Genomic DNA, 60,948 nt, shown 5'->3' on the forward strand with positions numbered 1-60,948 from the left:
TGTAATAATAATAATAATAATAATAATAATAATGTTGGTATTTGTGAAGCGCTTACTATGTGCAGAGCACTGTTCTAAGCGCTGGGGTAGATACAGAGTAATCAGGTTGTCCCACGTGAGGCTCACAGTCTTCACCCCCATTTTGCAGATGAGGTAACTGAGGCACAGTGAAGTGACTTGCCCACAGTCACACACCTGACAAGTGGCAGAGCAGGGATTCGAACCCAGGACCTCTGACTCCCAAACCTGGGTTCTTTCCACTGAGCCACGCGGGAGCGGGGCCGTGGACCAGAGCTGGGGGGGGCAGGTTGGAGGGGAAGGGGGTTTAATAGTGATGATGGTAAAGTCCAGTACATTTTAAGAACCTAAGAACAAGAGGGGGACAAGAGGAGAAGAAGGTTGTTGGTGGAAATAAGATGGAAACAGAAAATCAACCCAAAAGATGAGGAGGGGGACAAATGCCTAATCAAATGAAAGCTGTAGGGTAAAAAGTAGAAAACTGAAGCAATGTGGGCAGCACATAATAATAATAATGTTGGTATTTGTTAAGCACTTACTATGTGCAGAGCACTGTTCTAAGCACTGGGGTAGATGCGGGGTAATCAGATTGTCCCAAGTGAGACTCACAGTCTTCATCCCCATTTTACAAATGAGGCAACTGAGGCACAGAGAAGTTAAGTGACTTGCCCACAGTCAGCTGGCAAGCGACGGAGTCGGGATTAGAACCCATGACCTCTGACTCCCAAACCTGGGCTTTTTCCACATGACTCATTTTACAGATGAGGTAACTGAGGCACAAAGAAGTGAAGTGACTTGCCCACAGTCACACAGCTGACAAGTGGCAGAGTCGGAATTCGAACCTATGACCTCCGACTCCCAAGCCCGGGCTCTTAGACTGTGGCGGGATGTGTGGAATCAGCTTTCAGACCAAACTAAAGGTCTAGGGAGCAAGAGTGTTGTCCAACCTTCCCTGCAGCTGTGAAACCTAGACCCCAACCAGCTCCTTGACCGGCTGAGTATGACCGTCTTTACAGGTCACAGTCAACAGCAACCGGCAAATCAAGATCATGTAAAATGGAGAACTGGAACGTAACCCTCCTGGGATAGAATCTATGATTTCCTTAGTTAAGCTACATGGGGGGAATTGTGCTCACTGTGGGTAGGAAATGTGTCTGTTTACTGTAACACAATAGTGTTTACAATATTGTAAACAATAATAATAATGGTATTTGTTAAGCACCTACTTTATGCCAGGTACTGGACTAAGCGCTGTGGTGGATACAAGCAAATCAGGTTGGACAGACTTGCTGTCATTCAGTGGAAAGATCCCGGGGCCTGGAGTCAGAGGTCATGATTCTAATCCCAGCTCCGCTGCTTGTCAGCTGTGTGACTTTGGGCAAGTCATTTAACTTCTCTGTGCCTCAGTTACCTCGTGTAAAATGGGGATGAAGACTGTGAGCCCCCACGTTGGACAACCTGGACAACATGTTGGACAACAATTCATGCATTCAATAGTATTTACTGAGCGCTTACTATGTTCAGAGCACTGGACTAAGCGCTTGGAATGTACAATTTAGCAACAGATAGAGACCATCCTTGCCCAACAACAGGCTCACAGTCTAACTGGGGGAGACAGACAACAGAGCAAAACAGAACAAAAGTAGACTGGCGTCAATGTCATCAAGATAAATAGAATCATAGATATATACACATCATTAAAAAATAGAGTAATAAATAATATATACAAATAGGCACAAGTGCTGTGGGGAGGGGAAGGGGAAAGAGCAGAGGGAGGGAGTAGGGGGAATGGGGAGGGGAGGAGGAGCAGAGGGAAAGGGAGGGCTCAGACTGGGAAGGCCTCTTGGAGGAGATGAGCTGTCCTGCACAGGGCTCTCAGTCTTAATCCCCATTTTATAGATAACTGAGACCCATAAAAGTGAAGTGATTTGCCCAAAGCCACACAGCAGACCCCTGGCGGAGCCAGGATTGGTACCCATGATCTTCTGTCTTCCAGGCCCGTGCTCTATCCTCTACACCGTGCTGCTTCTCTAATAATAATTTTTTTTAAGCGATGTGACATGTGACACATGTCCTATGTGACAAGCCCTGTTCTAAGAGTGAGGGTATATACAAGTTATTAATAATAAAAATAATAACTATGGTATTTATTAAGAACTTACTATGTACTCTTAGCACTGTATTAAACACTGGGGTGGATACAAGCAAATTGGGTTGCACACAATCTTTGCCCCATGTTGGGCTCACAGTCTCAATCCCCATTTTACAGATGAGGTAACTGAGGCACAGAGAAGTGAAGTGACTTGCCCAAGGTCACACAGCAGACAAGTAGCAGAGCTGCTATTAGAACTCATGACCTTCAGACTCTCAGGCTCATGCTGTATCCACGATGCCCTGCATTTTAATGATTTAATTTATTTAATGATAATAGTAATAATAGTACTTCAGTGCTTAGTTTGTGCCAAGCATTGTTCTAAGCGCTGAGGTGGGTTCAAGTTAATCAGGTTGAACATAGTCCCTGTCCCACATGGGGCTCACACTCTTAATCCCCATTTTGCAGATGAGGGAACTGAGTGTTTGACTTGCCCAGGGTGACACAGTAGACATGTGGCAGAGCTGGAATTAGAACCCAGATCCTTCTGACTCCCAGGCCCATTCTGTATTCACTAAGCTATGCTGCTTCTGCAGGTATTTGTTGATCAGTGGTATTTACTGAGTGCTTACTATAGGCAAAGCAAGTACTACGCACTTGGGAGAGTATAATATAACAGAGTTATCAACGTTCCTTGCCCCCAGTGAGCTTACAGTCTAGAAGGGATTTGTTAATTACTTATTATCTACCAGGTACTGTACTAAGCATTGGGATAGATAATCGGGTTGGACACAGTCCATGTCCCTTACGGGGCTCACAGTCTTAATCCCCATTCTGCAGATATGGTAACAGAAGCATAGAGAAGTTAAATGACTTCCCCAAGGTCTTCCCGGCAGACAAGTGGTGAAGCCAGGATTAGGGGTTGGAAACCCCCCAGGGTTCTGAAAGGTTAAGTGACTTGCCCAAGGTTCCTTCTAGATTGTAAACTCGTTGTGGGCAATAAACATGTCTATTGTTATATTGTACTCTCCCAAGCGCTTAGTACAGTGCTCTGCACACGGTAAGCACTCAATAAATGCGATTCACTGACTGACTGACCAAGGTCACACAGCAGACAAATGGCAGAGCCAGGATTAGAGGTTGGAAACCCCCTTGGGCTCTGAGAGGTTAAGTGACTTGCCCAGGTTTATCCAGCAGGCAAGTGGCAGAGCCGGGATTAGAGGCTGGAAACCCCCACCCCTTCACTCCCCATCACCAGAACTCCTCAGCCTGAGCTCCTTCTCAGTGCCTACTCTGTTCAGAGCACTGTACTGGGCACCAAATATATGCATTGTACTCTGCTCTTTGGAATGTGTACTCAGCCCCCTAAAGCACTCCCCCCCACCCAAAAAAAATAAACAGTAGTTCCCTCCAGTGGGTGGAGATCTTCTCATCTCCTCCTAGTTGAAGCGAATGGTGAAGTGAAGATCACAGAACAGAGACAAGTGATGGGAGTGGGGAGTCTGCCCTCCCCCATGCCCCTCCTCCCCCCTCCCACCCCCCCATGTTGGGATCCCACCATGGCCAGTATGGGGAGGGTCTAGCCCAGACCCTTTCCTCTCCATCCAAACTGCTACCATGTTAATACAATCACTCATCCTATCCCGCCTGGCTTACTGCATCAGCCTCCTTGTTGACCTCCCAGCCTCCTGTCTCTCCCCATTCCAGTCCATACTTCACTCTGCTGCCCGGCTCATTTTTCTACAAAAACTTTCAGGACATGTCATCCCGCTCCTCAAAAAACTCGAGTGGTTGCCAACCCACCATCAAACAAAAGCTCCTCACCATTGGCTTTAAAGCACTCTACCACCTTGCCCCCTCCTACCTCATTCATTCATTCAATAATAATAATAATGTTGGTATTTGTTAAGCGCTTACTGTGTGCAGAGCACTGTTCTAAGCGCTGGGGGGGATACAGGGTAATCAGGTTGTCCCACGTGAGGCTCACAGTTAATCCCCATTTTACAGATGAGGTAACTGAGGCACAGAGAAGTGAAGTGACTTGCCCACAGTCACACAGCTGACAAGAGGCCGAGTCAGGATTCAAACCCATGACCTCTGACTCCCAAGCCCATGCTCTTTCCAGTGAGCCACGCTGCTTCTGAGCGCTTACTATGTGCAGAGCACTGTACTAAGCGCTCGGAATGTACAATTTGGCAACAGATAGAGACAATCCCTGCCCAATAATGGGTTTACCTCATCTCACTACTCTCCTTCTATAACCCAGCCCGCACACTTCTTTCCTCTAGTGCTAACCTTCTCATTGTGCCTCAGTCTCATCTGTCTCACCCTCAACTCCTGACCCACATCCTGCTGCTGGCCTGGAATGCCTCCCTTTCTCAACTCTGACAAAACTCTGACTCTCCCCCCACTTCAAAGTCTTATTAAAGACACATCTCCTCCAAGAGGCCTACCCAGACTAACCCCCCTTTCCTCTTCTCCCACTCCCTTCTGTGTCACCCTGACTTCCTCTCTTTGTTTTTCCCTGCTCCCGCCCCACAGCACTTAGTTCTATATCTGTAATTTATTTGTATTGATGTCTGTCTCTCCCTTCTAGACTGTAAACTCACTGTGGGCAGGGAATGTGTCAGTTTATTGTTGCACTGTACTTTCCCAGACGCTCCGTACAGTGCTCTGCACGCAGTAAGCACTCAATAAATACGATCGAATGAATCAGTGACTCCCACCGGCCACTCCCTCCTCAAAATGTGTCTCCAGGAGGACCCATACAGAGTCTCAGGGGCCTCTGGGAACAGGCCTCTCCAGAAAGAAGTGAAAGAACTTCTCCCTACGATTTCCAACTTTACTGTGTAAGAACAATAATTATGGTATTTGTTAAGCACTTACTATGTACCAAGCACTGTTTTAAGTGCTGGGGTAGATATAAGATAGGTTCTCCCACCTGGGGCTCACAGTCTTAATCCCCATTTTACAGGTGAGGAAACTGAGGCCCAGAGTAGTAAAGTTACTTGCCCAAGTGTCAGCCGTCGCCGGGGACAGGTTCTTTCGGAATCGGCCTGGCGAGAGAAAGAGAGGCTGGGGATGGAAAACCTGAGTTTGTATAAAATTTATTCCGCGGGGCGAGTTGAATTAATTAGTTATTTAGATGCGACAAATCAGTCTTCCCTTTTGGGAGAAATATGGTGTTAGAGCTTCCCTACCGAGAGGAATACACTGGTATGTTACTCACGTGTAACCCGGGCACCCGAGCCAACCGGGCCCACCCGGGCAGAACTCACTTATGGTTTACTCGCACGTGGTGAGGCGGCTAGTTTCCACCATGTGCACACCCCACCCAGGAGGAATCCACCTTTGCGTTAAATACGCTTATGCGTTAAATAAACTTATGAGTTACATACACTTATGCGTTAAATCCAGTTATGCGTTACCCACTCATGTGCTATTCGCACTTGGTGAGGCGGCTAGCTCCCACCCTGTTCACGTCCCCCTGGGGAGGCACCCACTTAGACATCAAATCTATTTAAATGTTACATACCCATGGTGAAGCATCTGGCTTCCAACCCCACGAGCCCTCAGCAGGACGGGACACTCACCCATCCCACGGCTCCTCACTTGGTGCAGGCAGAGCGGCCTTCTCACGTTCTGGACAGAGGCGACTAGCAGCTGGCTGCTGCAAGTCCCGTTCCCCTGCACAGAAGGTTAGAGGCGGCAGGTATTTATCACCTGTGCCCTTAGGCCATTCCAACTTCCGACCTCAGTTTATCCAATCTCTGCCCTCCCCGCTCCTCCATTCCCAATTTGATTGGCACGGGGGCAAGGGACACCTTCTGTATTCCCAGCTTGGACTGTCAATGTGGCAGTTTTGGTTGCGGGGATGGTATTCCACCCTCACTTCCGAGTTCTGCCTGCTGGCTCAGGAGGTCACGAGATAGCATTTGATCTTGAGATGGTCGGTACCCCAGGGTCACCATGGGACACCAAGGTCACAGAGCAGACAAGTGGCAGAGCGGGATTAGGACCCATAACCTTCTGACTCCCAGATCCATACTCTGCTACACCATGCTGCTTCTCTGTATTGCTGCTATATGAGACTGCCCTCTCCCAAGAGCTTGGTGGAGTGCTCTGAACACAGTAAGCACTCAAATACTATTGATTGCTTGATTGATTGATTCCTGTCCCACCAAGAGATCCCACTCAGAAGCCTGGAGATGCCAGCTCCAAGGATTTCTGTCCTCACCACCCTTCTGGTGACCCCCACCTCTACGACAGTACGCAGGACCAGGAGGCCCCAGCAAACATCCCGTCCCTATTCTGCACCTGCAGAGAGAAGAAAGAGAATATGAGATGGGGCAGGGGACCAGGAGCAGGTAACAGATGGCAGGGAGCACAGCCGACACCAGCCCAGAACATGCCCCGGGTGCCTGCTATGGGCCCAGGACACACCCTGAATGCCGAGTACAGGCCCAGGACATACTCCATATCACCAATATGAGCCCCAACACACTCCACACACCTGGGAGGAGTCCACAACACATTCTGTACCCCCAATACGAGTCCAGGACACATTCTGTACCCCCAGTGGGACTCCAAACACACTCCACACACCCAGTATGAGACCTGAACATTCTCTGCACACCTTGTACAAGTCCAGAACACAATCTGCACACCCAGTATAACATGTGCCTCACCACCAGTAGGAGCCTAGGACACACTCAGCACATCTTGTATTCATTCAATCATATTTATTCAGCGCTCACTGTATGCAGAGCACTGTACTAAGCACTTGGGAAGCACAGTTCAGCGACAAATAGAGACAATCCCACAGTGAGTCCAGAGCACACTCGTTACACACGGTATGAGCCTAAACTCACTCCTCACACCAGGTACGAGTCCAGAACATGCTCCATGGAACAGCACAAGGCCAGAACATGTGCCGCGCATTCAGTATGAGCCCAGGACATGCTCTGCACAACCAGTATGAGCCCAGAACATTCTATGTACATCCAGTATGAGCCCATACGGGCTCCACACACAATAGGAGCTGATCGCATACTCTGCACACACAGTAGGTCCCAAGTAAATAGTCTGCCCACTGCAGATGCCCAGTACATATTCTCCTGGGTGAACTGTCACCAGATAACCAGGGTCAAGCTATGCTCTCTGGCTCGGGGGCATTGCATTGGATGTTCCAATAGCCTCTTTCTCCAGTTAGTGGTGATGATAATAATAATAATAAAAACCAATCACAACTAGTATGCCTTTATTCAGACTTACTGGGTGACAGGCCAGTAGCAGTGTGGGTACGAGGGACCAGGGAGATGGAATAGGCCCCACAGCTCCTTCCGCCCCATGAGGTAGTTTCCTTCAGTTTCTGCAGCTGCTATCTTCCCAAAGCTGGGGTTCTAGGGGAATTACCTGGTTTCAGCTTGCCATGCGCCAGGCTGGTTCATCTGCAGCAGGGTCTCCCAGTGTGTCCTGCTCAACCCAGGCTTGGCCCCTGTGCCTGAGGGTTGGCTCTGTGGAGGGGAAAATCTGGGCCTCGCAGGACTAAGGTTGTTCAGTGAACCCAGACCAGCCAAGGTCGGTGCTCCCCCCCCACATCTTTCTCTGCTCCCTTCTCCTCCTCCCTTTCCGCAGGCCTAGCATCTACTGAGGGCCAGCAGTCAGGGCAGAGCACTGAAGTGAGCTGAGCACCACTGGCATCAGGATGAAGCTGTGCCCGCACCAGAGGCTTGGTCCAGTGTCCACAGCGGACCCTGCCCCATAAGGTAAACACATTGTCTGGATGCTTTGGGGACTGGCCGTGGCGGTCAGGAACCCTAATGGGCAGCTGTGTCGAGATGACAGTGAGGCACCCAGCAGTCGTCGGGCTCCCGCCACCCCCTCCACACTCTGGCCTTCTGTTCAAGAGCCCATGGCCTCAGGAAGTCTGGAGAATGACCTCAGATGACAGTGCTCAAGCACATAGTAAGCGCTCAATAAATACTATTGAATGAATGAAAGGTCAGTCAGAGACCCGTCAGGCCGGATCGGCCCCCATGTCTACTCTGCACTGGGGCTGTTTGTGGGCTGACCGGCTGCCCCCTCAGTGGTAGAAAGTGGCCTACAGACCACAGCTCAGGATGAGGGATGTCCTGCTCACTGCTGTGTCTTCTCCTTTGAAATTGGGACACATGCTCAAAGCCCCTTCGATGCCTGGCTGGAAACTTAGGGGGTGCTTGAACCCCACACCTGGCCCCGTGGGATATTGCTGCTCTCTGTCCCAAAGCGACAAGGTTATGGGGTCCCAGTGGGCAGGGGCTGCCTTCCACTCCAGTGGGCGTCGTCAAGAACGCAGACATGGAAGCTTTCACTGCTCTCACTCCTGACTTTCAGAGTTCAGTTTCCAGAAATCTTCACTTTTTTACAATCAAACCATTTAAATCTGGGAATTGGATTCTGGTCCTGGCTTAGGAAGTGGGAGAGCAAGACATGTTTTCCCCACTTTACGGATGAGAATGCTGAGGTTCAGAGAGATTAAGTGGCTTGCCTATGATCACACGGCAGGCCAGGGTTGAGCCAGGACAAGAATTTGGGTCTCCTTACTCTCTATCCTGTCAGTCAGTTGTATTTATTGAGCACTTACTGACTGCAGAGCACTGTACTAAGCGCTTGGGAGAGTACATTATAACAATATAACCGACACATTCCCGGCCCACAACAAGCTTACATTCATTCATTCAGTAGTATTTTTTGAGAGCTTACTGTAGGCAGAGCACTGTACTAAGCTCTTGGAATGTATAATTCGGCAGTCTTACAGTCTAGAAGAGAAGACAGACATTACTCTCCACATTGCCTAGGAAGAATCTCCATTTCCAAAACTATAGGTGAGCTCCCCTCCATCTCCAGCACTGTGGATGAGCCCCTGCTCCACTCTGGGTAAACTCCTTCCCACCTCCAACACTCAGTCAATCAATGATATTTGTTGAGTGCTTACTGTGTGCAGAGCACTGTACTGAGTGCTTGGGAGAGTACCATGCAACAAGTTGGTCGACATGTACCCACAAGGAACTTATAGTCTAGAGGGGAGACAGACGTTAAAATAAATTATGGATATAGCCAAAAGAGCTGTGGGCCTCGGGGGCGGGGGTGTGTGTGTGACAATCATTTGTTGAGTATCACAACTCCAGAAGGCGTTCCCCAACTGAGCCCTCTTTTTCCCTACCTCCCCTCCCTTCTTTGTTGCTTATGCACTTGGATCTGTACCCTTGAAACACTTGGCATTCACGCCAAGACAGACCATCATTCTCCCCACCTTCAGAGCCTTATTAAAATCCCATCTCCTCTAAGAGGCCTTCCCCTACTAAGCCCTCAGCCCTCCTACTCCTTGCACTCATACTAGGATTTGTACCTTTTGTTCACCCCCTCAACCCTACAGCACTTATGTCCATTTCTGTAATTTATTTTAATGTCTATCCCCACCTTCAGACTGCAAGCTCCTTGTGGGTAGGGACGGTGACTATGAACTCCGTTATACTGTACTCTCCCAAACACTTAATTCAGTGCTCTGCACACAGTAAGTGCTCAATCAATATCATTGATTGGAAGGTCTTTTGGAGATGTGATTTTAATAAGTCTCTGAAGATGCAGAGAACGGTGGTCTGTTGGATATGAAGGGGGAAGTAATAGCCCAGAGGGAGGATGTGGGCAAGGGGTCAGTGGCAAGAGAGGCAAAATAAAGGTACAGTGAGCAAGTTGGCATTAGAGGAGCAAAGCATGAGGACTGGGTTGTAGTAGATCAGCAAGGTAGGAGGGATAAAACTGACTTAATTAATTAGCGTTGGTATTGGTTAAGCACTTACTATGTGCAGAGCACTGTTCTAAGCACTGGGGTAGATACAGGGTAATCAGGTGGTCCCACGTGGGGCTCACAGTCTTAATCCCCATTTTACAGATGAGGTAACTGAGGCACAGAGAAGTTAAGTGACTTGCCCACAGTCACTCAGCTGACAAGTGGCAGAGCTGGAATTTGAACCCATGACCTCTGACTCCCAAACCCAGGCTCTTTCCTCTGAGCCACGATGCTTCCTTTAATAGTGAAGCTAAGGGGTTTCTGTGTGATGCAGAGGTGGATGGGCAACACCTTATTTGGAGGAATGAGGAAATGTAGACTGAATGGTTGTTGATACAAATGATCCATGTAGTAGAGTGATAAGCACTCTGGGTCAACTCCCCCATACTCCCTTCAGCCCTTTGGGAGAAGCCACTCTCCCTTCCTCTGTCTTGGCAAGTTTGACCAAACACTGGCCATCGGCTGCCTCTCAGGAATCAAAAGTCGCCCCAGGTCAGGTAGAGAAGCAGTATCGTCTAATGGAGTACAGGCCTGGGAGTCAGAAGGACCTTGGTTCTAATCCCGGCTCAGCCACTTGTCTGCTGTGTGAGACCTTACTTCCCTGGGCTTCAGTTTCCTCATCTGTAAAATGGGGATTAAAAGCATGAGCCCCATGTAGGACCTGGACTGTGTCCAACCTGATTAGCTTGTGCCTACCCCAGTGCTCAGTACAGTTCCTGGCCCACAGTTTTATGGCTTAAATGCCATAAAAAAGGTATTCCCCTGCCTCTCCATGTAGGGGACTGGAGGTGAGGGGCCGAGCTGTAGAGAGGAATGCTAGGAGAAGCAGCGTGGCTCAGTGGAAAGAGCACGGGCTTTGGAGTCAGGGCTCATGAGTTCGAATCCCAGCTCTGCCACTTGTCGGCTGTGTGACTGTGGGCAAGTCACTTAACTTCTCCGTGCCTCAGTTCCCTCATCTGTAAAATGGGGATTAAGACCATGAGCCCCACGTGGGACAACCTGATTCCCCTATGTCTACCCCAGTGCTTAGAACAGTGCTCGGCACATAGTAAGCGCTTAACAAATACCAACATTATTATTATTATTATTAGTTTAGCAGCGAGGATGGTGGCTGGTGTGTGGGCTTCTGTCATTCCCATGACATCCATGGAGGCCCCCTGAAGCATCATGGCCTAGTGCAATGAGCCTGAGCCTGGAAGCCAGAGCACCTCGGTTCTAATCTTGGTTATCTGCTCTCAGTGGAAAGAGCATGGGCTTAGGAGTCAGAGGTCATGGGTTCTAATCCTGGCTCTGCCACCTGTCAGATGTGTGACTCTGGGTAAGTCACTTAACTTCTCAGTGCCTCAGTTACCTCATCTGTAAAATGGGGATTAAGACTGCGAGCCTCATATAGGACAATCTGATTACCCTGTACCTCCCCCAGTGCTTAGAACAATGCTCGGCACATTGCAAGTGCTTAACAAATACCAACATCATTATTATTTAACTTCTCTGTGCCTCAGTTTCCTCCACTGTAAAATGGAGATTCAATAATTGTCCTCCCTCCTAGATTGTAGGCCCCACGGGGGGCAGGGCCTGTTTCTGACCTGATTAACTTGTATCTACTCCAGTGCTTAGAACAACGCTTGACACATAGTAAGCACTTAACAAATATCTTTAAAAGAATGAAGTGGAACAATATGGGAGGGGTCAAGCTGAGGGCAGTGGGGAGGATGGGTAGGGGCATGGTGTGACCCCCACCATGTTGCAGCCTACTCCGGAACGATGGACAGTCATCTCTGCAGCTGCAATCTGACCAGGGCCCAGGCATGGACAGAGAGGCAGCGTAGACAAGGCGGGGATCCATGATGAGAAGTTTCAGGGGAGCCCGGGAGCTTCTCCCACAGAGGGTCTTCCAAGTACTTCCCACCAATGAGGCTCAGACCAGCCCCCGTCGGGCCCAACCAGTCTACCCTGAGCTGATCCTTCAGAAGGTAAACCTGCCTCAGTTACCTCATCTATATAATGAGGATTAAGATTGAGAGCTCCATGTTAGGGACTATGTTTAATCCTCTATCTAGCCCAGTTCATAGTACGGTGCCTAGCACATTGTAAGCGCTCAACAAATATTGGAGGGCCAGAGGAGAAGGGGCTGGTTGCCAAGGATGGGGGGAATCACTTCCCAACCTTCCTCCCTCTCCCTGGCCTCTCACCTTCTCTGCAATCTGCCTCCAGGTTATCACTACATGGATTTCCCTCCAACACGTCAAACCCTTATCTTTCCTCCCAAACCCTCTCCCCACCCAAATCTCCCTTCACTCAAGATAACACCATCATCTTCCTTTTGAGTCAATCTTTTTTAGTTACTTTGTGCAGCGCACTGCACTAAGTGCTTGAGAGAGTACAATATAACAACACATTCCCTGCCCACAAAGAGTTTACAGTCTAGACATATTCCCTACCTCTCAAGCCCAGAACCTTGGCATCATCCTCAACTCCTACCTCTCTCCCACCCAACTCAACTCACATATTTAATATGTGACAAAATCCTGTCAGTTCTACCTTCACAACTTTAGAGTCTGCCCCTTCCTCTTCTTCACCAATATCCACTATGTTGATCCAAGAACTTATCCTATCCCACTTCAACTACTGTGTCAGCCTCCTCAGTGACTTCCCTGCCTCCAACCTCTCCCTCTCCAATCCATACTTTATTACTCAGATCATTTTTCAAGAAAATATTCTGCACATATCTCCCTTCTCCTCAAAAACCTCCAGTGGTTGCTTATCCATCTCTGCCTCAAACAGAAACTCTTTACCATTGCTGTTCCCCTTCCGTAGTTCTCTAATCTGCTAACCAGCCAGCACACTTCATTTTACTTACACCAACCTACTTTTTTTTTTAAATGGTATCTGTTAAGCACTTTCTTTGTGGCAAGCACCGTTCCAAGTCCTGGGCACTGTTTTAAGGACTGGTATTTACCATGCCTTGATCTCATCATCATCCCCACCCCGTGGGACAAGGACTGTGTCCAACCCAATTGACTTGTTCCCATCCCAGGACTGAGTACAGTGCCTGACACACTGTAAGCACTTAACAAATACCATTATCATTATTATTATTCACTGAGTGTTTACTGTGTGCAGAATACTGTATAAGCACTTGAGAGAACACAATTCAACAGTTTTTAGACACATTCTGTGCACACAGCAACCTTGCAGTCTAGAGGGGAAAGGCTTTGACTGTGGCTGTGACTATTGCAGCGGTTGAGCTCTGGGCCACAAGGAGTCAAACTAGAAGTCTCATCTCTCTCATCAGTGACACTTTTCGCACATTCTTCCTCCAGCCTGGAGCTCACTCTCTCTTTACATCAGTGGCCAGATCACTTCTTTCACCACAGAAAATTTCTTCTGAAATCACATCATTTCCAGGAGGCCTTCTCTATCTAATCTCTCAACTCCCTACCCTATTCCCCACCCATACCCCACAATGAAGTTTCAGTCCTTGTCTGTCAACTAAGCACTGGGTTCCCACCTGATCTTGCCCTCTCCCCCCTAGCATGTCTGTATGTCCATATTCATTCATTCAATAGTATTTATTGAGTGCTTACTATGTGCAGAGCACTGTACTAAGCACTTGAAATGTACAATTCGACAACAGATAGAGACAATCCCTGCCCAGTGATGGGCTTACACATATCTTTATGCACCGTGGCTTACCCCTTTCCTGTAATTTATTTTAGTCTCTGTTTCTCCTGCTAGGCTATAAGCTCCTCGACGGGAGGGATCATGTCTATTAACTCTACTTTACTCTTCCAAGGGTTTAGTACGGTGCCCTGGACATAGTTAGTGCTCAAAACACCATTGATTGATTGGCTTCCAGAGGAGGCTCAGGGGGGCTCAGGGGCAAGGGTGGGGAAGGGTCTCAGGGTGTTTGCTCATTAATCAATCGTATTTATCATATGGCCTAACTGTAGACTCACCTCCCAATTTGCACGGGACTCCAGGGACCTGAATCCACTGTGGGCAGGTGTCAGGACACAGGGATAATGATGATAATAATAATAATAGTATTCATTAAGTACTTACTAGGTGCCAGGTACTGTATTAAGTGCTGGAGTGGATGCAAGCAAATCAGGTGGGACACAGTCCCTGTTCCACATGGGCTCACAGGGCTTACAGATGAAGTAACTGATTAGAGAAGCGGCGTGGCTCAGTGGCAAGAGCCCGGGGTTGGGAGTCAGAGGTCATGGGTTCGAATCCCAGCTCTGCCACTTGTCAGCTGTGTGACTGTGGGCAAGTCACTTAACTTCTCTGTGCCTCAGTTCCCTCATCTGTAAAATGGGGATTAAGACTGTGAGCCCCACGTGGGACGACCTGATTCCCCTGTGTTTACCCCAGCGCTTAGAACAGTGCTCTGCACATAGTAAGCACTTAACAAGTACCAACATTATTATTATTATAATAATAATAGTGGCACTTGTTAAGCACTTACTATGTGCCAGGCACTGTACTAAGCACTGTGTGGTGGGTACAGGCAAATCGGGTTGGACACGGTCCCTCTCCTATGTGGGGCTCACCCTCTCCATCCCCATTTTAGAGATGAGGTAACTGAGACCCAGAGAAGTGAAGTGACTTGCCCAAGGTCACACAGCAGACAAGTGGCAGAGGCGGGATTAGAACCCAGGTCCTTCTGGCTCCCAGGCCTGTGCTCTATCCACTAAGCCACCCTGGGCTTTTGTTTCCCTGGCCTTAGGGTGACCAGTGGACACCTGAGGGCCTCAAGGCACATCTCCTCCAAGAGGCCTTCCCAGAGTAAGCCCTCATTTTCTCTTTTCCCAATCCCTTTTGCATTGCCCTGATTTGCTCCCTTTATTCAATCGCCCTCACCTCTCACTCCCAACATCCCCCCCAACCTTACACGACTGCATGGCGTTACACCTGAGCAGTGCTCCCTCTCCCCCTCCTCACCCCCCTGTTCCCTAAGGACCCGGAGGTCCTCCTGCCCCAAAAGTCCGGAAATGGCCCTTGACTTAGGGCTTTCCAAACATCCGGGGAAAATAAACAAGCTGCACAGCAGGCGACTTCCCCCGCAAAGCTTTCTAGGATAGTTTCTTTGGTGAGGGGGTCTGCCTTCGTTGTGGAGGCAGTAACATCCCCCTCCCCAACACACACACACACACCCCCAATCTCTCAGGCTGTTCACCCAGAGAGCAGGGGCTCACCCCTCAGTGCCTCAAACATCTTTGTCCATCAGTCAACCAGTCAGTGGCATTTGAGTGCTTATTATGTGCAGAGCACTGTACTAGGCACTTGGGAGAGCACAATACAACAGAGTTGGTAGACACATTCCCTGCCCACAGTGAGCTGAAAGAAGACATGACCCTTCGGGGAGCCAGGGCTCTCTTTGCGGATTTTATATCCTGCTGTTTCTTCCCAAACCCCCTCCCTCCCCAATCCCCTCAATCCCCACAGCCTGGTGTGTCGATGAGAAGACTGGGCCTAAACAGGCTCTTTGTGTCCAAACAAACAAAGATGGAGAGAGAGAGAGAGAGAGAGAGAGAGAGAGAGAGAGAGAGCGCATGTGTGTGAGGGAGCGCCTGTGCTTGCTGGAGGGAGAATCAATCAATCAATCATTTGTATTCATTGAATGCATACTGCATGCAGAGTACTATGTGCTTGGGAGAGTATAATATAATAACAAGCATAACCACACACACACACACTTCCCTACAGATTCCTTCTCACAGACACATAGGCTGCCCATGGGTCAGGCAGGCCTGTTGATCCATTCGTTGGGGGCTCGATTTTCGCCCTGATCACCATGGAGGTGGCCACGGCTAGTCCTTGGGGAGATGAGGAAAATATCTCAGTGCCCTATCTGTGCAGTGGGAGAAGAATCCCCGCTGAGGATTCTATGAGGCGGGAGTGAGGAAGAAATGAGAATATGCATGCAGAAATGCTCAGTGGTCATCTGGACTCCCCCAAAGCCTATGTGTGGTCTAGGATCTGGTGAGGGACTGGGGAGAACAGTGCTTGGCACATGGTAAGTGCTTAACCAATATTATTGTTATTATTATTATTATTTTTAACAGCAGAGGGCTGGCGGGTCCCGATCAAGCAGAGGATTCAGTTCCCGTCCACATGTGGATCTGTGGTAGGTTTTCCTGGCCACTGGCCTGGCCCCTCCCCCAACCTTGTCTTCTTGGGACTGAGTTTGTGTATGGGCTGGTCGGGCCCCAGCACAATAATGATGTCATTTGTTAAGTGCTTACTATGTACCAGACTCTGAACTAAGCACTGGGGTGGATACAGGAAATCGAATTGGACATGGTCCCTGTCCTATGTGGGGCTCACACTCTCAATCCCCATTTTAGAGATGACTTAACAGAGACTCAGAGAAGTGAAGTGTCTTTCCCAAGGTCACACAGCAGACATATGGAGGAGGTGGGTTTAGAACCCATAACCTTCTGACTCTCAGGCCCATGCTCTGTCTTAGAGAAGCAGCGTGGCTCAGTGGAAAGAGCACAAGCTGGGGAGTCAGAGGTCATGGGTTCGTATCCTGGCTCCACTGCTTGTCAGTTGTGTGACTTTGGGCAAGTCACCTAACTTCTCTGTGCCTCAGTTACCTCATTTGTAAAATGGGGATTAAGACTGTGAGCCCCATATGGGACAATCTGATTACCTTGTATCCTCCCCAGCGCTTAGAACAGTGCTTTGCACATAGTAAGTGCTTAACAAATACCATTATTATTATTATCCACTATTCCATCCTGCTCCTCCACCCTCCCAATTCTCAGTGCCCTCCTGGGGCTCTTCCTGCCATCTTCCAGTGCCCTCTCAGGGGAGCTCGGTCGCTCCCAGTATTTTCCACCAAACTATAAGTTTCCTGAAGCCAGGAATCATGCCTACTATCTCTATTATCTCTATCCCCAATCACTAGTGTGTGCTGCTCACAAGAGGTGCTCAATAAATACCACCGAATGATTTTCAGCAGAAAGGAAAGCAGCTCCTCACCCCTGCACTCAGCTCTGTGTGGAAACACAAGCCAAGATTCATGGATACGCCATGCCACACGGATCCTAGGCTAAAACAAACAGGGCCTGTGGCAATTGGGATGCCTGCTCCTTCTCTGGGCCCAGGGAGGGTTGAATTTTTGGGGTTCCAACAAAGGTCCACAGAAACACCGGTGCCCTGGGGTGGGTGGGGGCGGGGAAGTGGGCTCTATTCCAATCAATCAGTTCTACTTATCGAGCACTTACAGTGTGCAGAACACTAGACTAAGCGCTTGTGAGAGTACAATATAATTAGAGAAGCCAGGGTGGTCTAATGGATAGAGCAAGGCCCTGTGTTCTAATCCCAGTACTGTCACTTGTCTGCTGTGTTGCCTTGGGCATGTCATTTCGTTTCTCTGTGCTTCAGTTACCTCATCTGAAAAATGGGGCTCACAAACTGTGTCCAACCCCATTTGCCTGTATCCACAATAGCGCTTAGTATAGTGCCTGGCTCACAGTAAGTGCTGAACAAATACGACAATTATTATTATTAATAATAATAATACTGTCTAGAGGGGACCAACTTGGACTGGAGAAGCCCTGGCAACAGCAAAGATGAGTCTCTAGACTGTGAGCTCGTTGTGGGCAGGGAATGTATCTGTTTATTGTTATATTGTACTTTCCCTAGCGCTTAGTACAGGGCTTTGCACACAGTAAGTGCTCAATAAATATGACTGAATTGAATATGTAGCCACATTTACATGAGTGAATGAGTATGTGGCTACATATTTGAATACATCCCAACAGCCAATAACCTCCTTGGAGTCAGGAAAATGCTCTTGACTGCCCCTGAGCCCTGAGGACAGGCTCATGCAAATGATTGGTGCTCCTCCAGTCCGACTTAACCTCTCTGGATCACAGGGCAATGGGTTGAGAGTTAGAAAATAAGTGCCTCTCCCAAGGCCACACAGCACAATGGCAGGTCAGCTGGAGAAATGGAGGGGGGGCAGGAGGGAATAGTGGCGCGTGTCTGCTTTATTCACCCGGGCCAGAAAAGGAATAATCACTCACCCCTGGAGATTTGGGATGTCTAAATCATCCTTTTTAGGAAGTTTTTTAGTTTTTTTTTCTGAAATTGGATGAGTTCAGCTTGCCCTCTTCCAAGCCCAAATTGCCAAGCAGGTCAAGTGCTTTCCAGCACAGAGGACACACGATAGAGAGAGTGGCCTGGCCAAGTGGAAAGAGCATGGGCCTGGGGGTCAGAGGACTTAGTTTCAAATCCTGCCTTTGCCAATTGCTTGCTATGTGACCTTAGGGAAATCACTTCATTTCTCCGTGCCTCTGTTTCCTCAACTGTAAAAGGAAGATTCAATACCTGTCCTCCCTCCTACTTAGACTGTGAGCCCCAAGCGGGACAGGGACAGTGTCCAACCTTATTAACATGTACCTTAGAACAGCGCCTACAACAGTGTTTGATACATATTAAGCTCTTAAAAAATACCATAAAAAAATTGCTCTGCTCCCTCCCACCAGTGTCTCAGTCCTGCTCAGATTTCTGAGACTGGCAGGCACTGAGCTAATCGTGGAGGATTTAACCACCTCCAGCTTGGACTATGGGGGCAGTGTGAGCCAGCTGGGACACACAGCTCCTCCCATGTGTGTATGGGGCAGGAGGGAATTCAATCTCTCACCTCTCCATCTTCGGCCCTCCTCCACCTGCCACTGTGCCCTTCGGCAATCCCTCGAGCACCTGGGTCTCATCCCCTGGACCATGTAAATACAGAATTGAATCTTCTCTTGCTCTAGACTGTAAGCTTGTTGTGGGCAGGGAATGTGTCTGTTTATTGTTGTGCTGTACTCTCCCAAGCACTTAGTACAGTGCTCTGCACACGGTAAACTCTCAATAAATACGATAGAATGAATTGCTTCCTCTACCTGTACCTTCTCTAGGGCAGGGATTTTAATGAACCTCACCCATTTCACATATACACCCTGATACAAATCCAACCATCAAGGGCATCATCAATCGCCCAAACAGATCATTCCCTCCCATCCTTGCTCCAACCCAGGACCAGAAGATGGACAACCCCATATGTACAGCTCAGAAAATAGGTCCCAGCAGAGGCAGTGTGGCCCAGAGGAACTAACATGGAACTGGGAGCCAGGAAACTTCGGTTTTAGTGCCAGTTCTGTCCCAACTTGCTGTGTGACCACTCTGGACCTCAGTTTCCTCCTCATTAAAATGAGCAGGAGAGTTAAATGAGTTAAATGAGAAAGAGCGTGGCTTAGTGGAAAGAACATGGGCTTGGGAGTCAGAAGTCATGGGTTCGAATCCCAGCTCTGCCACTTGTGAGCTGTGTGACTTTGGGCAAGTCACAACTTCTCTGTGATTCAGTTACCTCATCTGTAAAATGGGGATTAAAACTGTGAGCCTCAAATGGGACAACCTAATTACCTTGTATCTACCCCAGCACTTAGAATAGTGCTTGGCACAGAGTAAGCGCTTAACAAATGCCGTCATTATTATTAAATCTGCCTCTCCCTCCCAGGGTTGATTTGAGGATAAAGTGAGATCATGCATGTGAAAGTACTTTAGGAAAAAGAAAGAGAGGGCTCTGCAAATTCAATGAAGTGGTATTAAATTCCACTGCTTGGACAGCCAAAAGGAGAGAAGTGGAGGGAAGACCAGGGAGGAGGAAGCAGGAAGTAGGGCAGAGATCAGGGAAGACAGAGGAGGATGGAGAGGTGAGAAGGAGAGAAAGAGGACGATGAGGACAAAGGGGAAGAGGCGAGGAGAGGAAGCAGTATGGCTTAGTAGATAGAGCATGGGCCTGGGAGGTGAGGTCATGGATCCTAATCCTGACATGGCCACTTGTTTGCTCCGGGACCTTAGACAAGTCACTTCATTTCTCTGGGCCTCAGTTACCTTATCTGTAAAATGGGGATTGAGATTGCGAGCCCATGTGGGACAGAGACTGAGTCCAACTGGATTTGCTTAATAATAATAATAATAATTGGTATTTGTTCAGCTCTTACTATGTGCCGAGCACTGTTCTAAGCACTGGGGTAGGCACAGGGGAATCAGGTTGTCCCACGTGAGGCTCACAGTCTTAATCCCCATTTTACAGATGAGGTAACTGAGGCACCGAGAAGTTAAGTGACTTGCCCAAAGTCACACAGCTGACAAGTGGCTGAGCCGGATTTCGAACCCATGATCTCTGACTCCAAAGCCCGTGCTCTTTCCACTGAGCCACGCTGCTTGTATCCACCCCAGCACTTAGTACAGTGCCTGGCACACAGTAAGTGCTTAAATGCCATGATCATTATTATTTGTCCCTCAATTATCTTATCTATAAAATGGAGATTAAGACTGTGAGCCTGATGAGGGACAGGGACTTTGTGTGCTTGTACTCCCCCCAGTACTTAGTACAGTACCTGGTATATAGTATAGTATCGTATATAGTAAGCACTTAACAAATATTGGTCTAACACCAGTGAGAGGATGGAGGGAAGGGGGGAAGCATTGAATTAAGTCCCTTGAAAAGAGTAATAGCTATGGGATTGCTTTATTAAGCACCCACAAGGTGCCAAGCACTGTAGTCAATGCCCAGGTGGGTATAGGATAATTAGATCAGACACTGTCCCTATTCCATACAGGGCTCACAGCCTAATAATAATAATGACATTGGTTAAGCGCTTACTATGGGCCAAGCCCTGTTCTAAACCCTGGGGCAGATATAAGTTAATCAGTTTGGACACAGTCCCTGTCCCACAAGGGGCTCCCAGTCTAAGTAGGAGGAGGAAACAGGTATTGAATCCCCATTTTACAGCTGAGGTAACTGAGACACGGAGAAGTTAAAGGACTTGCCCAAAGTCAAACAGCAGGCACATGTTGGAAAAGGGATTAGAACCCAGGTCCTCTAGCTCCCAGGCCCATGCTTTGTCCACTAGGCCATGCTGCTGGAGAGCAGGGATCTTATCTCCATTGCACAGAGGTGGAAACTGGGGCCCAGGGAGGCTTAGCAACTGGTCTGAGGTCAAACAGCAGGGCAGGGGCACAGCCGGGACTAGATACTCTCGATACTTTCTCCTTTGCAGTGGGAAGGACTAACTGCAACTTGTCAGGGAACGTATCTGCCAACTCTGCTGTACTGTTCTCTCCCAAGCACTTGGTACAGTGCTCTGCCCATAGTAAGTGCTCAGTACATACCATTGATGATGAAAGGGTCACCGTTTCACTCTGAGCTCCTCACATCAGTCTTCCCTTTACAAGGAGGAGACATAGAAAAGGATTCAAGCAGAAACCCTGAACATCAGCTTTAAGGTACTGCATCAACTCCATCCTCACTACTTACCCGCACCTCCTCTCCCACTTCACCCCAGCTTGCACTCTTCGCTTCTCTAAAGCCGACCTACTTACTGTGCCTCACTTTCCTTTCATCTGTAGCTTCCTCCTACCTGGAACTCCCTCACCCTTCATATCCGGCCGACTCCCCTGCTCAGCAGTTTCAAAGCCCTTTTGAGATTACGCCTCCTCTAAGAGGCCTTCCCTAATATCTCATCTCCCCACCTTGCACGTCTTAAATATCACCTGGGCCTTTCCAAGCCACCTAAGCACCTAACACCTCCCACCCCAACCTCGCATTTATGCACTTAACTTTGTGATCAGAAGCTGTCTTCTACCTGTTTGTCTCCCCACTAGACTATAACCTCCTTGAGGGAAGGGATCTGCTAGCAGCTGTGGTACTCTTTCAAGTGCTAGCATACCCCTCTGCACCCTGCAGATGCCAAGTAGAGTGCATAATATGAAATCAACAAAGTCACTATTAAAAAGAAACTCGTTACCCTCAACTCTAAAGCACACTCCCTCCTACCTGATCTTGCTGATTTCCTACTTCAACCCAGTCTACGTGCCTCCCTCGTCTATCACCAACCTGCTCACTGTACCTCCATCTTGTTAATGTTGCCACACAATTCACTACTCGTCCCCACCTTCAAAGCCTTATTAAAAAGGCCTCATTTCTCCTGCTCTCCCTCCCTTCTGCATCACCTATGCACTTGAATGTGTACCCTTTAAACACTTGATATGCCATTCTAATCCTCCTCAATCTCTCAGCTGCCTTCAACACTGTGCCCCTCCATCACATCTCCTGGAAACACTATCCAACCTTGGCTTCACTGACACCATCCTCTTCTGATTTAACTCCTAGCTCTCTGCCCACTCATTCTCAGTCTTTTTGCAGGCTCCTCCTTTGTCTTCTATCTCCTTACTGTGGGAGTCCTTCAAGGTTCAGTTCTGGGTCCCCCTCTATTCCCCATCTACACTCACGCCTTTAGAGAACTCATTCTCTCCCACGGCTTCAACTCCCGTCTATTTGGATGATTCCCAAATTTCTCTCTCCAGCCCTGACCTCTCTCCTCTGCAGTATCGCATTTCCTCCTGCCTTCAGGACATTAATAATAATAATAATGTTGGTATTTGTTAAGCGATTACTATGTGCCGAGCACTGTTCTAAGCCCTGGGGTAGACATAGGGGAATCAGGTTGTCCCACGTGGGGCTCACAGTCTTAATCCCCATTTTACAGATGAGGGAACTGAGGCACAGAGAAGTTAAGTGACTTGCCCACAGTCACACAGCTGACAAGTGGCAGAGCTGGGATTCGAACTCATGAACCCTGACTCCAAAGCCCGTGCTCTTTCCACTGAGCCATGCTGCTTCTCTAAAATTGCACGCTTCCTGCTGTGACTCGCATTCGAACCGAGGTTGCTGTGGCCACAACGCAAAGTACTAACCACTATACGATCACGGCAACCATTACTACTTAAATGACCCATTGACACCTCAAATTTAACATGTCCAAAACAGAACCTCTCATCTCCCCATCCAAACCCTGTCCTCTGCCTGACTTTTCCTTCACTGTAGACAGCACCACCATCCTTCCTGTCTCACAAGCCTTGGCATAATCCTCAACTCATCTCTTTCATTCAACCCACATTTTCCATCTCTCACCAAATCCTGTGGGTTCCACCTTCACATTGCTAAATTCCACTCTTTCCTCTCTATCCAACTGTTACTATGCTGATCCAATCACTTATCCTATACTGCCTTGATTACTGCATCAGCCTCCACACTGACCTTTCGGCTTCCTGTCTCTCCCCACTCCAGTCCATACTTCACTTCGCTGACCAGATCACTTTCTTAAACATTCAGTACATGTTTCTCCCCTCCTCAAGATCCTCCAGTGGTCACCCATTCACCTCTGCATCAAACCAAAACTCCTAACCATTAGCTTAGCATGATGAATTGGATAGAGAGTCAGAAGGTCATGGGTTCCAATTCCAGCTCCGCCACTTGTCTGCTGGGTGACCTTGGGCAAGTCGCTTCACTCCTCTGTGCCTCAGTTACGTCAGCTGTAAAACGGAGAGCGAGAATGTGAGCACCATCTGGGACAGGGACTATATCCAACCCAATTTGCTTGTGTCCTTATTTGTCTAAAACATAGTAAGCACTTAAAAACCATAATTATTATTATTTAAAGCACTCAATCACCTTGCCTGCTCCTATCTTACTTCACTGATTTCCTCCTACAGCCCAGCATGTTCACTTTGCTCTTCAAACAACAACCTACTCATTGTATCTTCATCTCTCCTAGCTTACCACCGACCTCCTGCCCCGATCCTGCCTCTGGCCTGGGTCTCCCTCCCTATTCATATCCGACAGAACGTCACTTTCCCTATCTTCAAAGCCTTATTAAAAAATCACATCTCCAAGAGGACTTCCCCAGCTAAGCCATCATTTCCTCTATTCCTGTTCCCTTCTGCATCACACTTGCACTTGGATGTGTTTCCTTTATTCACTTCACCCTCAGCCCCACAATACTTATGCATATATCCATAATTTATTTTAAAGTCTACTGCTTTACAAAGCAACCTCTCTGTGGGCAGGAAACATGCCTACAAAATGTTATATTGCACATTCCCAAATGCACACTGCAGTGCTCTGCACACAGTAAGCATTCGATAAATATGATTGAGTCACACCACTCCGCAGCCCAACAGCACTTATGTACATTTAACTCATTTTATTTTAATGTCTGTCTCCCCATTTAGACTATAATCTCCTTGTGGGAACATTACCAACTCTGTTGTATTGTATCAATCAGTGGTATTTATTGAGTGCTTATTATGTGCAGAGGATTGTACGAACTGCTTAGGAGAGTACAGCAGAATTAGCAGACCCATTCCCCGCCCATAACGATCTTGCAGTCTCCAGGGGAGTTTACAGTCTAGATTACACTCTTCCAAGTGCTTAGGGCAGTGCTCTGCACACAGTAAGCATTTAATAAATACCATTAATTGATGATAAACACTACTGATAGATTGGTTCTGTTTTAGGAAGATGGAAGTAGTGAGTTGGAGGTGATAGAGATCTCACACAGACAGCTTTGGTGAAGGCTCTTCTTGGTGTCCTAATAATGCTCCCTTCCCCGCTGCCCCCCCCCCCCCCCCCCCCCGGCCATGCACATTTGAGGACCTGGGTTCTAATAATAATAATAATATTTAAGTGCTTACCATGTGCTAAACACTGCTCTAAACTCTGGAATAGATACAAGTTAATCAAGTTGGATAGAGTCCCTGTCCCACACGGGGCTCACACTCTTAATCCCCATTTTACAGATGAGGTAACTGAGGCATATAGAAATGAAGTGATTTGTCCAAGATTCTAATCCTGGCTCTGCCACTTGCTTGCATTTGGGCAAATTGCTTAACTTCTCTGTGTCTCAGTTACTTTATCTGTAAATGGGGATTAAAACTGTGAGTCCCATGTGGGACATGGATGGTGTCCAACCTGATTAACTTTCACCTACCCTGGGGCTTAGAACAGTGCCTGGCACCTGTGACCTAGTAGATTAGGGCTCAGGGCTGGGAGTCAGAAGGACCTGGGTTCCAATCCCGGCTCCACCATTTGTCTGGTGGATGACCTTGGACAAGTCACTTCACTTCTGTGCTTCAGTTCTTCTTCTTCAAATGCCGTTGAGTTGTTTCGGACCCATAGAGATTCCATGGACACATCCTCTTCAGAACGTCCCATCTGTGTCACAAAGTTACCTCATCTGTATTCATTCATTCAATCATATTTATTGAGCATTTCCTGTGTACCAAGCAAGAGTGGGAGCCCCAACTGGGACTTGGACTGTTAAGGTGTGGGGGATTATTTATTTTAATGTCTGTCATTCATTCAGTAGTATTTATTGAGCGCTTACTATGTGCAGAGCACTGTACATTGTAAATTCATTGACGGTAGGGAACCTGTCTGCTAATTTTTATTCTCCCAGTTCTCAGTACAGTTGCCTGGCACATAGTAAATGCTTAACAAATACCATAAAAAAGGTGTTAAATACCATAAAAAAAGGAAAACCCCCTGGACTGTGTTGGTAGAAAGGGTGTTCACTCTTCTTCACTCTGCGTGTTCACCACTGGCCACACATCTTGAAAGAGCAGGCAGGCTGTTGGAAAACACTTACGTGTACCAAGTCATTTTCATCCTGCCCCATTTGGCACCTTTTTTTTTTTTTAACTTGAATCCTAAGAAGTGACAGGAACAAACAGGGTATGGGCTATCATCATCATCAGTGGTATTTATTGAGCACTTACTATATGCAGAGCACTTCACTAAACACTTGGGAAAGGGCAAAGAATTAGTAGACATTTTCCCTGGACACAACAACAGTCTACACTGGGAAACAGACATTAATATAAATGAATAAACCTGCACATTAACAATACTAAAGAGAGCAGCACCGGTGGAGCTGTCCTGGGGTTAATAATAATAATAATGTTGGTATTTGTTAAGCGCTTACTATGTGCAGAGCACTGTTCTAAGCACGAGAAGCAGCGTGGCACAGTGGAAAGAGCACGGGCTTTGGAGTCAGGGCTCATGAGTTCGAATCTCAGCTCTGCCACTTGTCAGCTGTGTGACTGTGGGCAAGTCACTTAACTTCTCTGTGCCTCAGTTCCCTCATCTGTAAAATGGGGATGAAGACTGTGAGTCCCACGTGGGACAACCTGATTCCCCTGTGTCTACCCCAGCGCTTAGAACAGTGCTCTGCACATAGTAAGCGCTTAACAAATACCAACATTATTATTATTATTATTACAGGGTCATCGGGTTGTCCCACGTGAGGCTCACAGTTAATCCCTATTTTCCAGATGAGGTAACTGAGGCACAGAGAAGTTTAGTGACTTGCCCACAGACACACAGCTGACAAGTGGCAGAGCCAGAATTCGAATCCATGACCTCTGACTCCCAAGCCAGGGCTCTTTCCACTGAGCCACGCTGGGTTCAAACACACAGTGGCCAGTACAGTGTTCTGCAGTTGGTAAGCACTCAGTGAATACCACTGATTGAGTGAGTGGGGGCGAAGAGCGCCGTGAGAGGATATCTTTCCAGCTGGCACACAGTGCCCACAGAAACACGGTTGGCAGCTCGCCTGATCCCTGACATAACAATAATAATAGCAGCACTTGTTAAGCGCTTCCTGTTTGCCAGGCACTGTACTAAGCACTGAGGTGTATACAAGCAAATTGAGTTGGACACAGTTTCCTGTCCCACGTGGGGCTCACAGTCTCAATCCCTATTGATCCCCATATGGAGGCAGCATGGTGTAGTGGTTAGAGCAAAGGCCTGGGAGTCAGAAGGTCATGGGTTCCAATTCCGGTTCCACCACTTGTCTGCTGTGGGGCCTTGGAGAAGTAACTTAACTTCGTTCCTCAGTTACCTCATCTGCAAAATGGGGATTGAGACTGTAAGCCCATATACGGGACAGGGACTGTGTCCAACCTGATTTGATTGTATCCACCCCAGTGGTCAGTACAGTGACTGGCACAGAGTAGGCACTTAATAAATACCACTATTATTATTTTACAGATGAGATATCTGAGGCTCGAAGAAGCGAAGTGACTTGCCTAAGGACCCTGCGGAATTAACTTTTACCTACCCTGGGGTTTAGAACAGTGCCTGGCAACCGCGACCTTGTAGATTAGGGCTCAGGCCTGGAAGTCGGAAGGACCTGGGTTCTAATCCCGGCAGACAAATGGCAGAGTGGGGATTAGAACCCCTGACCTTCTGACTCCCAGGCCCGGGCTTTATCCACTAGCCCACGCTGCTTCCCACTGAGGTGATCCTGGCTCAGACACCGACGGTAAAGAGGGGAGAGGCAGGCAGGACCTTTGCCGGGGCATGGGAGAGTGGGGGACGGTCTTTGCAGCAGTGGTGAAGGTTTGCGCTGAACCGTCCACACTCTCCAGCCCCGTCGGTGTAGGTCCAAGCGCTTAAAACAGTGCTCTGCGCAGAGTAAGCGCTCAATAAATGCATAAATAAATAAGTGGAAAGAGCACGGGTTTGGGAGTTCATTCAATAGTATTTATTGAGCGCTTACTCTGTGCAGAGCACTTTACTAAGCGCTTGGAATGAACAAGTCGGCAACAGATAGAGACAATCCCTGCCGTTTGACGAGCTTACAGTTACGGGAGTTCATTCATTTAATAGTATTTATTGAGTGCTTACTATGTGCAGAGCACTGTACTAAGAGCTTGGAATAAACAAGTCGGCAACAGACAGAGACAATCCCTGCCGTTTGACGGGCTTACAGTTACGGGAGTTAGAGGTCATGGGTTCGACTCTGGGCTCTGCCACTTGTCAGCTGTGCGACCGTGGGCCAGTCACTTAACTTCTCTGTGCCTCAGTTCCCTCATCTGTAAAATGGGGATTAAGACGGTGAGCCCCACGTGGGACTATGTGATGACCCTGGATCTCCCCCAGCGCCTAGAACAGTGCTCGGCACATAGTAAGCGCTTGACAAATACCAACATCATTAATAAATTCGATTGGATGAATGTCCGTAAGGAGCCACGGGCTAGCCGGGATTCCAGTTTTCCCTCTGTCCACCCCCCGGACTCCAGGGTCCCCCCCGCAGGGCAAGCCGCGTTGTGGGGGGCGGGGGAGGGGGCGCTCCGGGAAGGGAAAGGGGGTCGGACTCTTGTCCGGAGGAGGAGGGGACGGGGCGGGGCCCGGGAGTCAGTCCCCCAATGGGGAGCATCCCTTCCCAAGCCCCCGCCCCGGGACCCCTCCCCACCCCCATCCCCCCAGCCGAGAGGGACGCGGGGGCTTCCTCGGGTCCCGTTTTCTGCGGGCTTCGTTCGCGGGAGGCCGGGCTGGGCCTGGCCGGGGTCGGAGGTCACCCATCCCTGCCCACTTTGGGGAGGGGAGCTCCCTCTCGCTGTTCCTCGCCGAGATGGAGAGACCGAGGCCGCCCCGGGGTCCGTTGTCCACCCCACTGCCGCCCAGCTAAGTGCTCGCTCCGGTTGGTCATCCGTCCGTCCGTCCGTCCGTCCGGTGAGTCTGTCCGGCCGGCTGCGGGACGCGCGGGAAACAGGAGGGAGGCGGGTGCGGCCCGGCCGCCCCTTCCAGCTCTGGTCAGTGGAGCCGGACGGTCCGGATGGTCCCAGGCTGGGCCGGCCCCGAACAACGGACGGGCCGGGGCCGGTCCTCGCGGGCTGCCGGCGGGCCCGGGCCAGGCCGGACCTCCCACCGGTCCCCCGGGGCGAAGGAGGGCAGCGGAGGGCAGGGCAGGAGGACGGATGCAAGATGGAACCTGGGGCCGGCTAAGATCGGAGGCCGGGCCGAGAGGGGAGGAGGAGGAGGAGGAAGGGAAGGAGGAAGAAAGAGAAGGAGGAAAAAAAAGAAGGCAAGGAGGGAGAAAGCGTTGGGAGAGAAGGAAGAGGGGGAGGAAAAAAAGAGGAAGACAAGGAGGGATAAAAAGGAAGAAGAGAAGGACAAGAGAGGAAGAAGAGGAGGAGGAGGAGGAGGAGGAGGGAAAGAGAAAAGCGGAGGAGGGAAAGAGGAAAAAGAGGAGGAGGGAAAGAGGAAAAAAGAGAAGGAGGGAAAGAGGAAGAAGAGAAGGAGGAGGAAGAGGAGAAGGAAGAGAAGGAGGAGGAGGGAAAGAAGAAAAACAAGAGGGGGAGGAAGAGAAGGAGGAGGAGGGGGGAAAGAGAAAGAAGAGGAGGAGGGAAAAGAGGAAAAAGAAGAGGACGAGAAAGAGTAGGAAGAAAAGAGGAAGATTCTAGCCTAGGCTGAGTCAGATGCTGAGTTGAAAGGACATAACTCCTGCCTCCCGCCCCTGGCTGCCCTGAGCACTAGAAGCTGCAGGGAGCAGGGCCCCGCCTGTCCATCTGTGTCCATCCAGGCCAGGGTCCATCTCCTGGAGCTCTGGGATGGAAGAGACCAATGGACAGGCAGAGGGGGAGGTCGGGCCCTCGCTCCCCTCACTCCCCCTCTGCTTTGGCTCCTCTCTCCCTATAACAGCAGCAGCACCAGGGCAACCCTGGCCGGCCATCCCAGAAACACTCTACCGCCGCGACGTTGCAAGTCTTTTCTCTTTCATTGCAGGCGGCCGGAAAACCCCTTCACAGCCAACTTCATTATTTTTCCTCTTACTTGACACAGAACTGCCGTCTTACAAGGGCACATAAAGGCCCCTGAGAAAATCACACCCCCTTCAGGAAGCCTTCCCAGAATGATTCCCAACCCAGACTCGTCCCGGTCCAGCACCCATCCTTAGCTCAAACATGTCTTCTATCCGGGCTCGGTACTTTGTCAAGATACATGATATAGGATACACATTACACATATTATATAACATACACATATCTAAAAATTTGAACCTCTGTATAGTCAGTTACTTATCCAGCGGTTCCACTCTGAAACCCTCGTGCCATCGCCCGTTCTGCCCCACTCTTCCTCCAGTTCTCCCTGCCTACACATCATGTGAGTCTGCCCATCTCTCCTCATCAACCTGAAACCCCTGAGGGCAGAGAGCTGGCATCTTGCTGCATCTTTTGCCAGGTGCTCAATATAAAGTCCTGGGTGAAAGCTGTCCATCAGATTAGAGGGGCTGGGGGCTGGGCTCACAAGTTAGTGTGGGGATGCAGCATCCCTTCAACCCTTTACACAGCGGAAGTAGAAATGAAACACAGGTTAGTGTCCCAGACCTGCCTCCTCGAAGACTCCGGTAGAGTTGGGGATTCGGCTCCAGAGCCTGGAACCTGCCGCCTCCCTTGGACACGGCCACACCCTATCGCGGGGGGAGGAGCCGGTCAAGTGGGATCTGGGCAGGGTCTCAGAGATGTGACTGGATCTCCCTCTCCAGAGCCCCTCACTGACTGATCATCCATCAGTTAACCAATTATTGGGCATCTGTCCAGGCAAGGCCCCAAACTGAAGGCACAATAAATGGAATAATAATAATTGTAGTATTTGTCAAGCCCTCATTATGTGCCAAGCACTGTATTAAGCACTGGGGTACATACAAGATAATCAGCTCCCACATAGAGCTCACAGTCTAAGTAGGAGGGAGAACAGGTACTGAATCCCAATTTTGCAGATGGGGGAACTGAGACACAGAGAAGTTAAGTGACTTGCCCAAGGTCACAGAGCAGGTATGTGGCAGAGCAGGAATTAGAACCCAGGTCCTCTAACTCCTGGGCCCGTATTCTTTCCACTAGACCACCTTGTTTCACGAAGACACAGTCCTGCCTTCAGGGAGCTGACGGCCATCTAGCTCGGGCAAATCAGGGCTGATTTGGAACCAGGATGTGCCACTGACCTCTTCTCTGTAATTCTAGCAAAACTCTGTAATTCTGGGGTTGACATGAGTGCTTGCTGAGGGTAGAGCACCATACCAAGCATTTGGGAGTGCAGAGACACGTCTTCTGCTGACACAGGCCTTCCGGGCCGGCCTGATGACCTTTGGCAATTAGGGAGCAAAGCGTCAGTCGAAGGCTGGCATGAAGACTGCCCAGCCCAGCCTCTCACCATACTGCTGCTGCCTCCACCAGCACAGTCGGTGCAAGTCAGAGGAGAGGCTGAGGGAAGAATCAGCTAAGAGTTCATCCCTTGGGGCAATTCAAGGCCAGGGTCACCTGGCAGGTAGCAGGACATGGTCCAACCCACCCCCTGCCCCACCCAAGAACCACAGATGCAGGTCTTATAGAAGCACTAAGCACGTACTGGTCACTACTGTTGCCGAAGCCACAGGCCTTCCTGTGCCCAGATCGGGAAAAACACTGAGAATGGAGTAAGATCATCAGAAGCCAGGAAACCTGTCCCTGCCCCCTGGATCAGTGCTATGGTCTGCCCAACCGAGGAGGAATGGAGGGCTGGTCCTCCTGGACACCCACCATCAGAGCTAGGGATGGATCTGCTGAAGGATGCTGATTGACTCAGGAGCAGGACAGATGGCCAGCCTGCGGTGCCTCTTGTCACCCCCCACCCTGACCTCTCCATCCCAAGCTCCTATCCCCAGTGCCATGCCAGGCTTTCGGGTCATTCCTGGAAGGAGAGGAATCGCCAAACCCCACTTGTCAGAGTGGGCCACCCCAGGTCAATTAATTATGTGAATTATCATACGCTTACTATGTGCAAGGAACTGTACTGAGGACTGGGGTGGATAAAAGCAATTCGCGTTGGACACAGTTCCTGTCTTATTTGGAGCTCACAGTCTCAATCCCCATTTTACGCATGACATAATTGAGGCCCAGAGAAGTGAAGTGACATGCAAAAGGTCACAAAACGGACAAGTGGCAGAGTCAGGATTAGAACCCATGATCTTCTGACTCCCAGGCCATCTCTGGAGGCCCTGGTGAGGTGGTCATTTGTAGTGAGGTGGGCCAGTTGGAGAGACTGGGGAAGCCCTCAGCACACTCGGTGGGCAAACACAAGGATCTCTCACCTGTTTCAGCAGGTTGTACCTGATGCGCTGTTTGTCTTCATGCTCTAAAAACACACTTCCTCCAAAGGGTCAGAGCAGCTGGGGGATGTTTTTGTTATGGCACTAGGGCCAGCTGGGAGCAAGTCGGAGCGCCGGACAGAATTCCAGGGATGGAATGTCCAGGCAGGATGACTTGACCCCAGTTCTACTCTACCCCAAGAGCCCCCTTGCCAGCCCTTTAATGCATCCTGTTCATCAGGCATCTGCTGTGTGCAAGACGATGCACCAGGCCCCTGGGAGAGTGCAGTCAACTTAGTAGACATGATCGCTGCCTTCAAGAAGCTTGCAATCTACCAGGGAAGGCGGATACAACAATGTTACAGATAGACCGTTATCATTGAGTATAATACATGTGTGTAAAATCTAAGGCCTTCAGGGAGACTTTAGTGTTTAGTTGGATGAGTAGGGCAGAGGTGACAGTTGGGAGAGTCAAAGTGGAAAGATGAGAGATGACTCAGGGGAGGCTCCTGGAGGAGATGTGAGCTCAGATGGGGTTTGAAGAGGGGTAGCGTGGTAATCTACCGGATGTGAAGGAGGAGGAAGTTCCTGACAAGATGGAATTCATCTGGCGAGATGGAATGAAGGAGCAAGAGGTTAGAAGCAGTCAAGATGGGAATGAAGCATAATGAGTAGGTTAGCTTGATAGTGCCCCCCCCCCCCCCACCAGGGAAATCAATCACTGGCATTTATTGAACACTTCTTATAGGCAGAGCCCTGTACTAGGCATTTGGGAGAGTACAGCATGATCCCTATCATCAAGAAGCTTTCAATTTAGCAGCAAAGATAGACATTAAAAAGAATTATAGTTAGAGTAGCAGTATAAGAGTACATATAGCTATAGATATAAATACTGTGGGGGCAGGGGAGAGTGAGTACCTAATTGTTTAGACCCAAGTGCATAGGTGAAACAATACAGAGGGAGAACTGGGAGGAGGAATGAGAGATTAGTCCATAGAAGTGTAAAACTCAATCCTTTCCCTCAGAGCCCTCCAGCTGGACCTAAGCCTCCAGGGGTCCATTCATTCATTCATTCATTCAATAGTATTTATTGAGCGCTTACTATGTGCAGAGCACTGTACTAAGCGCTTGGAATGTACAAATCGGTAACAGATAGAGACAGTCCCTGCCCTTTGATGAGCTTACGGTCTAATAGAGGGAGACAGACAGACAAGAACAATAGAATCAAGGGGATGGACATCTCGTTAAAACAATAGCAAATAAATAGAATCAAGGTGATGTACATCTCATTAACAAAATAGGGTAATGAAAACATGTACAGTTGAGCGGACGAGTACAGTGCTGAGGGGATGGGAAGGGAGAGGGGGAGGACAAGAGAGGAAGTGACCACAGAGCCCTTTCTGACTGCCACGATACATGCTCCGGGGTCTCTCCAGAGCCCGTGGTTTCAGGGAACCCTGTGGGGTATGGCAGGGGAAAAGGGGCTTTCCTCCCCACCGCCCATAACTCTCCCCCACACCAGCACATGCCTTGAAAGAGGATTAACCTCTGACGCCCAGAGAGGGCGGGCTGAGCAGATGACAGAGGGGGTGGACGGCACAGCAGGCGGCAGTTGGCTTTAGCACAGTTCTCCATTGAGTTTGGGGAAAGTTCTGCACTAGGGGTTCAGGAGCTTCTGGGGAAAGCTGCAGGACCCAGAGAATCTGCGGTAGGCTGATCCCCGACTCCAGCTCAAGAACCGCTACATCCCCCTCCTGCGTCTCCGTGGATATGGGCGCTCTTTCCGACACATGGGACTCAGCAGATGGAGACTGGGCACTGACACTGGACCCAAAGACACCACACCAGACCATCCCTGTGGTGTACAGTTGGGCAGGGGGTAGACCATCTGGACCCAAGCCTGTCCCCATGGTGTGGAATTGGACAGGGAGCAGACAAGGTGGACACTGAACTGTCTTCTCAGTGTAAACCTGGAAGGCTCCAATGTCCACTCCCTGCTGGGCCAGCAGTGCCTGATTTCACCACTCTCCTGGCCCAGCTGGGAGAGTCAGGGCCAGCCTGCAGCACGTCACAATTGATTCCATGTGTGTAGGCCAAAGTTAAAGATTCAGTTTAGGTCACAGACTCCTAACACCTCCCCTCCCCCAACCCCATTTCCTGCTTACTGTTGATGATCCCTTCCCCCCCCCCAATACCTCAAACCTCACACCTGAAAGAAGTTAACGGTGAGTCAGACAGGCAGGGTGGGGACCTGGGGGAGGCAGAAGGAACAGGAGAATCCAGATGGATCTGCTCCCTTCTTTGTGCACATGCCTTGGGCACCCTGTGTTAGCCATGGGGTCATCACCAAGCTACACAGATTTTCTGCCCTCCATGACCAGCCAGAACTTCACTAGGATGGCTGTTTGCCGGCTTCTCCCCCATGCGGATAGTCCAGTGTCTGGCTGGGCCTCTCCCTGGCTAGCCCAAATATTCATTCATTCACTCATTCAATTGTATCTATTAAGCACTTATTGTGAGCAGAGCACTGTACTCAGTGCTTGGAATGTACAATTTGGCAACAGTTAGAGACAATCCATGCCCAACAGCGGGCTAAGAGTCTACAAGGGGGAGAGAGCAAAACAAACAGGCATCAGGACCATCAAAATAGATAGAATCATAGATATATATACACAACATTAATAAAATAAAGTAATTAATATATACCAATATACACAATAGTAATAATAATGTTGGCATTTGTTAAGCGCTATGTGCAAAGCACTGTTCTAAATGCTGGGGGATACAAGGTGATCAGGTTGTCACACGTGGGGCTCAGTTTTAATCCCCATTTTACAGATGAGGTAACTGAGGCACAGAGAAGTTAATTGACTTGCCCAAAGTCACACAGCTGGCAAGCGGCAGAGCTGGGATTAGAACCCATGACCTCTGTCTCCCAAGCCCAGGCTCTTTCCACTGAGCCAGGGAAGGGGTTAGAGCAGAGGGAGGGAATAGGAGCAATGGGGAGGGGAGGAGGGGCAGAGGGAAAGAGAGGGCTCAGTCTGGGAAGGCCTCCTGGAGGAGGTGAACTCTCAGTAGGGCTTTGAAGAGGGGAAGAGAGTTAGTTTGGCAGATGTGAGGAGGGAGGCCATTCCAGGTAAGTGGTAGGATGTGGGCCAGAGGTCGATGGCGGAAGAGGGGACAACGAGGCACAGTGAGGAGGTCAGCAGCAGAGGAGCAGAGTGTATGGGCTGAGCTGTAGAAGGAGAGATGGGAGGTGAGATAGGAGGGGGCAAGGTGATGGAGAGCTTTGAAGCCAATAGTGAGGAGTTTTGCTTCGTGCGAAGGTTGACAGGCAACCATTGAAGGTTTTTGAGGAGGGGAGTGACATGCCCAGAGCATTTCTGTAAAAAGATAATCCGGGTAGCAGAGTGAAGTATAGACTGAAGCGGAGAGACACAGGAGGATGGGAGATCAGAAAGGAGGCTGATGCAATAATCCAATCGGGATATTATGAGAGATTGTACCAACAAGGTAGCAGTTTGGATGGAGAGGAAAGGGCGGATCTTGGCAATGTTGTGAAGGTGAGACCGGCAGGTTTTCGTGACGGATTGGATGTGTGGGGTGAATGAGAGAGCAGAGTTAAGGATGACAGCAAGGTTGCGGGCTTGTGAGACGGGAAGGATGGTAGTTCCGTCCACTGCGACAGGAAGGTCAGGGAGAGGACAAGGTTTGAGAGGGAAGATAAGGAGCTCTGGAAATGGCACTGGACATCTTTGTGTCTGGTGCTTTTTCCATCAGCGCCAGCCTCCCTCCACCTCAACTCCAGCCTCTGACCCCATGGCTCAGATGAGGCGTCTGCTTTCACAGGGACCGGGGGGTGGGTGCACGAGTAACTTTGGAATGGTGTGTGGTCATTCAGGGGTTCCCCGGGAGTCCAGCTTTCTGAGAGGTTAAGGTTAGGACTGCTAGGATGCAGCAAAGACCCCAGAGGACCAGCATGGCCTCTGCAAGTAGGCAGGATTCGGGCAGAGACTGTGGGGGATCAGCCTTGAGTGAAAGCCAATGCCCTCTGCTCCTTTGGCATCACCTTGCCTGTCCCTTGCTCAACTCGGGAACCAGGAGCCAGTTCCAGGCCAGGGTAGATGGCATGGCCTGACATGGGTGTGGGGGGAGGAGGGTGGTGCCATTCTAGTGTTGGTCCTGTACCCGGACCAGCCTCAGCCTCATGAGTTCTGTACAGCCAGGATGTGCCCAGCATCAGGCCCAGGCCCTGGCCCCTTTCACTGGCTTCCCTATGGGCCCCTGGGTCCAAGATCTCTTGCATTCCAAAGAAAAGTGGGCAGGACCCCAAGCTTCACCCATTCAGAGGCAAATGAATGCCCAGCTGGCAGGCCTGGCAAGGGACATGGCCAATGCAGGAGGCTCCCAAATGCCTGGGCCACAGAGCTAGGATTGGGGAGGTTTTGTGTTTTTTTCTAATGGTAATCGTTAAGAGTTTACTATGTACCAGACATTGTTTTAAGTGCTGCAGTGGGTAAGAGGTAATCATGTTAGATTCAGTCCCTGTCTTACATGAGGCTCAGAGTCTTCCTTCCCATTTTACACATGAGGTAGCTGAGGCACAGTTACAGGAAACTGTGTAAAGGTTTCCAGTGATCATACAAAGCCATTTAATGAGGTATTAGGTGCAGAGCAGTATACTCTGCTCTTGGGCAAATACAATGTACCTGAATGCAGCAGTGTACTTTGCTACATAATCTTACAGTCTGCCATTTTCTCATTTTGAAAGTCTCCCCCATTAGACTTTAAGCTCTTTACGAGCAAGAACTGTGTCTACCACCTCCATTGTACTGTTTTCCTATGCACTCAGTTCAGTGCTCTGCAGACAGGATGTGCTCAATAAATACCCTTGATTTATTACAACACAAAGTTGGTAGACACCATGCCTGCCTTCAAGGAGCTGATAAACTATTGGGGGAGAGATAGAGGAAGGACAAGGGAGGGTTTATCAGGGGAGGGTAAGTCAGAGAAGACTTCCTGGAAAAGATATTATAGTAGGGTTTTGAAGATGGGTAGAGGTATGGTTTGTCAGATATGAAGGGAAGGGAGTTCCAGGCCAGAAGGAGGTTATGGGCAAAGGGTTGGCAGTGAGAAAGACGAGATAGAGGCCATAGTATTAGCAGTATGCATTAAGAACTTACTGGGTGCAGAATACTGTACTTTAAGTGCTGGAAAAGAGTACACAGCTGGGAATTTGACATAGACCCTGTTCCTTGAGGGGTTCACAATCTATGAGGTACAGTGAGTGGGCTGACATTGGGGAGCCAAATGTGTGGATTGGATTGAAGTAGGAAATCAGTAAGGTAAGAGGAAGGAGAGAACTGATTGAATGCGTTATAGGGGATGGTAAGGAATTTCTGTTTGATGTGGAGGTTGATGGGTAAACACACTGGAGGTTCTTGAGGAGTTGCGGGGATGTGGACTGAACTTTTTTTTATAAAAATGATCTAAGATTAAGAGAGAAGGGTGGACTGGAGTGGGGAAAGACAGGAGGCAGGAAAGTGAGCGAGGAGGCTGATACAGTAGTCAAGAGGTGGGATAGGATTAGTGCATGGATCGACTTGGTAGTCATTCGGATGGAGAGGAGAGGGTGGATCGTTCAGCTACTGTGCAGATACCACCAACAGGATTTGGTGACAGACCGAATAGGTGGGGTTGGCTTTCTGGAGGCAGTGGTGGCAATTTGCAGGGGCTGGTGGGGAGACAGGCTACCTGGGCTCAGAGTGCACATGGCCATTTTAGACAGAGCCTAGAAGTGGATCCTTAGTTCAGATTGTATGAAAACCATCTCGGCAAGTGCCACCAGCTGCCTCCTCCGACCTCCTCCCCATCTTCCCACAGTCCCCTTCTTCCCCACTGTCCCTTCCCCCTCCTGGAGCAACCCCTCATCCTTCTCTGTGGGCACTTGTCATATTGGCCTGGAGTCATGAGGAATCTCTCTGACCAGGCGTTCCTGTCTGGGCCTCTGCCCAATGGGGAGAATTGCAGTGCACGGATCCAGGTGGCCACCTGGCAGGGTTTCCCAGGATGTATCCCTGCACTCTGTGGGGAGCAGGCCCCTTCTGGACCCCCATTACATGGTACTGCTGGGGAGAGCAGGGACCACCTGGCCCAGGATGACAAGAGGGGAAATGGGGGCATCACAGGGGTATTGCATGGACTGGCTCAGGGCGGGAGGGCCAGCGTCGAGCTGTGTGTAACCCTGACAGTCTGTCCATCCCCCTCAGGAGGCCAAGCGCCCGGCCGCCACAGTACCCGCATCTGGTCTATGGAGACCACGGCCCGGGGGCGCTCCCAGGGCCCCCCCAGCTGAGCCCAGGCGGGCATGGGCACCCTGGGCAGCAACCAGACCTGTGTCACCGACGACTCCTTCAAGTACCCCCTGAATGGGGTGGTGTACAGTGTGGTCTTTGTCCTGGGTCTCGTCACCAACTGCGCCTCGCTCTTCGTCTTCTGCCGCCGCATGAGTGCCCGCAGCGAGGCCACCATCTTCATGACCAACCTGGCCATGTCCGACCTGCTCTTCGTCTGCACGCTGCCTTTCAAGATCTTCTACAACCTGAACCGCCACTGGCCTTTCGGCGACCCGCTGTGCAAGGTGTCGGGCACGGTCTTCCTGACCAACATCTACGGCAGCATGCTCTTCCTCACCTGCATCAGCGTAGACCGCTTCCTAGCCATTGGCCATCCCTTCCGTTCCCGCACCCTGCGCACACGCCGGAACTGCGCCCTGGTATGCGTGGCCGTATGGGTCCTGGTTCTCGGTGGCGGCATCTCCGCCTCTTTCTTCTCCACAACTAACGTCTCCAACGCCACCACCACCTGCTTCGAAGGCTTCTCCCAGCTCACCTGGAAAACCTACCTAGCCAAGATCACCATCTTCATCGAGGTGGTCGGCTTCCTCATCCCACTGCTGCTCAACCTGACCTGCGCCTCACTGGTGCTGCGGACTCTGCGCAAGCCGGCCACCCTGGCCCAGATCGGCACCAACAAGGAGAAGGTCCTCAAGATGATCGCCGTGCATGTGGCCGTCTTCGTGGTCTGCTTCGTGCCCTACAACTCCACCCTCTTCCTGTATGCTCTGGTGCGCTCCCGGGCTGTCACGAGCTGCACGCTTGAGCGCTTTGCCAGGACCATGTATCCCATCACTCTCTGCGTCGCCACCCTCAACTGCTGCTTCGACCCCTTCATCTACTACTTCACCTCTGAGGCCTTCCAGAAGGCCTTGGCCGTCCACCCGCCCATCCGGCTGGTGACCCTCTTCCGGGGTGGTGCTCCGCTCTCGACCAAGGCCGTCCTGCCCGCCCTGGCCGAGGACCTGAGCGACCCGCCTGGGACCGATGGCAGGGAGCTGATGTCCGAATCCCGCTTGTAACAGTGTTTCCTGGGCCTCCCAGTTTGGAGAGGGTATCTCCCACAGCCCCTGGGGAGGGTGGATAAGTGAAACCCTCCATGCCCATGGACACGGTCGTTCTGGGACGTAGTGCCTCCTGCCGGGTAGCCGAGGGCCCAGGGGCTCTGATTCCCCTCCTCCTCCAGTCAGTATTATTGACTGATCGGCTGCTGAGTGCAGAGTGCTGAACTAAGCATCTGGGAGAGGGGAGCTTTTGCCCTCAAGGAGCTTACCGTCTGATCAATCCAATCAACAGTACTTTCTGGGTGCCAGTGTGCCCAAAGCACTGTATTGAGAGATTGGAAGAGCTTGACAGAAGTGGAAGACAAGATCCCTGCCTTCCAGGAGCTTACTGTCTCATAAATCAGTAGTACTGATCCAGCACCTGCTGGGAGCAGAGCACTGTACTAAGCACTTGGGAGACCACAGTAGAGTTATTAGACACACTTCCTACCCTCGAGGAACTTCTAGTCCAGCTGAAGAGATAGATACTGAAATAGGTTATAGATTGGAGCTCTCCAAGAGGAAGGGTATGATTTGGGATGCTAAGTTAGTGATGATATTTAGTCAGCCCAACTAGGGTAGACACAATAGAAAGAACACTGGACTCAGGCCATACACACACACACAAACATCCCTCACTGAATGGGGAGGGTGGAAGGGGTCTTCTCTCCATAAGGAAGGGAGGAAACAGGTCCAGAGAGGGCAGGTTACTGACTCAAGGTCACACAGCAGGCCAGGGGCAGAGTAGAGACTAGAACCCAGTCTCTCAGCCCTCAACCTCTGGCTTTGTCCTCTGAACCCCACCATATGAGCACACACACACATATTTGAATAGATAGAGAGAGCCCAAAGCCACTAAGGGTCAGCTTAGCCAATCTGAGTCATTGGTGGTTGGGGCCCTACTCGGAGGCTCCTCACGATTTTATCTTGAAATACATTTAACCTCCTAATACTCCATTAACCCTCACGGTGGCTCAGCCACGCGCCCTGAAGCCCCAGAGCCCTCCAATTGGAGCTCTGCCATATACTGTCCTTGAGCAATTTTCTAATCGCCTTTCTGGGGGACGGTTGCCCCGGCAACGATCAGCATCTTCTCACTGGAGGGACCTCATGCCCCCTCCCCTCCCCCCCTACTTCCAAGAAGAGGCACAATCGCTGTCGGATTGGCCCTAGACAACCCCCATACATCAGATTACCCTGTGTCCCCTGCAGCACACGCTAAATTTGGAAATGTTTCCATTTCCTGGTTACCCCTGGGAGCTGCTTATTTTGCCACTAACTTATGATCTTTTTTTACATTTCTTATAGATTTCTGTAATTATATGTTATATCTACGAGCTCTAGGTGCAGCTCTGCAATTTTATCACGCAAGGCATTCGGTTTCAAATACTTTAGCCTTCTAGAAGATGAGTCAACCAAGTGTAAACTCAGTTAACAGCGGTTCATGGGATTCCTCTGCTCAGCTGGGGACTAAATCGTTTCCGTTGTTTTCCTGGAGTGAGGAAAGAATTCAGAGTTTAAGTGGGTAATGAATATCTTCCCCAATTACAAGGGACTCGATTATTGCTAGTCAAATTGGGATCCTAATTCTCATTGGGAAAGTGACTACCCTTTAGCTCTACTTTTGAAGCGGACTTGGATTTAAAGTGCTCATTCAGTGGAATAAAATACGTTTGGATTACCATATGGTTCGAAGTTGGAGACATTCATTCTAATCTAATGGGTTCTAATCCCCACTCTGCCACTTGCCTGCTGGGACACCTGGGGCAAGTCACTCAACTTCTCTGTGCCTCACTTACCTCATCTGTAAAATGGGGATTCAGATTGCAAGCCCTGTGTAGGACAGGGACTGTGTTCAACCCAATCAGCTTGGGCCTACCCCAGCGTTTAGTACAGTCCCTGGTAAATAGTAAATACTTAAATACCATTTAAAAAAATGCTTTCCTCTTGGAACAACCCCAAAAGGCATATACATGCCCTGATTACAGCAAAGGTGGGGATACACGAATCAAAGCACATATCATTTACTGAGCAGTATGCCTAGGGCTGGGGAGAGTACTACAGTATTTTTAAAACCAATCCCTGCCCTCACATATCTTAAGGTCAAGCTGCAGAAAGTCATTAGGATAATTGATCTCCTGGAAGAAAATGGAAGGGCGAGATGTGGGGCTTTCATTCACTCAGTCGTATTTATCGAGCACTTACTGTGTGCAGAGCAGGTCCCCCTTCAACAGTCCAAACTGACCCGAGCAGGGGGGGGCTCCAGCCGACGCCTCCCCCGCCGCAGATCTGTCCAAACTGTCGGACAACCACCCTCCCCACCCTGGCACTTCGGGCTCAGAGACAGGGGAAAGCCTTGTTTGCAGGGAGGCCAGTGGCAGCAGCATCTGTCTATTGCTCTCACAACACGAGTAGCCCTTGTCCTGCCTACTACAGTCCAGCCTACAGAGAGGACGGCCCCCTGGTAGCCAGCCAGGGGATGGACTCGGACTCACTCTCACTTCAGTAATAATATTAATAATTATGGTACTTGTTAAATAATAATAATAATAATTATGGTATTTGTTAAGCGCTATGTGCAGAGCACTGTTCTAAGCCCTGGGGTAGATACAGGGTAATCAGATTGTCCCTCGTGGGGCTCATATTTTTTAATCCCCATTTTTACAAATGAAGTAACTGAGGCACAGAGAAGTTAAGTGACTTGCCCAAGGTCACACAGCAGACAAGTGGCGGAGCCGTCATCTCCCTTCTCTATTTCTCCAACCCAGCCCGCACATTCCGCTCTTCCGGTGCCATTAACCTTCGCACTGGGCCTTGTTCATGCCTGTCCCGCAGCTGACCCCGGCCCACGTCCTACCTCTGGCCTGGACCGCCCTCCCTTCTCAAATCCTCCAAACAATCACTCTTCCCGCCCTTCTAAGCCCTACTGAAAGTTATTAATAATAATAATATTAATAATATTAATGTTGGTATTTGTTAAGCGCTTACTCTGTGCCGAGCACTGTTCTAAGCGCTGGGGTAGATACAGGGTAATCAGGTTGTCCCACGTGAGGCTCACAGTTAATCCCCATTTTACAGATGAGGTAACTGAGTCACAGAGAAGTTAAGTGACTTGCCCACAGTCACACAGCTGACAAGTGGCAGAGCTGGGATTCGAACTCATGACCTCTGACTCCCAAGCCTGTGCTCTTTCCACTGAGCCACGCTGCTTCTCACCTCCTCCAAGAGGCCTTCCCAGACTAAGCCCTCTTTTCCTCAGCTCCCCCCCACTCCGCGTTGCCCCGACTCACTCCCTTTGCTCTACCCCCTTACCCCCGCCCCACAGCACGTGTGTATATGTGTACCTATCTATAATTCTATTTATTTATATTGATGCCTGTTTACTTGCTTCCATGTCTGTCTCCCCCCTTCTAGACTGTAAACCCGGTGTGGGCAGGGACTGTCTCTCTACTTACTATGTGCCAGGCACTGTCCTAAATGCTGGGGTGGATACAAGCAAATCGGGTTGGACTCAGTCCCTGTCCCATGTGGGGCTCACAGTGTCAATCCCCCTTTTCCAGCTGAAGGAACTGAGGCACAGAGTAGTAAAGTGACTTGCCCAAGGTCACACAGCAGACAAGCGGCAAAGGTGGGATTAGAACCCACGTTCCTATTCTCTTTTCTCCCTCTCCATCCCCCCCAACCCCCATGCTCCCCAGGGGCGATGACGGGAAGGTGTAGGCTGGGGCCTCGGGTTTTTCGAAGAGGACCCCGGGCTGCGGGAAACCCCGACCATCCCCCTCCTGTCATGCAGCTCCATTCGTTCATTCAATAGTATTTATTGAGCACTAACTATGTGCAGAGCACTGGACTAAGGGCTTGGAATGTACAATTTGGCAACAGATAGGGCCAATCCCTGCCCAATAACGGGCTCCCATACCGCAAAGCAAAACAGAACAAAACAACATCATCAAGATAAATTGAATCATGCAGATATACACCTCATTAACAAAATTAATAAGGTAATAATATATACAAATATGCACAGTGCGGAGTGACCCCTCGCCTGACCCTAGGGGTCCTCCAGGGCCCGGTATCCCGATCACCCCTTTGCCCCCAGAGCAGCATCAGCTGTGTCCTCCGAGGGGTCCGCAGGCCTTGGGGAAGGGGCAGGTCCCAAGGAGGGAAGGGAGGAGAGGGGGGAAAAGGTCATTCATTCAATAGTATTTATTGAGCGCTTACTATGTGGAGAGCACTGTATTAAGCACTTGGGATGTACAATTCGGCAACGGATAGAGACAATCCCTGCCCAATGACGGGTTTACAGTCTAATCGGGGGAGACAGACGGACAAAAATAAGACAACATAATCACGATAAATAGAATCAAGGGGACACCTCATTAACAAAATAAATGGGGTGATAAAAACATATCCAAATGAACACAGTGCAGCGGGGAGGAGAAGGGAGAGGAGGAGGCGCAGAGGGTAAGGGGAGGAAAGGGGGCTTAGCTGAGGGGAGGGGAAGGGGGGAAGGGGGAGGAAGCAGAGGGCAGAGGAGGAGCAGAGAGGGAGCAGAGGGAAAAGGGGAAGCTCAGTCTGGGAAGGCCTCTCAGAGGAGGTGAGCTCTCAGTAGGGCTTTGAAGAGGGGAAGAGAGTTAGTGTGGCATACCCTCCCATGTGTGGGGAGGGCCCCGGGGCTGCCCGCCCGGAGCTCTCGAGGAGAGACCACACTGGGGGCGGGGCAGACGGGGGCTCCCGAGCGGTAAACCCGCTGACCAGAGCCCCAAAACCACACTGTCCACATTCACACTCCACTCGCACCTCGAGGGAGGGGCTGCTGCGAACCTGTGGGGCAGACACAGCCCACAGATCTCCCCCCCCCCAAGAATTATTATTATTATGGTATTAGTTGAGCACTATGTGCCAAGCATTGTTTCAAGCGCCGGCGTAGATACAAGGTAATCAGGTTGTCCCACGTGGGGCTCACAGTCTTCAACCCCATTTTACAGATGAGGTAACAAGCACAGATAAGTAACTTGCCCAACGTCACAAAGAGCAGACTAATGGCAGAGCTAGGATTAGAACCCATGACCTTCTGACTCCCAGGCCTATGATCTATCTGCCTCACCATGTGCATTTGTTACTTTATGTGCTGTCAAGTACTCTTCTAAATCTTAGGGAGGATACAAGTTAATCAGTTTGGACACCGTTCCTTTCTCACATGGGGCTCACAGTAAACGGAGGAGGGAGAACAGGTATTGTATCCCCATTTTATAGTGAGGAAACTGAGGCACAGACAAGTTAAGTGACTTGCCCAAGGTCACACAGCAAGCAACTGGCAGGGCCAAGGTTTGAACCCCAGTTTCCTGACTCCCAGGCCTGTACTTTTCCCACTAGGCCTGGATAATAATAATAATAATGGTATTTATTAAGCACTTACTACATGCCAGGCACTGTTCTAAGCACTGGGAGTGGATACAAACAAATCAGGTTGGACACAGTCCCTGTCCGATATGGGACTCACAGTCTCAAACTCCATTTTACAGATAAGGCAACTGAGGCCCAGAAAAGTGAAATGTCTTGCCCAAGTTTACCCAGCAGACAAGTGGCGGGGCTGGGATTAGAACCCATGGCCTCATGACTCCCAGGCCCGTGTTCGATTTTATTACACCATGGTGAGTCTCCTGCCTCACCCCACAAGCTTTCTGAAATGCCACCTGCTCCAGGTGCCTTCCCTGATCCACCCCCACCTTCCTGTTCCTGACATCAGCTACCTGAGCATTTGTGCTTATTAAGGGGCTTGTTTACTCCATCTTAATGTTACCACAGCACTAAATAGGAATGGGAATGAGCACTGAGGAAGTGTTGGTCAGGATGAAGTGGTCTCTCTGCTTCAAGTCTGCTTAAGCACAGAATGCAGTACATCGCACGCAGTCAGCTCTCAGTAAATACCACTGATGCTCCTCCCCGAAAAAGTCTAATGTTGTAATCTAGTGGGTCCCTACTAAGAATCCCTCTAGACTGGGAGCTCATTGTGGCAGGGAATATCACTGTTTAGTGTTGTAGCGTACTTTCCCAAGCGTTTAGTATAGTGCTCTGCACACAGTAAGCGCTCAATAACTACGACTGAAAGAAGAATCATTCTAATGATCCATTTGAGCCCAGTCTCCATCTCCTGAGGCAGAGGGGTTAACTCTGACCCTAGCCCCCACCCCCAACCCCCAAGGCGCAACACGACCTGCGACCTGATTACCTCCTTAAAAACTAGCTTCCCGGCGCCTCCTAAGACTTCTGGCATCTCCTTGTCCCCCACCCCAACCTAGGGAAGAGTAGGGAGTTCCTAAATCAGACTGTGCCATGACTCCACCTCTTCACACACTCCGATTACCTCTGGGGGGAAGAAAAGGGGGTGGTTCCGAGGCCCCACAGAGAGAAGCCCACCTTCCTAAAAACCAGCTTCACCCCAACAGGCAGAAGGGGAGAACCCCAGAATCACACCTACCTTTGCTGCTGGATAAATCCGTACTGTGCCGGAGGAGCGAACCTACCGCAAGCAGAGAGTGAGAGAAATAGGGTTGGGCCGGGCAGGACCGGCCGGTCCACGCCTCTTCCTCCGCAGCTGGATTCATTAGCCCCATGGGCGACCTGCCAGCAGGTAACTTCCCTCTCCCCACTCCCGGAGGCCCTTCTGTTGAAATGTTAAACACCTGGTGCCTGCAGCGCTCCACCACCCAACCCGCAGCTTCCCAGACCTTTCCCCTTTATCCTGCAAAATAATAATAATCATGGTATTTGTTAAGCGCTTACCATGTGCAAAGCGCTGTTCTAAGCGCTGGGGTTGATACAAGGTAATGAGGTTGTCCCACGAGGGGCTCACAGTCTTAATCCCCATTTTACAGATGAGGTAACTGAGGCACAGAGAATTTAAGTGACTTGCCCAAAGTCACACAGCTGACAAGTGGCAGAGCTGGAATTAAAACCCATGACCTCTGACTTCCAAACCCGTGCACTTTTCACTAAGCCATGCTGCTTCTCATCATTGGCTTTTGGGTTGCAAAACTCAACCCTTCCCTCTCCTAGTCTCCTATGTGTGGAGCACTGTACTGGTCGCCTATTATGGGCAGAGTACTGTGTTGCAGGCTTATTGGGTAGTAATAATAATTGCGGAATTCATTAAGCACTTACTAGGTAACAGGCACTGTACTAAACGCTGGGGTGGACATAAGCAAAACGGATTGGACACAATCCCTGTCCCACATGGAGCTCACAGTCCTAATCCCCATTTTACAGGTGAGGCAACTGAAGCACAGAGAAGTGCTGTTCCTTGCCCAAGGTCACACAGCAGATAAATGGCAGAGGCAGCATTAGAACCCAGGTCTTTCTGACTCCCAGGCAGGTGCTCTGTCCACTAGGGTCTTTCTGACTCCCAGGCAGGTGCTCTGTCCACTAGGCCACGCTGCTTCTCAAGGACAGTAACAACAAGCAGCAGAAGAAGAAAAGGACCCACTGATGTTTCAATCTCATGGGGCAACATCAGGACAACCACAGACCATCTTCATGGCCACTGGCCACAGAAAGGCACCTAACGTCACACGTGTCACAGTGCCACGGGGTGATATATAATAGTGCCACTATTTGTGCAAGCCCGTCACCTTTGCATGTTTCTCCAGGGGGACCTCTGATTCTCCCCCTCCAGAGCCCCCAAGAACGCAGGGCCTCAGAATGAGAAGCGGAGGCAGAGGGTGGCTGAACGCTGACAATAAAAACACGGGACATAAAGTCACCCCCTGCCAAATCTGTACAGGACAGGGACAGACCAGGTGAACGCTGGACCGACCTCACCTGTCGAAGAAGATGATGGCTGGCATATGGACAGAATGGAGGACAGAGCAGTACAGCATCCTGAGCTGGGGTGGGATGGGAGGAGAATATGGAAAGAGTGTGCTGAGATGGAGTAGGAACAGAAAGTAAGATTGGGTAGAGGGAAACAGTAAGTTGAAGTGAGGTGGAGGGAGCGAACTGGGGTCGAGAAGGAGAAGGGAGTGCAGAGATCAGAGAGAGCAGGCTGATGGGGAGACTGGAAATCATGAGAGTTGACTGAGTTGAGACTCTCCACTCTCTTCTTCTGCTAAACTTCAGGCGTCCAGGACGGACGAGGGCCAGGGCTGTGGCTGAATGGGAGTTGGAGGAAATGGAACATTCCTGATTGGAGAGGGAAGGCTGAGGGAGGAGAAGAGGGAAGAAGGAGCTGAAAAAGAGCGGGGGAGGGGAGGAGGAGGGAAGGAAGGAGAAATGTCAGAGAAGAGCAGAGGGCAATAGGAACTGCAGGCCTATCTCTTGGCTATGGAGGTCGCCGTGCTGGCTGTCTTGCCCACCTCTGTCGCCCGCCCTCCTGGCCCCTCAACCCTCCCCCTCCCCCCCCCACCACAGCCTCCCCAGGAGGCAGGAGTTGAATACAAAAACATCTGTGACTTCAGGGCCACGGAGACCAGAAACTGCTGGACATAAGGGGGAAAAAGTCTTGGCCCGAGGTCGGCCCTGCCCCCACCCCCTTTCCCTGTCCCTTCCAATCCTTCCCCCGTTTCCTGTCTCCCCGTCCCAGCCCCCAGCGAGGTTGGATGTGGCCGGAAACCCGGCCTTCCCGGCAGCGGCTTGGGGGTCGGCAGCAAGCCGGGAGTGCAGCTGGTGGGACACGGGCCTTGGAGTTCTCCAGCTGCCCAAGGAGAAGCCCTGGGCCCATCCATCACCGCTTCCCCACCCAGGGAGGAAAAAAACACTGACCAGCTCATTCACTCATTCAGTTGTATTTATTGAGCTATTACTGTGTACAGAGCACTGTACTGAGCCCTTGGGAGAGTACAATATAACAATGAACAGACACATTCCCTGCCCACAAGGAGCTTATAGTCTAGAGGGGGAGTTAGACATTTATGGAAGTAAATTACAGATATATACATAAGTACTGTGGGGTTGGGAGGAGGGGTTGAATGAAGGGAGCAAATCAGGGTGATGGAGAAGGAAGTGGGAGAAGAGGAAAGGAGGAGAGAAGGCCTCTTGGAGGAGATGTACCTTCAGTGAGGCTTTGAATAATAATAATAATGTTGGTATTTGTTAAGCGCTTACTATGTGCCAAGCACTGTTCTAAGCACTGGGGTAGATACAGGGTAATCAGGTTGTCCCACGTGAGGCTCACAGTTAATCCCCATTTTACAGATGAGGTCACTGAGGCACAGAGAAGTTGAGTGACTTGCCCAAGGTCACACAGCTGACAAGTGGCAGAGCCGGGATTTAAGGCGGGGAAAGTCATTGCCTGTCAGATTTGAGAAGGGAGGGTGTTCGAGGCCAGAGGTAAGAAAGAAGGGAGCCCATCCCAGGGGGCCATCTGGTCAGACCCGGGTCCAATCCTCTAATTTTGGCTCTTGTTCATTCATTGGTTCTCACTGCAGGGGGATTGGGGCAGACTCTCCTGAAACACAAAGGCCCTTGGACTAATGGGAACCCCCTCCAGACCTTCCCCACCTCCCCACGTTCACATCCCTATCCTTCCTCTTTAAGGAAAGCAGCACGGTGTAAGTGAATAAAGCATGGGCCTGGGAGTCAGGAGGTCATGGGTTCTAATCCCAGCTCCATCACTTGTCTGCTGTGTGACTTTGGGCAATTCACTTCACTTCTCTGTGCCTCTGTTCCCTCATCTGTAAAATGGGTGTTAAGACTGTGAGCCCTCTCTGGGACAGGGACTATGTCCAACCCAATTTGCTTGTATCCACCCCAGCGCTTAGTACAGTGTCTGGCACATAGTAAGCGCTTAACAAATACCATAATTATTATGATTATTATTAATCCATTGGCCCATTTCTTTGGTTGTCTCTGCCTTCTCCCCTCTCCCGTTTACCCTTCATGAGCTATGGGAGAGTCATTCATGGAGAGGGTCTGCCCCTCTAGAAAACTGTAAACTTTGCAAGGTCAGGGACTACATGGTTTTATTGTTTCTGCCTGCTTTCCAAGGACAAGTACAGCATTCTGCACTCCCTACGCACCCAGTGTAATGCTTTGCACACAATAGGTGCGTAGTTTGACTCTGCCAACACATTAGGCACCAGGTACAGTGCTCTAATCCCATTAGGTGCACATAAGACAAAAGAGGCTGATGTCCCATGAGGGGATATTGTGCTCTGGTGGATGGGGTCACCCTGGCAGACCTGGGGTCTGGTGAGGAGGGGCCATTTTGGGAAGGGGCAGTGGGAGAAGAAGTCTGCTATGCCCCTCCTTGTGTCCACCACCTCCGAGAAAGCACATTCCTTCTGGAAATGAGGAATGACCAGGAAAGGGAAACAGGGATGGCAATTGTGTCCGGATTCCCTGCAGAAGGATAAAGTGAGTCCCTGGGCTATTCGAATTTCCTCCAGGGCTTGGCGGCGCTGTGCGAATTTAGAAACCGAAGTTTCTGCTCCCAGAACCGGGTCCTGTTTGCAGTGCGTCAGGGAGGGCTGTCGGGCCAAGCAGGGGCCTCCCTGCACCACCTGGACGGACAGGCCGAGAACCAAATTCTGTTGCCGAATTGTCCATTCCAAGCGCTTAGTACAGTGCTCTGCACATAGTAAGTGCTCAATAAATAGAGAAGCAGCGTGGCTCAGTGGAAAGAGCACGGGCTTGGGAATCAGAGGTCAAGGGTTCGAATCCCGGCTCTGCCACTTGTCAGCTGTGTGACTGTGGGCAAGTCACTTAACTTCACTCTGCCTCAGTTACCTCATCTGTAAAATGGGGATTCATTCATTCATTCAATAGTATTTATTGAGCGCTTACTATGTGCAGAGCACTGTACTAAGCGCTTGGAATGTACAAATCGGTAACAGACACAGTCCCTGCCCTTTGATGGGTTTACAGTCTAATCGGATTAAAACCGTGAGCCTCACGTGGGATAACCTGATGACCCTGTATCTACCCCAGCGCTTAGAACAGTGCTCTGCACATAGTAAGCACTTAACAAATACCAACATTATTATTAAAGCAGCGTGGCTCAGTGGAAAGAGCGCGATCTTGGGAATCAGAGGTCATGGGTTCTAATCCCCACTCCACTGCTAGTCAGCTGTGTGACCTTGGGTAAGTCACTTAACTTCTCTGTGCTTCAGTTACCTCATCTGCCAAATGGGGATTAAAACTGTGAGCCCCACGTGGGACAACCCACTGTACTAAGCGCTTGGAATGGACAAATCGGTAACAGATAGACACAGTCCCTGCCCTTTGACGGGTTTACATTCTAATCGGATTAAGACTGTGAGCCTCACGTGGGATAACCTGATGACTCTGTATCTACCCCAGGGCTTAGAACAGATGCACATAGTAAGCGCTTAACAAATACCACAATGTATTTATTTATTTTTTATTAAATACTATTGAATGAACCGGAACGGGGAGAGGGGCGCAACAGACACTCTCGGCCACCAGGCGGCGCAAGGCACCTTCCCGAGCGGAGGACGAGGACGGGCAGCAGAGAGAAAGTAACGCTCCTGGCCACCAGGGGGCGCAAGGCACCGTCCCGCACCGCCAGGACACGCTGAGGTCCGAGGACCCGGAGCCAAATGAAACAAACGCTCTTGACCACCAGAGGGTGCAGGCACCGTAAATAATAATAATAATAATAATAATAATAATAATAAATAATGGTATTTGTTAAGCGTTTACTATGTGCAGAGCACTGTTCTAAGCCCTGGGCTAGACACAGGGAACTCAAGTTGTCCCAAGTGGGGCTCACAGTCTTAATCCCCATTTTACAGATGAGGGAACTGAGGCCCAGAGAAGTGAAGTGACTCGCCCCCAGTCACCCAGCTGACAAGAGGCAGAGCTGGGATTCGAACCCATGATCTCTGACTCCAAAGCCCGTCCTCTTTCCACTGAGCCCACGCTGCTTCTCTAGTCTAAGCGCTGCAGGGGGGGGGATACAAGGTCATCAAGTTGTCCCACGTGGGGCTCACAGTCTTCATCCCCGTTTTATTCATTCATTCATTCATTCATTCATTCATTCATTCATTCATTCATTCATTCATTCATTCATTCATTCATTCAATGGTATTAATTGAGCGCCTACTGTGTGCAGAGCACTGGACTAAGCGCTTGGAATGGACAATTCGGCAACAGAGACCATCCCTGCCCATTCATTCATTCAATAGTATTTATTGAGCACCTACTATGTGCAGAGCACTGTACTAAGCGCTTGGAATGGACAATTCGGCAACAGATAGAGACAATCCCTGCTCAGTAACGGGCTCACAGTCTAGTCGGGGGAGACAGACGGACAAAAACAAGACAACTTAATCAAGATAGAGTCAAGGGGATACAAGCAACGTGGCTCAGTGGAAAGAACATGGGCTTGGGAGTCACAGGTCATGGGGTCGAATCCCGACTCTGCCACTTGTCAGCTGTGTGACTGTGGGCAAGTCACTTCACTTCTCTGGGCCTCAGTGACCTCATCTGTAAAATGATGATTAAGACTGTGAACCTCACGTGGGACAACCTGATTACCCTGTATCTCCTCCAGCGCTTAGAACAGTGCTCGGCACATAGTAAGTGCTTAACAAATACCAGCATTATTATTATTATTATTATTATTATTATGTACACCTCATTAACAAAATAAATAGGGTAATAAAAATATATACAAATGACGGGCTCACAGTCTAAAGGGGGGATACAGACAGCAGAGCGAAACAGAGCCAAGCAAAATAACATCATCAAGATAAATAGAATCATGGAGATATACACCTCGTTAACAAAATAGGGTAATAATAATGTTGGTATTTGTTAAACTCTTACTATGTGCAGAGCACTGTTCTAAGCACTGGGGGAGATACAGGGTCATCATGTTGTTCCACGTGAGGCTTGCAGTTAATCCCCATTTTACAGATGAGGTAACTGAGGCACAGAGAAGTTAAGTGACTTCCCCACAGTCACACAGCTGACAAGTCGCGTGGCTCAGTGGAAAGAGCCTGGGCTTCGGAGTCAGAGGTCATGGGTTCGACTCCCGGCTCTGCCACTTGTCAGCTGTGTGAATGTGGGAAAGTCACTTCACTTCTCTGTGCCTGTTACCTCATTTGTAAAATGGGGATTAACTGTGAGCCTCACGTGGGACAACCTGATTACCCTGTATCTACCCCAGTGCTTAGAACAGTGCTCTGCACATAGTAAGCGCTTAACAAGTACCAACATTATTAAGTGGCAGAGCTGGGATTCGAGGGTACTAAATAAATAAATAACCTTTCTAAACCTTTCTAAACCAGGAGGAAGAGGGAGAGGAGAGGGGTCCAATTGGGGCAGGGAGGGAGTCCCGGGACCCCTTGCCTGGTAAATGGAAGAGGGAACCCTGGGTCCGAGTCAGGCTTGTAATAATAAACATGGTATTTATTAAGCGCTTACTTTGTACCAAGCACTGTTCTAAGCACTGGGGTAGAATCAAAGTAATCAGGGTGTTGCACTGGGGGCTCACAGTCTCAATCCCCATTTTACAGATGAGGTAACTGAGGCCCAGTGAAGTTAAGTGACTTGCCCAAGGTCACACAGCATCCAAGTGGCAGAGCCAGGATTAGAACCCATAATCTAATAATAATAATAATAATGTTGGTATTTGTTAAGCGCTTACTCTGTGCCAAGCACTGTTCTAAGCGCTGGGGTAGACACAGGGCATTCAGGTTGTCCCACGTGGGGCTCACAGTCTTAATCCCCATTTTGCAGATGAGGTCACGGAGGCACCGAGAAGTTAAGTGACTTGCCCAAAGTCACACAGCTGACAAGTGGCCGAGCCAGGATTCGAACCCATGACCTCTGACTCCAAAGCCCGTGCTCTTTGCACTGAGCCACGCTGCTGACTCCCAAGCCCGTGCTCTTGTCCCTAGGCCATGCTGCTTCTTGTTCACCTCTTTATCTGAGAGAAGAAGCATGGTTTAGGGGCAAGAGCCCGGACCTGGGAGTCAGAAGTACCTGGCTCCGCCGCTTGTCTCCTGTGTGATCTTGGGTAAGTCTTTTCACTTCTCTTGGCCTCAGTGACATTATCTGTAAAATGGAGGTTAGGAGTGTGAGCCCCATATAGAGAAGCAGCGTGGCTCAGTGGAAAAAGCCCGCGCTTTGGAGTCAGAGGTCATGGGTTTGAATCCCCGCTCAGCCTCTTGTCAGCCGTGTGACTGTGGGTCAGTCACTTCACTTCTCGGTGCCTCAGTTACCTCACCTGTAAAATGGGGATTAACTGTGAGCCTCGGGTGGGACAACCTGATGACCCTGTATCTACCCAGCGCTTAGAGCAGTGCTCTGCACATAGTAAGCGCTTAACAAATACCAACATTAATATTATTATGTGGGACAAGGACAGTGACCAAGTCCTTTATGCTTGGAGCATAGTAAGTGCTTCGTAAACAACACAATTTTATCTGATGCAGCCATTTCCTGCAGAATCTTCCCTTCCCCCCCTCGGCGGTTGCCGCACTCCGCCCCCAGTTCGATCAGGAGAGGAGGAGGAGCTGGGTCGGGGTGAAGAACATCCTGGGGACCCCAGTTCCCTGTCACCCGCCAGATCTAAACGATTCAGCCCTGCCCATTCAGAACAGGAAGCGATCTGGTGACGCTCTGACAGGGGAAGCCTGGTCATTCATTCATTCAATCAATCAATTAATCGTATTTATTGAGCGCTTACTGGGTGCAGAGCCCTGTACTAAGCGCTTGGCAAGTACAATACAGCAATAAAGAGAGACAATCCCTGCCCACAACGGGCTTACAGTCTGGGGGTGGGGGTGGAACGGAACAGACATCAAAACAAGTAATCAGGCATCAATATAAATAAATAGAATTATAGATATATCCCTATAATAATAATAATGGTGGTATTTGTTAAGCGCTTACTATGTGCCAAGCACTGTTCTAAGCGCTGGGGGATACAAGGTGATCAGGTTGTCCCACGTGGGACTCACAGTCTTCATCCCCATTTTACAGATGAGGTAACTGAGGCACAGAGAAGTGAAGTGACTTGCCCAAAGTCACACAGCTGGCAAGCAGCAGAGCTGGGATTAGAACCTACAACCTCTGACTCCCAAGCCCGGGCTCTTTCCACTGAGCCATGCTGCTTCTCATATAAAAACAATAATTATTATTATTATTATGGTATTTGTTAAGTGCTTACTATGTGCAGAGCACTCTTCTAAGCGCTGGGGTAGATACAGGGTAATCAGATTGTCCCACGTGGGGCTCACATTTTTTAATTCCCATTTTTACAGATGAGGTCACTGAGGCACAGAGAAATTAAGTGACTTGTCCAACGGCGCACAGCAGACAAGTGGCGGAGGCAGGATTAGAACCCACGACCTCTGACTCCCCAGCCCGTGCTCTTTCCACTAAGCCACGCTGCTTCTCAAGATAATCAGTTTGTCCCACGTAGGGCTCACAGTCTTCATCCCCATTTTACAGATGAGGTAAGTGAGGTACAGAGAGGTTAAGTGATTTGGCCAAAGTCGCACAGTTGACAAGCGGCGGAGTCGGGATTAGAACCCATGGCCTCTGACTCCCAAGCCCATGCTCTTTCCACTAAGCCACGCTGCTTCTCTATACATAAGTGCTGTGGGCGGGGAGGTGGGGAAGAGCAAAGTCGAGGCGATGCGGAAGGGAGGGGGAGCAGAGGAAGAGGGGGGCTTAGTCTGGGAAGGCCTCTCGGAGGAGGTGCGCCTTCAGTAGGGCTTTGAAGTGGGGAAGAGTGATTGTCTGGTGGATTTGAGGAGAGTGGGCGTTCCAGGCCAGAGGTAGGAAGCGGGCCAGGGGTCGGCGGCGAGACAGGGGAGATGGAGGCCCAGTGAGGAGGTTAGCGGCAGCAGAGGAGGGGAGTGTGCGGGCTGGGCTGGAGAAGGACAGAAGGGAGGTGAGGTAGGAGGGGGCGAGGTGATGGACAGCTGTGAAGCCAAGAGTGAGAAGTTTTTGTTCGAAAAGGAGGTTGATAGGCAACCACTGGAGATTTTTGAGGAGCGGGGTGACGTGCCCTGAACGTTTCTATAGAAACCTATGGTCGACCCATAGGTAGGGAGGTCCAGAGGTCTGCAGAGGTAGGAAGGGGCAGACTTCCACGGCCCCACCCCAACACACACAGACACACACACACAGACACACAGACACACACAGACACACACACACACACACACCAGCTGGGCAGGGAATGTGGCCTGGGGTCCCAGGGAGCTCCTCCCCTGGCACAGAAGCTGTACAGGGCTCACGGCTGGGTGCAAGACTTGTCAGACTGCCCTCTGTGGAATAATAATAATACTAATAATTATTATTATGATATTTGTTTAGCGCTTACTATATGCCAAGCACTGTTCTAAGTGCTGGAGTAGATACTACTACTACTACTAATAATAATTTCGTGGCGCAGTGGAAAGAGCACGGGCTTTGGAGTCAGGGTTCATGAGTTCGAATCCCGGCTCTGCCACTTGTCAGCTGTGTAACTGTGGGCAAGTCACTTAACTTCTCTGTGCCTCAGTTCCCTCATCTGTAAAATGGGGATTAAGACTGTGAGCCCCGCGTGGGACAACCTGATTCCCCTGTGTTTACCCCAGCGCTTAGAACAGTGCTCTGCACATAGTAAGCGCTTAACAAATACCAACATTATTATTAATTTGGTATTTAAGTGCTTACTATATGCCAAGCACTGTTCTAAGTGCTGGAGTAGATACTACTACTACTACTACTAATTTGGTATTTAAGTGCTTACTATATGCCAAGCACTGTTCTAAGTGCTGGAGTAGATAATAATAATGTTGGTATTTGTTAAGCGCTTACTATGTGCAGAGCACTGTTCTAAGCGCTGGGGGAGATACAGGGGAATCAGGTTGTCCCACGTGAGGTTCACAGTCTTAATCCCCATTTTACAGATGAGGTAACTGAGGCACAGAGAAGTTAAGTGACTTGCCCACAGTCACACAGCTGACAAGTGGCAGAGCTGGGATACTACTACTACTACTACTAATTTGGTATTTGTTAAGTGCTTACTATAGGCCAAGCACTGTTCTAAGTGCTGGAGTAGATACTACTACTACTACTAATAATAATTTGGTATTTGTTAAGTGCTTACTATAGGCCAAGCACTGTTCTAAGCGCTGGGTAGATACAAGGTAATCAGGTTGTCCCACGCGGGGCTCCCAGTTTTAACCCCCATTTTACAGATGAGGGGACTGAGGCACAGAGAAGTTAAATGACTTGTTCAAAGTCACACAGTGGCAGAGTCGGGTTAGAACCCACGACCTCATACTAGGTAATGAGGTTGTCCCACGTGGGGCTCAGTCCTAATCCCCATTTTACAGATGCGGTAACTGAAGTACAGATAATAATAATAATAAAATGTTGGTATTTGTTAAATGCTTACTATGTGCCGAACACTGTTCTAAGCGCTGGGGTAGACACAGGGTAATCAGGTTGTCCCACGTGAGGCTCACAGTCTTCATCCCCATTTTACAGATGAGGTACTGAGAAGTTAAGTGACTTGCCCAAAGTCACAGAGCAGACAAGTGGCGGAGCCGGGATTAGTGTTCACGTCCTCTGAGTCCCAAGCCCCTGCTGCTATGGGGGTGGTCACCCGTCACCCCCCGGGGGTTCCTGTGGGGAGGACGATGAGGGGAGATGGGAGTGTGAGCAGCTGGCAGTGCAAGGGGAGAGGGACAGTGCAAGGAGTGAAGGGTAGTGCGAGGCAAAAAGGGCAGTGTGAGGAGTTGGCAGTGCAAGGTGACAAGGGAGGTGTAAAAGGCCCGTAGCGGGAGGTGCTAAGGGTGATATGAGGAACGGGCAGTGCGAGGTGCTAAGGGGCGGTGAGAGAAGCAGCCAGCGGGAGGTGAAAAGGCCATGTGAGGAGCGTGGCAGCGTGGGAGGTGTTAAAAGGCAATGTGAGGAGCTGGCAGCGCGAGGTGTTAAGGCCCATGAGCAGATCTGGCAGGCGGAGATCCTAAAATTGATATGAGGAACTGGTAGTACGAGATGCCAAAGGCGGTTTGGGGAACTGGCAGGCCAATGGGGCCAGTGCTCCTAGGGTCTAGCTGTGGGGGCGATGAGGCTGGTGCCCCTGGGTTCCAGCTGTGGGGTAATGGGCCAGGGTCTTCAGATTTCAGTTGTTAGGGGTGTTGGGCCTGGTAGCCCCTGGGGTTCCAGCTGCGGGGGGGTTAGGGGAGAGGGAGAAGGGGATGATGGAGTCCTGGGTCCCAGCTGTGGGTGGATGGGGCTGGTGGCCCCAGGTTTCAGCTGTGGAGTGATGGCCTGGCTGTGGGGGTGAAGCCATTGTTCACTTACAGCTGTCCGGGCTGGACTCCAGCCTCTCCCCAACTTTGACGCTCCACCCCCCAGTTTCTGACCGGAACTGAGAGCTTCTGAGCAATTGGGAGGACACCAAAGCGAACCTCTCTGTCCCGTTAGCTCTGCACAGGCTGGTGGCCCTGCCCGCCCCTTTCCCCAGCCCCCTCCCTGGTGAAACCCTGGGCCCTCCTGCAGTGGACAGTTGGCCCGTGGGTGGGGCAGAAGCTCTGTGGGCGACAAAGCAGATGCTGGGGAAGAGGCAGCTGGGCTTTGCCACTCCTGCCTCCTCCATCTGGCTTTCTCATACTAACCTCCGACACTGGAAAGGTATTCCCCTCCCTTACCCACTGTTCCCCACCTTCTGCTCCCGGAGGTTGCCCCTCCCCCACTCCCCTCACCCTATCTCTGTCACCGGAGGGTCTGCCGGCCCCTCAGCCCCACTCAACAACGCCCCCCCCAACCCCGAGAGGGTCTTTCCCTTCCCTGGCCTCCTGTCCCATCCCCTCCTGAGGGGGCTGGGGGAAGAAGAGCCTGCCCCCCACTTCAGCCCCCAATCTAAGCTGGGCATGGTGCTGCCTGAGGCCCAGTTTTCTCCTGCAACCCATCCAGCCCAGTGGTCTGACCAAAGGGGTGCGGCCACTCCTCACTCGGGGCTCCTGACGTTGGTGGGCTGAGGAGGCAAGCCAGGACCTCAGGCCTCTAGACCACAGCCCTCCAAGTGTGAGCTCGTTGTGAAAGGAGAAGTCCGCCCATTCTACCTCCTTCCTCCCCCAATTAGACTGTAAGCCCGTCAAACGGCAGGGACTGTCTCTATCTGTTGCCGACTTGTTCATCCCAAGCGCTTAGTACAGTGCTCTGCACATAGTAAGCGCTCAATAAATACTATTGAATGAATGAATGAATGAGTGTGGGGTGGGCTGAGGCTGGGCTGGGCAGGGACTGAGGCTGGGGTTGGTAGGGGCTGAGGCTGGAGTTGGAGATGGAAAGAAGGGCCTGCTGTTTTCCCAGGGTGTTCACTGTCCCTTCCTCCCCAGCTCTGGCTCTGGCCCTCCCTACACTTTACCTCTCAACTGTGTCTGAACCAAGGCCCACACCTTGTCCCGCTTCTAACTCCCTCCCGCTCCAAATCTCCAGGCCGCAGCACTACCTCCTGAAACCCCGCCTCCTCTAGAAGCCCCTTCCCAATTGATCCCACCTGCCCGGTCATGTCAGTCCTCAGCTGCCTCTTCCAGGAGGCCTCCTCTGATTGACTCCCTCACTCTCCTGGTCATGCCTCCCTCAGATCTCCCTCGGCCCCCCATTCAGCTGCCCCTTTTCTCTCTGCTTCCTGCTGTTTTTTTCTAGTCCTGCCACCCTCCAGCTCCTCCAGCTCTGGGCACTGGGTGGATTTGGGGGAACAACCATTCCATACTCACCCAACCCACCCAATTCCTGGTCCGTAAACACAAGCCCGTGTCTGTCTGGCCCCAGAGATCTGGCCCTCCTGCACTGGACAAGCTCAGGCCCCTTGAACCCCTGCCTCCCTGGTCCCTCCTTCCATCGTCCCAACACTGAAGGTCAACGGGGCCTGGATTCTTCCCCAGCCACCCCCACTCTTCGGGACGCCACCCTCAACCAGGTTGAACCCTGATTTAAGGGCCCCAAAAGGGGTTTTGAGAGGGCTCTGGCTGGCCTGTGGGCTCCCTGGACTGCAGGGGAGAGGGAGGTGGAGCAGAGGTTCTGGCAGGGCTTCCCCAGATATGACCCCTGCAAAGCCTTCTCAGCTTCTCCGGTGGCCCATCCCCCCCTTCCCCTTTCGGATTTAAACTCTGAGAACCTCTCTACACTTTCCAAATGGCTCATCCACTCTGAGCACGGCCAGGAGATCCCTCTCCCAACCAACCAATGAATCAATCAATCAGTGGTATTTAGGGAGTGCTCGTATGCAGAACACTGTACTAAGTACTCGGGAGAGTACAAAGTAACAGAGTTGGCAGGTGAGATCCCTGCCCACAAGGAGCTTACAGTCTTCAATCTCCCTTGCGCAGTGCACAGCCCAGCTCATGGCTACGGCCCCGGGCCGGCCGAATGAAAGGAGCATCCACGCCGGACATCCTGGGGAGGAGAAGTACCAGTCAGAGAGTCCTCCAAGCCTCCAACTTGGGGAAAAACTCATAGTGCACTAGGGCAAACCCTTCCTCTCCACAGAGGGCAGGGGAAACAAAATGGCACCAAAGCTTTCGATGCTTTCGGGGGCCTTTCGGAAGCTGCTGAGGGCAGGCCAGGGAGGTGGGAAGGGTGTCACGGGGAGACCAGGAAGGGAGGCCTAGGGCCACTGTGCTCTGGAGATGGGCGAGGCCAGCGCCCACCCCCGTGAGGTGTGGCGTGCCAAAGCTGCCAAGCAGAGAGCACATGCTCCCTTGGGAGGGGATCTGGGGAGGGGGTTCTCCAGATGGCCCTGGGGGGTGGCCCCTTGTCGCTCCGGCTGAGAGGCTTCTCGCTGTGCTCTCTGACAGGCAAGATTCAGGGAAGTCCAGGGAGAAGCAGAGCGTGGCAGGAGAGAAAGCTGACGACTCTCCTGAGTTCCTGTCTCTGAGGGACAGCCCCCAGTTGCCAAAGTCACAGACTACAGTTCCTGTTCTCAAGCAGCATCGCTCTCTCCAGCTTCTAGTCCCCGACTTTCGTGTCAGCACTTTCACACCGGCTAACCACTTGTGCACAAATCAGCCCCCTCGGAAATTTACTTTGGGCCTGCCTCTCCCACTATACTATAAGCTCCCTGAGGAGGCGCAGAAGAATTAGCAGTTGCTGAGCCCTGACTTGGGGTGGGCATGTACAAGATGCTTGGGAATTTTCAGAATAGCCAAGTGGCACACTTCCTGACCACACTGATGATGATGATGATGATGGTATTTGTTAAGCGCTTACTATGTGGAGGCAGGGAGGAGGGCTGGGATCATCCCCCTTAACTCTACTTCACTGAGTGTCTAGTACAGCGCTCTGTATAAGGAAGGCAGCCAGTACCATGATTTGCATGCCGAATCAATCAGTGTTATTTACTGAGAGCTTACTGTGTGCAGGCCAATCAATCCCTGATATTTGTGTCAATTTGTTGTTGTATTGTACTCTCCCAAGTGCCTATTATAGTGCTCTGAATACAGTAAGGGCTCAATATATTATTGAATAAATGAATGAAGACCACCGTACTAAGCACTTGGGAGAGTACAATTTAACCGAGTTGATAGACACTTTCCCTGCCCAGAGTACTGTTTTGAGTGCTTGGGAGAGCTCAGCAGAGTCAGTACAAAATGCCCGCCCTCAAGGGGCTTAAAGCCTAGTGGATTGTGATCCATCCATTAATAAATCAACAGAATTTACTGAGTGCTTACTATGTGCAGGGCACTGTTCTAAGTGCTTGGGAGAGTACATCCGGATGAACTGAGGGCCGAGCACTGTCCTGAATAGTCAGGGAGCTCCCCAGAGCTGTTTGATACCGTGGGCAGGGAATGTGTCTGTTTATTGTTGAATTGTCTTTTTCCAAACGCTTAGT

The 60,948-nt window shown here is 50.3% G+C and overlaps 1 protein-coding gene across 1 annotated transcript; it reads left to right on the plus strand.

The window, feature by feature from the left end:
- The first annotated feature begins 28,083 nt into the window (after positions 1–28,083).
- Positions 28,084–40,823, plus strand: LPAR4 (lysophosphatidic acid receptor 4). The gene is made up of 2 exons (XM_029067099.2): positions 28,084–28,308; positions 37,969–40,823. Exon 2 carries the CDS (start codon positions 38,067–38,069, stop codon positions 39,114–39,116), a length of 1,050 nt encoding a protein of 349 aa, XP_028922932.1. The 5' UTR covers positions 28,084–28,308; positions 37,969–38,066; the 3' UTR covers positions 39,117–40,823.
- The last annotated feature ends 20,125 nt before the right edge of the window (positions 40,824–60,948 follow it).

The sequence above is a fragment of the Ornithorhynchus anatinus genome, chromosome 6 (genome assembly GCF_004115215.2).
Source record: "Ornithorhynchus anatinus isolate Pmale09 chromosome 6, mOrnAna1.pri.v4, whole genome shotgun sequence".
In the NCBI taxonomy this organism is placed as follows: Eukaryota; Metazoa; Chordata; class Mammalia; order Monotremata; family Ornithorhynchidae; genus Ornithorhynchus; species Ornithorhynchus anatinus.

Bases quoted from the DNA above. Each gene is read 5' to 3' on its own strand.
- LPAR4 (XM_029067099.2), top strand. From the start codon at position 38,067: ATGGGCACCCTGGGCAGCAACCAGACCTGTGTCACCGACGACTCCTTC.